This window comes from Oratosquilla oratoria, chromosome 9, assembly GCF_046742065.1.
Source record: "Oratosquilla oratoria isolate Oo_2021 chromosome 9, ASM4674206v1, whole genome shotgun sequence".
Lineage (NCBI taxonomy): Eukaryota > Metazoa > Arthropoda > Malacostraca > Stomatopoda > Squillidae > Oratosquilla > Oratosquilla oratoria.
In genome coordinates, this window is record NC_134785.1 from 73,392,370 (window position 1) to 73,464,458 (window position 72,089).

General features: G+C 40.3%; 2 protein-coding genes across 3 annotated transcripts; one reads left to right on the forward strand and one right to left on the reverse strand.

Annotated features, from left to right (window-relative positions):
- Positions 1–2,581: 2,581 nt before the first annotated feature.
- On the reverse strand, positions 2,582–34,984 carry LOC143028611 (protein-lysine N-methyltransferase SMYD4-like). The gene is made up of 16 exons (XM_076190972.1): positions 34,696–34,984; positions 31,461–31,560; positions 28,715–28,852; positions 28,415–28,589; positions 27,202–27,361; positions 25,309–25,464; positions 23,414–23,584; positions 22,915–23,062; positions 21,073–21,247; positions 20,480–20,585; positions 15,132–15,205; positions 13,334–13,446; positions 11,606–11,783; positions 3,554–3,700; positions 3,151–3,292; positions 2,582–2,936 (listed from the first exon to the last, which is right to left on the reverse strand). Exons 1-16 carry the CDS (start codon positions 34,857–34,859, stop codon positions 2,822–2,824), a joined length of 2,262 nt encoding a protein of 753 aa, XP_076047087.1. The 5' UTR covers positions 34,860–34,984; the 3' UTR covers positions 2,582–2,821.
- A 12,582-nt stretch (positions 34,985–47,566) lies between these two features.
- LOC143028612 (uncharacterized) lies at positions 47,567–57,023 on the forward strand. 2 transcript variants are annotated; one of them, XM_076190974.1, is made up of 4 exons: positions 47,584–47,702; positions 48,259–48,355; positions 50,842–50,911; positions 54,443–57,023. In XM_076190974.1, exon 4 carries the CDS (start codon positions 54,963–54,965, stop codon positions 55,830–55,832), a length of 870 nt encoding a protein of 289 aa, XP_076047089.1. In that variant the 5' UTR covers positions 47,584–47,702; positions 48,259–48,355; positions 50,842–50,911; positions 54,443–54,962; the 3' UTR covers positions 55,833–57,023. The 2 variants fall into 2 exon arrangements, with proteins under 2 accessions (XP_076047088.1, XP_076047089.1); XM_076190973.1 differs by lacking the exon at positions 48,259–48,355 and having other exon boundaries at positions 47,567–47,702.
- Positions 57,024–72,089: the final 15,066 nt, after the last annotated feature.

The following is a 72,089-nucleotide window of genomic DNA, read 5'->3' on the forward strand; positions in this document are numbered from 1 at the left end:
ACAAATTTAAATAAATATATAAAATAAAATAAAAAAAATACTTATTCTCATAGGATCTGTAACGCTGTCGAATCAATTCGTTCGCGGTATGAAATGGTAGTCATCAGGAGTATTTGCGAACACGCAGGGGAAACTAGACTAGGGGGAGAGGACTTTTTTCTTTAGTAACTGATGACCATCAATTCTCAGGCGCAGTTAGCATTAAGCGCGGACAAATAGATTCCACACCGTTACGAAACATTTATTGTTTGAGTAATTTTTTAACACATCATAGGTTTCCTTACACCGTCACATTATATTTTTCAGCCGAGAGAAGGGGCGAGATAGATGTATACATAAATATAGAAACAGGTAGGCAAATAGATATAAATAGGATTACTGCTTTCGTGGCTAGTGCCTTGACATCTAACACAAGAAGTCAAGAGTTCGAGCCCCATTCATGGCTGGGAAGCTTCAATAACACAAACCGTTACGTTCGCTGTTGAACAATAGGATGAGGTGTGTGTGTGTGTACAGGTGTGTGTGTGTGCATGTAAGTGTAGATGCTTGTGTGTGTGTGCAGGTGTATGTGTGGGGTGCGTGCGTGCGAGCATGCGTGTATGTGTGATTCATCATGGTCTTTGGTCTCGTGATCGGCAGGTATTACACTCCCGGATGAGAGCTAATAATATATGGCCCGACCTGTGGGTAATGCTGTGACTACATGCACCCCATGATTTCGTGTGTTTGCGTGTGTGTGCGTTGTATGCGAGGATGTGTGTGTCCGTGTGCGTGTGTAAGTTTGTGTGCACGTGAGTACGTGTGTTTGCGTTGTAAGCGTGCGTGTACGCGTCGTATTCGTGTGTACTTGTTTGCACGAGAGTGAGTACGTGCGTTTGCATGCGAGCGTGTGTGTGTGTGTGTACACGAAGAGTCAGTATGACAAGTTGGTAGGTGAAGACGCGAGCCTAAGGACCGTAATCACGTTGGGAAAAAAAAAAAAAAAAAAAAAAACGGTGCACGAGACAACACGGCGCCACGTCCGCTATTATGAACCTTATGCTCAGAGAAAACAAGAGCGTTATTTGCGATGCGCTCCGGTTCCCACATTTTCAGTTTGATATACACAACAGTACGCGCTTCATTCTTGTTTTTATTTGTTGTTTTTTTTATCTTTTTTTGTTCGGGTACGTGAGGAGAAGTGGAGGAAACGTTATAAAATTAGGAGAGAGGAGATAAAGGAGGATATAGAGGGGAGGAGGAGATGGAGAGGAGGAGGACGAGATAGATGGCAGAAGGAAGAGATGTAGAGGAGGAGACTGAGGGGAAGGGGAGGAGGTAGAGGACCAGGTACTTTTGATTTATGGAGGCTTGTGCACACACACACACTTCCAGTCTATCAGAACCTTTCCTTCCCTAAGACGCACATTGAACAGTCTCACCAGTCAACCCAACATTACTACTCTACACTTTGTCCCCCATTCATGATAATCATTCTGTCCAGGTGACCTCACAGCTTTCCTTTCTTTCAATGTTAATTGTACTTCTTTTGTTAGCAATTCTCCTCACTCATCATGGTCATTCTTTACACCTTTCATCACCACAAAGCCTCTCTTTCCTCCTCTACGTTCAAGAACTTAATGTAATGTCAACATTCCTCTCTCTTCTTTCATCAATAATTGTCTACTTGCTCCCTCTCCTCTCTCTTCTTTCATCAATAATTGTCTACTTGCTCCCTCTCCTCTCTCTTCTTTCATCAATAATTGTCTACTTGCTCCCTCTCCTCTCTCTACATCATTCCAAAACATCTTTTTATTCCTTTCATAATTTACAATCATCCACCCCACCTCACATCTGCCCTTCCCTTGGTCTTCCTCACTTTGTGGTTTGTTTCTACCCTCTATAGCTCTTGTATCCTTCCTTCTTTGCAATCAGTACTTATGTGCATGCCTATTTTTGCCACTACTATATTCACTTCTCCATTCTTCCATTAACTTTCTTTCTCTTACTCGTTTTCATCATCCCACACACAATTTCTACACAATGGTTTCCCCTTAACACATACACACTCATATCACAAACCACACTCCAAGATGAACCACCAAACTCCCTATTCCATCAACTCCCCTTACAAGACATCAGCCTCACTGGAACATCCCTCCCAAGAAAAGCAAGAAGTACACTTGCATTCATCTCACCATCCATAACTAAGACAATGCCAGCAGAGAGCAGGCCTGGCTACAGAAGCAGACTGCCCCAGATGCAACTATCACACAGAGGCCACCAAACACCTCATCTTGCATTACCCCACCCAAGATGTACCCAAATAAGAACACAATATTTCTTTTATGGGGGACCTGTGGGCCAATCTGGTGGCTATTGCCAGTTACCTAGGAGCTGTGGGGCTCCAACAAGAGACTTGGGTTATGGGGCAACAAATATAAAGATAATACTGCATGACTGATCTACTATGGAGTCAACACATCCTTAAAGTACTGATTGTACGTAGCTTATGCAGTCAACTCACTGTCTGGCACGAGATTACCCAAACTCCACTTCTAACCCTCAAAATTTGTGCTTGGCTTTATAAATAGTATAATGATTTGTTTGGACACATTTTATTGCTTACATAACACATACTTTCACACTTCAGTACCTAAAAATATAAAGGTTTTCTTCAAATAATGATAAATGGTCACATCTACTAAAAGGTTTCATTTATTCACTTAATTTTTACAATAAGTGAGGCAGCTTTTTCCAGCTGATTAGACTCTTCCTAAATTACATTATACAAAGTGCACTATTGTCAGCTCATACAAAACAAAAGAGGACCACCAACACCTCAACTCTGTGGGTGCCTGCTCCTCTGGATGTATCGGTTCCATCTGGTTCCATAATTTATGGTAAAAATTTCATTGATCCGCTTCTTCAGTTCCTCAATTTCTCTTCTACGAGTCCTGTAATAAAAAGGTCAGGATCAGTATTGAGATGCACACGTGCAGGCACACTATTCAAGATTTTAAGAAAAAACTTAATGCTGAAAGATACAAAGACACCACAAGCATAGCTCCCTTCCCGTATAATACAACTAGATAAATACACATACACACACAAAGCCTAAAGGATGATGAAATAGTTTTTCATTTTTACAAAAAATGTTAAGGAACCTACCAATCTTCATTGTGACATTCCATAGAGAGAACATCTGAATATTTCTGAAGTTCATGGCCAAGTTCAACACTGTATGTTCCATAACGCTTTTCAATAACCTGTAGACTTTCCTTCAACTCTCTACAACTTTCCATGTAGTCACCTTTTATAAAAAGATTAAGGAACCATTAATATAAATTACATACAAAATAAAATCATCAAACAATGACCCATGCTTCTACACTGAGAGAAATAGAAATTATAAATGGAAGTGAGGGTGTTTATAGGTATTGAAGATGGGCAGCATAGAAATGATTCTTTCTGATTTCAAGTTTCATGGGGCCAGTATTTACAGGTACCCATCATTGGTCCTTCACTCCTTATAGCTAGTAACATAAAAGAGAGAGAGAAAGAGAGAAATTACCTGTGCAACAGTAAGCTTGAGCAAGGAGGTCTCGTGCTTGGTTTAGAAAATGATTTTCTGGACAATAAATACGAGTTCCAATTGCTACAGCTTCCTTTAATAGTCTCAGTCCTTCTTCAATATTCCCTGCTGACACAGCATCACAGCCTATCATGAAAGAAAATGATGTTAAACCGATATATCAGAAAAGAGAGTGAATGTATTTTCATGTGCTTTTCTTCAAATATATAAGGTGTACTGTACTGGGAGATAAGCCAGTTGTTTTGTTTACTGATGACCCTGCATTTGTAGTAGGATCAGAGGAGGGATTACGGAAGTTACTGATGGAGTTTGGGAAGGGGTGCAAAAGAGGGAAGTTGAAGATAAATGTGGGTAAAAGTAAGGTGATGAGATGTACAAGGGAAGAGGATGGCAGCAAATTGGAAGTGAAAATTAAAGGAGAGAGACTGGAGGATTTGGATATCTTTAGATACTTGGGGGATTAAAAAGTGTAATGAGATGTAGACATTTGGGAATGGATTCTAAGAGGAGATTGTATGAAGGAGTGATTGTGCTGACAGCACTGTATGGGGCAAAAACATGGAACATAAGAGAGAAAGAGTTTAAATGTGTTCAAGATGAAATGTATGAGAAGTATGGTAGGAATTACTAGGCTGGATAGAGTGAGAAACAAGGAGGTGAAGAGGAGAGTGGGGGGTGGAAAGGAAGTTGGGAGATAGGCTTCATGAAAGAGTATTGGGATGGTTTGGACACATGGAAAGAATGAGTGGAGAAAGATTAGTAAAAAAAAGTGCAGAAGGCAGAGATGGATGGAGTAAGCATGAGGGGGCAACCAAGGATGAGATGGATGGATGGATGGGGTAAAAGGGGTGTTGGGAAAGAGGGGGATGTTTGTTGAGGAAAGAAGGGAGAAGACAAAAGATAGGGATAAGTGGAGAATGGTTGTATATGGATGATGCCTTGATGCATGGAAGGGAGTGGGTGGAGGATGGGGGGGGTTATGGAGTATGTGTGAATGATATTTTGATGCAACCTAAAGGGATTTCCTCCCATTTTCTCTTTTTCTGCATGGGAGGATGGAGAGGGGGGTCGCCGATTAATCACTTCAGTACAACTCAAATTCTCGTGTGTAGCACTGATCGCCATAAGTATTTTGCATCACACTACTTGCATTATAAAATATAAAGTTACTGCTGTATTACTGGTTCTCTTTTACTTTGAGTAATAATAAACACAGAAAATGTGATCAAACCAGTTCACAGAATCCAAGGGTAACTCATGTACAACTACAAAAAATATATATATAATCAAGACGCTGATGCCAGCATCCTCTTGTATCCACTTGAGTGAAGAAAAACTACAACAGAGTGTGGATGGCAGAAGTGAATGGAGTGATCTTAACCCTTTCCCTACGATGACGCCTACATAGGCGTCATGAGGCATGAGTAGGATTTCTGCAATGGTGTCTTGATTATATTTATTTTGTAGTTGTAGCTGAGTGAACCCCATATTCTGTGAACTGGCCTGATAATTTTTTCTGTGAATATTAATGTCTGTTGAGGGAGGATGGGAGAAGACAGAAGATAGGGGTGAATAGAGAATGGTTGTGTATGGATGATGCTGTGATGCATGGAAGAGAGTGGATGGGGATGGGGGGTGAGGAAGTATGTATGAATAATAATTTGATGTAGCCTGAAGAGATTTCTCCCTGTCTTCTCTTTTTCTGCATGAGGGGATGGAGAGGGGGGATTGCCAATTAAATGAAGCAGCCTTGCTGTGGATGTACTGTGTCTTGCTACACTGCTTCTGACCCAGGGCAGTGGGTGAGATGCAGGGATGACCCATCATTCAGGAGCAGCCAAGATAAGAGGGAGGGAGGGAGAGGTATGAATAGGAATGGAGTATGTGGGGATGGAATGGGTGGGAATGGAGTTTATGCCTTTATTTTTATTTGGGAATGGATGCTAAGAGGAGACTATATGAAGGAGTGATTGTGCCAACAGCACTGTATGGGGCAGAATCATGGAACAAAAGAGAGGAAGAGAGAAGGAGTTTGAATGTGTTTGAGATGAGGTGTCTGAGAAGTATGATAGGTGTTACTAGGCTGGATAGAGTGAGAAATGAGGAGGTGAGGAGGAGAACAGGGGTGGAAAGGGGGTTGGGAGATAGGGTTGATGAAAGAGTATTAGGATGGTTTGGACACATGGAAAGAATGAGTGAAGAAAGACTAGTAAAAGAGGTGTGGAAGGCAGATGTGGGGGGAGTGAACATGAAGGGACGTCCTAGGATGAGGTGAATGGATGGGGAAGAGGGGAATGTCTGTTGAGGAAGGATGGGAGTGGACAGAAGACAGGGGTGAATAGAGAATGGTTGTGTATGGATGATGTTGTGATACATGAGGTGGAATGGGCAGGGGGATGGGGGATGAGGTAGTATGTGTGAGCAAAATTTGACACAGCCCGAAGGGATTTCTCCCCGTCTTCTCTTTAATGCATGGGGGGACGGAGAGGGGGGTCGCCGATTTAATGAAGCGGACTTGCTGTGGATGTGCTGTGTCTTGCGACACTGCTTCTGACCCAGGGCAGTGGACAAGGTGCAGGGATGACCCGTCATCCAGGAGGTGCTAAGATGAGAGGGAGGGTGGAGGGGTGTGGAGTGTATTAAGGGATGGAATGGGTGGGAATGATTTTATGCCTTTTCCTTTTTGACTACCTCCCTTGTAAGGGGGAAAAAGCCTTGGTATATGTATGTATGTACCTCCCTTATAAGGGGGAAAAAGCATTTGGTATATGTATGTATTAATATTCAGAGTAAAAGAGATTGAGTAACAAAGCTGTAACTTTATATTTTATAACATAATTATTGTGATGCATCACTGAATCATCATACATCACACAGGTGATGCTGCCTGCAAGAATTTTACTTGTAGGGGTGGTGCATATATAACATGTATATTATATTATACATTACGTATGTATATAAATGTATGTATAAAATTACGTAGAACCAAGTAGCAAGTTCCCACACAAATGTGCGTCTGATGCAGTGAGGTATCAGAATTTTCCCTGGCCTTGAAAGAAAGCAGACATTTGCTCTATCATTTTTTTGTGTTGTGTGTTAATATATTTTTCTATACATTTACTGTTCTTTAATTTTAGCCACCCACAACATAAATTGCGGGTAGCTGTTTAAAAACATTTGCTATTGCGTGAACATTTTGTTTTGTGTGTTACGTATTGCGTGAACATTTTGTTTTGTGTGTTACGAAGTACTCTAAATGCAACTTTGAACTTTCAAGTGATACATGCTATAGTCTATAGCTGGCTGGCATATTGCGCTTGTATTTGTGCATTTTCGTTCTACTCTCCCTTTCTAGTTTCTAGGTTTAAAGGATTTAGTAACTTTTATAAAAAGTGATGGTTCTCAGAAACAGTGTATTTGAAATGTCCGCCATGTGATTTTATTGAGAGATGAATCCCTCATGGTTCCCAGTATTTGGGCTTCGTTTGAACTTTTGTTTATTGTCATCATCTTCAGCACTGGTGGAACGCTTGCCTAAGGTTGCTGTGTTTAAGGCGATTAATCTGAAGACTGAATGAGGATGGATTACTGTTCATGCCTAGATTGAATGAAGAATTGGCCTGTGTGATTGCTGGTTTCGATACATCGCCTCCAAAAGACTGGTTATGTTGCAGTGTTGTTGAACAATCTTGTGAATATATATATTTTCTTGCTATAAGCATACATGTCTCTTTTTGAGATATTGAGTTTCAAATGTTTTGTATAAATTTCTCAATAGCTAGGTGTGTTGTCTTGGCGGCCATGTTTGTTTCCACCATGACATCATTTCTTGATGGTCATGTTTTTTTTGGTTGTTTATAAGAAAATTGGTGTTATTGTTTACTTGTTTTTATTTAAGATATTTCACATGTGAGGATGTTATTTTACAACTGCCAGCCTAGATGGATTCATCTTTCCTGTGAAGGGGCATGTGTTTTTGTAAGCAGTTGCAATACTGTATGTATATAGAATTTATTTTTATTTTTCACGTTAATGTTGTTACGCAGTGGTACTGAAATTCCAAGATCTTGTTTAGCAATGTCTACTAAACATAAGCTGCCCTCCTTTATTAATAACCAAACATCACCTCAGACAATGGCTCATACTTTCACACTGTTACATCAGGATCCTTCTGTTCTTAAATTTTCTGGTGATGATCCCCAATATAAAGCCATCGATTTTATTTGCCAGTGTGAAGATTGTAGAGTAAATACTAATGTTTCAATGGGGTCTGAGACAATTTCTTTTGTGAGGTCACAGCCTGTACCTCTTTGGCTTCTGAGATGTTATCTGCTTCGTAGGAGTGGCACATGTATAACATGTATTGTATATTATATATTATGTATGTATATAAATATATTTGGCTACCTCCCTTATAAGGGAGAAAAAGCCTTTAGTATATGTATGTATATAAATACTGTATATTATACATTATGTATATATATATAAATGTACATAAAATTATGTAGAACCAAGTTAAGGGGGAAAAAAGCCTTTGGTATTTGTATGTATGTATGTAGAACCAAGTAGCAAGTTCCCATGTAAATGCATGTCTGATGCAGTGAGGCATCAGATTTTCCCTAGTCTTGAACAAGAGCACACATTCGCTCTATCATTTTTTTTATGTTGTCGGTGCTAAGATGGGAGGGAGGGTGAAGGGGAGTGGAGTGTATTTAGGGATGGAATGGGTGCAAATGATTTTATGCCTTTTTCTTTTTGGCTACCTCCCTTGTAAGGGGGAAAAACCCTTGGTATATGTATGTATGTATGTTAATATATTTTTCTATACATTTACTGCTCTTTAATTTTAGCCACCCACAACAGACTTGTATTGAATAGGTTATGAAACAGATCAAGAAGGATGTGGATGTGGATGAAGAGAGTCCAGGAAATGGAAGTGAATGGAGAGTGGTTGTACATGGATGAAGAAATGATGCAGTCCAAGGTGACATTATTATGTGCCCCAGGGGGAATATCATATCATGTTTTGGTGGAAGGTAAGTTGAGAGTGGAGGATAGATGGAGAAAGAGGAAAAGGACAAAAGGTAGGGAGGTGCTTAGAGTGAACTCTTTACATGAAAAGGAAAAGGAGGAGTACAAGAAGAAGTTGAGAGAGGAGTGGGAGGGAGTGAAGGATAGAGTAGAACTAGGAGTGGAGGAGGAATGGGGATGGTTCAAGGAGGGAGTCACAAAGTGTGCAAAGATGGTGTGTGGAACAAGAAGGACAGGAGGAAATAGAAGGAAGGGTAGTGAATGGTGGGATGAGGAAACAAAGAAGGTTGTAGAAGAGAAGAAGCAAGCTTTCACAGATTGGTTACAAAATAGAATGAGGGAGTCATATGAGAGGTACAAAGAAAAGAAAAAAAGAAGTAAAGCACAAGATAAAGGACGCAAAGAGGAGAGCAGATGTGAAATGGGGTAAGAATATGACAGAAAATTTTGAAAGTAATAAAAAGATGTTTTGAAAAGAAATTAAGATAGGAAGAAGAGGCGCATCAAGTAGAGAAGAAAAGGTAAAAGGTGTAGATAGAGATATGATAATGGAAGAGAAGGCAGTAAGGGGAATATGGGCAGAGTATTTTAGGGAGATGCTAAATGTGAAGGAGGATAGGGAGGGAAAGATTGTTGCAGTGGGAAGCGCTAAGAAAATGACCGTGATGAGTGAAGAAAATGGAGGAGAAATAAGGAAGGATGAAGTGAAGGCAGTAGTTAAGATGATGAGAGCAGGTAAGGCACCTGGTCTGGATGGATGCCATGCAGAATGTCTAAAAAAAGGAGGTACAGTGATGGTGGACTGGCTGGTGAGGTTATCTAATGTTTGCTGGAGAGAGGGTAGAGTGCTGGAGGACTGCCAGTATAGTTCCACTTTACAAGGGAAAAGGGGACAAGTGTGAGTGTAATAGTTTCAGAGGGATTAGCTTGTTAAGTGTAGTTGGGAAGGCTTATGGGCGGATCTTGATTGAGAGGATTAGGAGAGGAACAGAGGGAGTGATTGGTGAGCAACAGTGTGGATTTAGGATAGGTAGAGGTTGTGTAGATCAAATTTTTGTGGTAAGACAGACATGTGAGAAAGCAATAGGAAAAGGTAAGGATGTTTTTTGGGCTTTTATGGATCTGGAAAAGGCTTATGACAGGGTAGACAGAAAGGCACTGGGGAAGGTTTTGCAGATATACGGGATAGGAGGAAAGCTCCTAGGAGCTGTCAAGAGTTTTTATGAGAGTAGTAGAGCATGTATCAGGATTAGAAATGGAGAAAGTGAGTGATTCAAGGTAAAGGTGGGACTACGTCAGGGATATGTTATGTCACCCTGGCTGTTCAACTTATACATGGATGGGGTGGTGCGAAAGGTAAATGTAAGGGTAGTGGGTCAGGGATTGGAGATATTTAAAGAAACTGGAGAAAACTGGGAGATGAACCAGCTGTTGTTTGCAGACGACAATGCGCTTGTAGCAGGATCAGAGGAGGGATTGAGGAAGTTGGTGACAGTTTGGGAGAGTGTGTGAAAGAAGAAAGTTGAAGATAAATGTAGGTAAAAGTAAGATGATGGGATGTACAAGGGGTGAAAATGGCAGCAGACTGGAAGTGAGCATTAAGGGAGAGCAACTGGAGGAAATTGATAGTTTTAGATACTTGGGTGCGAATGTGACAGGAAAGGCTGGAGTGGAGGTGGAGGTAGAATGTAGATTGAGAGAAGCGAGTAAATGCCTTGTTGGATTGAAAAGTGTAATGAGGAAGAGACATATGGGAATGGATGCCAAGAGGAGACTATATGAAGGAGTGATTGTGCCAACAGCACTGTATGGGGCAGAAACATGGAACATAAGAGAGGAAGAGAGAAGGAGTTTGAATGTGTTTTGAGATGAGGTGTCTGAGAAGTATGATAGGGGTTACTAGGCTGGATAGAGTGAGAAATGAGGAGGTGAGGAGGAGAACAGGGGTGGTAAGGGAGTTGGGAGATAGGGAGGATGAAAGTATTGGGATGGTTTGGACACATGGAAAGAATGAATAAAGAAAGACTAGTAAAAGAGGTATGGAAGGCAGATGTGGAGGAAGTGAACATGAGGGGGCAACCTAAGATGAGATGGATTGATGGAGTGAAAGGGGCTCTGGGGAAGAGGGGAATGTCTGTTGAGGAAGGATGGGAGAGGACAGAAGACAGGGGTGAATGGAGAACGGTTGTATATGGATGATGTTGTGATGCATGAGATGGGATGGGTGGGGGGATGGGGAGTGAGGTGTTATGTGTGAGAAAAATTTTGACACAGCCCGAAGGGATTTCTCCCCATCTTCTCCTTTTCTGCATGAGGGGATGGAGAGGGGGAGTCGCTGATTTAATGAAGCAGCCTTGCTGTGGATGTGCCGTGTCTTGCGACACTGCCTCTGACCCAGGGCAGTGGACAAGATGCAGGGATGACCCATCTTCCAGGAGGTGCCAAGATAAAAGGGAGAGTGGAGGGTGGAGGGGAGTGGGGTGTATTCAGGATGGAATGGGTGGGAATGGTTATTATGCCTTTTTCTTTTTGGCTACCTCCCTTGTAAGGGGGAAAAAGCTTATGGTAGCTACAAAGCCCTCTGTGACACCGTCCTAGCCTTCCGATAGGGGGGAGTATGTGACGTTAAACCATATCATCATCATCATCATCATATGTATGCATGCATAACATTTTCAAGAGGATGAGGGATGGGGGATAGACCACCATATAATGAAACAGTGGGGGCAAACTGGGTTTGACTCCCATGGAAGGGCTTGTCTCATTGTATTGTCTTCAACCTGAGAGGTGTGGTAGGGAGACAGGAATGAACCTTCATCCACAATGTGCTATGATGGGAGAGGCTTAAATGTATATATAGATGATGTATGATTTGACTTGGCCACCCCTTATAAGAGGGAAAGGGACTTTGGTATGTATAATGTATACAAAAAAATAAATAAATAAATAAAAGAATAAATAAAAATAAAATAAAATAAATAAAATATCTAATGCTCTTACCTTTCTCATACAGGCTGTTGACTTTGCTGCACTTGGCTACAAGGTTTCCTGAGGGTCTGTATAACTTATGACACTTCAGACACATCATCTTGCCACTGCTTTCTAAACACTCCTCTTCTCCATCCCGCCACACTGCTACACCACGGCAAAATTCACATTTTAGGCCTGCCCATGCTGCCTGTGGATGGAAGAGAAAATGATAAACAGATTAACAACTTCATTAAGGACAATTCCTATATGTTGTGTTGACTGCAGGCTACCTCTCTTGTAAGGGGGAAAAAGCCTTTGGTATGTGTATGTATGTACTGACTGCAGATATTTTATACAGCTCTACGAGGAGTTACGATGAGAGGAAAACAATGGGTGATGGATGGGAGTGGAATGGGTGGGAATGAGTCCTTGGGTGGCTACTTCCCTCACTTGGGGGAAGAGGGTCTTAGTATATAAATAGACAAAACTTTTGTGACACCCCTACAAACCAGTTACACAGTTTCTTCTTCTTCGAGACAATCTCCACTCAAGGAGGAATGCTTTGTCACCTCGTAAGTTTTACTGGTCCTTTGTACAACCCTCCTGAAATCTTTCCTTTACTACCACTATGATTCTACTTCTACATTTTTCTTTAGGGCCCTGAGGATGTGTATTGTATTTCACTGCCAGTGATTGGCACTTCTGTTCTTGGGGGAAATGTACCACCAAAGTGGTTGAGTCACAGATGTGGGGAAGGCAAGATTTAAAAAGATTAGCAGAAAAGGAGGGTTAATAAAACTTTATATATATATATATATATATATATATATATATATATATATATATATATATATATATATATATATATATATATATATATATATATATATATATATCAGCATTCTTCTCTCGAGCAGACCGACATCAACATCCTACATAAGAGGAACAGAATACTGCTACCATGTACCCTGGGTATGTTGAAATAGACAACTAAATGTTACAGACTCCACCTCTTCATTTTCTGATTTCCTTGTGGCATGGTGTGATGGTGGCAGTGGTGGCGGTAATAATGTTGCTACCATATTCCAATGTATGTCATTGAAGAAGACTAATTGGAATGAAATGAGGGAAAGAGGGAAAATCTCTTCTGTATTCTTCTCCAGTGAAGAGTCAAGGCATAAGAGCAAAGAACCCAAGTAATCAGGTCACAGTATGTGCATGGATGTGGGTATGGATAACTGGTAGTATGTGAGAAGAAAGTTGGATGTGTCAGCACCAAATGAAACATAACTGAAAGGAAAAGTGAGTTGTAGTTTTGGATGGGTGAAGGGTGTGTGTACATGTAGGTCATATGTATGGGTATTGGTTTCTACAATATGTCTCTACTGGGTGTGGGAGAGCAGGTCCCAGAGGGCTGACCTCAATATGCAGAAAATAAATAAATAAATGAATAAGTAAATAATTGAATAAATAAAACAAAATAAGGGGAGAAATAGAAGACAGTGAGGTTTTGGGTCACATCTTAAGACCAGGTATCAGCCCCTTAGGGCTGCACCTCCTTGTAGAGGTATGTCTGGGGTGTTGCCTTGCAAGAGGATGACAACCAGTTTTGGAAAAGGGTGGATTCTTGCATCAGTTCTCCAGCAGGGACAGTATAGTAGCACCAAGAAAAAGATACATCACTATCTATTCATTATTATCCTTCTAGTTTTAATCAAACATTAATGTATAAGAACTATGAAGAGAGTAGGAACCCACCTCTGAGAGAAGGAACTCAGGATCTGTACAGGGTCCACACTGGCATTCAAAGAAATACTGTGATCGAAGAGAAAGGCTTCGGTCTTCTCTACTTTGGCGGCAATAGTGGGGGCCTGTGGATATGCATAAATTATCATACATGAATTCACAACTATAAAAATTATGTTTAATCCCTTCCAGAGAGTGGTATACTATATCTTTGTCTCTAACACCAAACAGCTCAATTCAAGATTCCTACAGTTCTAGACTTTCCATCACCCAAATAAAACTAAGTATTTTGCCTGAAAATAGTTAGAAATGTGCAAATGTGTAACAGGTAAAAAAAGAGTAAGAGTTTATTAATCCAACTAACATACACGATCAAATATTTACATATTTTGTTTCTAGATGATAATAAGATCAATCGTTACAAAGCCTGACTCCCTAAACTCCAATATAAACCAATAATCCAGCTATGTACATCCACATGAGAACCTGTACTACCTTCTGGCATCCAACAATTGCTAAACTAGCCATCACTAAAGGATCCTTCCTAAGCTACTCTGTTTCAAAGTTTTATCATTCCATCCTGTTTCCAGCTTTCCTTGGCATACAATGATGCCACATTGGCATTGTGAGGCACAAGTGGATATATGAGGATGCTGGCATTGGCATCCTGATTATATTTATTTTGTAATTGTAGGTGAGTGACACCCATATTCTGTGAAAAGGCTTGATTGCATTTTTTGTGGTTATCAACAATCTGGGTGAAATAGAATGAGTATTACAGCTGTAACTTTATATCTTAAAATGCACATATTGTGATGCATCATCAAATCGCCATACATCAGGCAAGCTAATACAAGCACAAAAAAAAAACTTGGTATACAGGTAGATAGATAAAAAAGAAAGCCAAATCTAACAGAACAAGACAAAAACAAAGATTTAAGAACAGCAATATGATATACTAAAACCACCCCAATAGAATATTTACATACAGAAACCATAACCTTTCCCTCACAACAACACATGAAAATGGTAGGCATACAGACATAAGAGTCCTCAAACCCCCCATCCTTCTCGCCACATTACACAAGCACAAAAAACATCATTACTCAAATAACTTCAACATATACCTTGCATCACATCTTTAAAACACTCATCATTACTCAAATAACTTCAACATATACCTTGCATCACATCTTTAAAACACTCAGTTCATAAAACAAACTCCAAGACAAACCCAAAACTTTTCATTCATAAAACAAACTTCAAGACAAACCCCAATACTTCTCTACCTCACTTTGTCATGGGAGAAATCCCTCCCATGACAAACAAGAACCACATTAGTGCAACTGAATTCATCCTAAAAGCCAGCAGTGAAACAGTACCAACATAAAACAGGCCTGATCAGACCCAAATTACTTCAGATACAATCACCACACAGAAGACACAAAACACCTCAGCCTACATTGTCCCTCTTGCCCTACCCAGATAACAATACACTATTTCTTCATGGAGCAATTTGTGGGCTAATCTGGTGGCTGTTGATGGTTACCCTGGAACTGTGGGTTTCCTGCAAGAGATCTCAGGGGGCAACAATTTGTTTGACTAACATAAATATCATAATGATAGTCAGAGACAGATAGAAAAGAGATAAATACAGAGAGAGAGGAAAGGCAGACAGAGAAAGAAAGAAAGAATGAGGAAGGGTGAAAGAGAGAGACTATATAATTACTACTACATGGTTTCAATCTCTACCAATACTGACTAAATTCTACACTCAAATGCCAAACTGAAAATGATCTCTAAATCTTACCGTAACAGTTGAAGACTTGCTCACCAACTGCCAAATCTTTTATACATCGAATAAGCAGTAATCCTCCTTGGAAGCTGAAAAGTTCAAGAGAGCTTAGAACATCCAACTTGACAATAAATGGGGTCAAGGTTGCTTCCTATCTAGAGTAAGGTTTAGTTGCTTCTATACATCGAACTAATAACAGAGTACCAACAGTCTCCTGCAAGAGTGACCTGGGGCAACAGATTGATTGATATGTAAAACTGTTTACCTTACAGAGCTTTAAATATGTTGAACTCCAGGTGTACTCCATGTCCTTTGGGACATCATTCCAGGCATTTTCCTTGAAAATTGCATCTTCCCAGCTTAATATATTAGGATCCTGACTGCCTAGGAACTTAAAGTTGTTAGATATCGGCATTATGAAGTAAAGCTGAAGAAGTTTCAAATTATAATCAGCCAGCATTTGAAAGTATACATGGGCAAGGGATGTCTTGATGGCTGGAGCAAGCATTTTTTAAAATGCCAATAAAAAAATTGAATCAACTCATAAACATAGATACATATACCAATGGCTTTTTCCCCCTTACAAGGGAGGTAGCCAAAGTCAAAGGCACAAATCCACTCCCATCCATTTCATCCCCACATACTCCACTCCCATTCACCTGCACCTCACCCACACTGCCCTGGGTCAGAAGCAATGTAGCAAGACCACTTCATTCAATGGGACCTTTCGCAGTCAGGCTCGTATATTCCTACTAGCGCTAGAATTTTCAATTGTCTCGGATTTCATGAGGCAAAGGGGTGACTTAGCTAATTTGGAAACCGATATTTTAAAAAAATATGACATAAATTGCTGCAGAAGTGTATTCAAAATTAAAAACATGACTCTTAATGTTATAATTTTTACTTACTGGTGTGTGATAAGGCTTTGTTAATTTAATTATAAGATAAAACTAAAAATAGGTAATTATTTTTACTGAAGTAGGTATGAGCAGCAAAAATAAGAGGATGTTGATTTCGGTTCATGCATTTTATCTGAGAGTGTTGAAAAACAATGGATATCACTGTCAGGTCCTGTATATGAAGATAATCAGTGAGATAAAATATAACAACAGTGGTGGCGGCCGTACGAGGTGAGCGAGGTGAACTATTTTCAAACAAATATGACTAATTTTATGTGTGCTGTGGCAGACTGCACATCATATTCAAGAAAAAGTAAGAGAAAGACAAACCGTAATCGTACCGGAAAAATTAAGTCTTCGATGCAAAATTATATTTTCTATACATTACATGGATTTGCCTATTGCTTGGTGCATTCAAATGAAAGTATATATCAGTATATGTCCATTGAAGTCGGTAGAAAATGACAAATTGCTTGGCTTGATACAATTATGGGCTGTTTTATGAATATCATCTATAATTATAAATATAGGCTCAAACAATGCTATATGTCGTTTCCAATCATGAAATTAATTGACTTAAATTTCAGACACAATAATGTACAATGATACACCTCTGTAAGCTTATAAAACTTAGCCAAAATAGTATTTATTTTCCGGCAAGAATTACAAAATCTGGCAGTGTCTGGCATCAAATCGCTCACTGCGAAAGGTCCCATTGGCAACCACCCCCCTCTCTGTCCCCTCATACAGAAAAAGAGAAGATGGGGAGAAATCCCTTCAGGGTGCATCAAAATATCATTCACACACTCCCTAACACCCCATCCCCCACCCACTCCCTTCCATGCCTCATAGCATCATCCATACACAACCATTCTCCACTCACCCCTATCTTCTGTCTTCTCCCTCATACAAATATACTCATAAGCAATAAGACTTAAAGTTCAAATAAATTATGTTTTGAAACCCCTCTGTGAGTATACAAATAATGTGGGTTTACAACATGGGAAGACGGTCCAAGATTCTGACACACCAGATCAGATAAAATACTTTTTGACCTAACTGTGGAAATAAATATGAGGTTGAACTTGGAATGGTGGCAAGTGCAGAATTTAGGCAACAGAAAAAGACACCACTGTATTACTCTCAAGAACTGTACATACACACCCATATCATAAACCAAGGCCTCCACAAAAGACATCCAAACATCATATTTCACTAAATTCATCCAGATATCAACCCAAAAGAGAAGACAAGTAGGAATAACTCTTGTATACCTATATTTGAGTCATTATCTTAGATCACAACAGAATCAGCCTGGCAACAAACTCCATTATCCCACCTACCTACTCAAAATATGAAAGACAAAGAGCACCTCATTCTACATTCACCCTCGTGAGGAGGTGGCCAAGTTAAGTATACACGCATTCCACACCCACCCAAAGCTAATTCAATGCCCCTCACAACTTGGTATCTCATGGATGAAGAATCATCCCTATCCCTTACCACACTATTTGGATCAAAGGTAATGACACAATGGCACAGCACCTCCATAGCAAGGCCTGACAGCCACAGCTGCTTCTCCTCCAATGTTTTATCACATGACAACCCTTTCCCCCTCACCCACTCGGAAACTTTACGGAGTAGACAAGAACACCTTTGGGCCATGTCATTTCTTCATCCATTTACAACCATTCTCAATTCACCCCTGTCTCTTGCACTATTTCTTCCTTGTTTGACAGACATTCCTGTGGCATCCAACATCCTCTTCACACCATTCATCTACTTCATTCTTGGTCTTCCTCTAAAGTTCAGTCTATTCATTTCTGCTTTCTACACTTTTTGCTAGTCTTTCTGCACTCATATTTCTGTATGTCCAAACCATCTCAACACCTTTTAATCTACCCTGTACAACGGCTCTCTCTCCCTATATGTTCTCTGCTTCACATTCCTCACTCTATCCATTTTCACAACACCTACTATACTTTTAAAACATTTAATTTAAATATGTTTATGCTATTCCTTCCTACTGCTCTCTAATTCTATCTTTACTCCACACAGTGCCATGGATATAATTTCTTCACTCAAAGTTCTCTTTGTGTTCATCCCCAGATACCTGTTCTTCATACAATTTTTCAATCCCTCAAGACATTACTTGCCTCCTTTACTTTATAATTCACTTTAACCACCATTTCTCCAGCAAGTGCCACATACAACTCTGAATATTTAAAATTCTCCCATTTCCTACAGCCTCTCACCCTTCAAATTCACATCCAACCCACCATCATCATCATTTTATACACACACATTCACTTTCAGCTTTCTCTTCTCACACAACATTTCAAATTATACCAACTACTTTAGTCTACCCTTGGATTCAGTCACATACTGTTATTCACACCTACCCAACTACCAACTCTGGAACAAAGAAGAGAAAGAGATCTACTGACTATTTATAGAATCATGAAAGGAATGGAAGTCCTAGATAGAGATAATTTATTAAAATGGGACAACGGAAAAACAAGAGAACATGAAAAGAAACTCAAAAAGGATAATTATACAAGATATCTGAAAAAGAATAGCTTCCAACACAGAGTGGTGGATACCTGGAATAAATTAGATAAGAAACAGTGTGTGCAAACACTTTTCAAGATTTTAAGAGATGTACAAGGGGAGAGAGTGACAGTAGGCTGGAAGTGAGCATTAAGGGTGAGAAACTGGAGGAAGTGGATAGTTTCAGATACTTGGGTGCGAATGTGACAGGAAAGGGAGGAGTGGGGGTGGAGGTAGAATGTGGATTGAGAGAAGCGAGTAAATGCCTTGGTGGATTAAAAAGTGTAAGGGGAAACAGACATCTGGGAATGGATGCTAAGAGGAGGTTATATGAAGGAGTGATTGTGCCAACAGCAATGTATGGGGCAGAAACATGGAACATGAGAGAGGAAGAGAGAAGGAGTTTGAATGTGTTTGAGATGAAATGTCTGAGAAGCATGATAGGGGTTACTAGGCAAGATAGAGTGAGAAATGAGGAGGTGAGGAGGAGAACAGGGGTGGAAAGGGAGCTGGGAGATAGGGTTGATGAAAGAGTATTAGGATGGTTTGGACACATGGAAAGAATGAGTGAAAAAAGATTAGTAAAAGAAGTATGGAAGGCGGAGGTGGAAGGAGTATATGAGGGGGTGTCCTAGGATGAAATGGATGGATGGGATGAAAGGGGCTTTACAAAAGAGAGGAATGTCTGTAGAGGAAGGACAGGAGAGGACAGAAGATAGGGGTGAATGGAGATAGGCTGTGTATAGATGAGGCTGTGATGCATGAGGGGGAGTGGGTGGGGGATGGGGGGTGAGGAAGTATGTATGAGAAAAACTTTGACGCAGCCCGAAGGGATTTCTCCCCATCTTCTCTTTTCCTGCATGAGGGGATGGAGAGGGGGGTCGCCGAATTTATGAAGCAGCCTTGCTGTGGATGTGCTGTGTCTTGCGACACTGCTTCTGACCCAGGGCGGTGGACAGGATGCAGGGATGACCCGTCATCCAAGAGGTGCCGAGATAGGAGGGAGGGAGGAGGGTGGAGAGGAGTGGAATATATGGGAAATGAAATGGGTGGGAGTGATTTCTGTGCCTTTTTCTTTTTGGCTACCCCCCCGTGTAAGGGGGAAAAAGTCTTTGGTATATCTATACATGTAAGAAAAAATTTCAATGCTGAAAGATACAAAGACGGATCACCATGAGCATAGCTCTCTTCCCATATAATACAACTAGGTAAGTACAAATAACAACTGGTCTCCCTACTATTTCTACTCTTATTCACTTGCTCCAAATCCCTGTGAAGCAATCTCTCATTTATGTTCCTTATCACCCTATCTGTCTATATGTTGGACATCCATGGCAACATTACACAACCTTAGCACAGCCCCTTCACCACAAACCATTCACTATCTCCATTCCCAACCATCAGAGAAGCTCTAATACCCACATAAAACTTTTGACAACCCTTGACACTTCCCCCTATCCTATACATCTCCAAGGAAGAGCCCATCAAAATAGTAGGTAAAGTTTCTTTCCTCCTTGGGCACCTCACAGCAAAAAGGAGGAAGGAAAGGTTGCTCATACTTCCAGCTCCTCATCAGGAGGAACATTTCATACCTGAAGATGAGCAAAGGATTGATTGAATAATCAATAGTAGAACTACATTTATGTTAGATGTAAATCATGAAATATAAAACCTAACTCTAATATGAATTGGGAAGTTACATGTACAGTAGTAACATCAAAGCAGGTTCTATAAAAATTTGTTGTAAAAAAGATATATATATATATATATATATATATATATATATATATATATATATATATATATATATATATATATATATATATATATATATATATATATATATATATATATATAATTCTGTAAACATTTTGTGCACAAGTATTCCCACATTTTTTTTAAAACTATAATTACCTGTTGATAATTGTTGGCGCACATGAATGATTCATGAGACTTGCAGTTGGATATATGGCCGTGGCTATTCTCGTTTGTGTTATCTGGTCAGTTTTATTCTCTCCATCTAAATTAGAAAGAAAACATTATTCAGCACTATTTCACACACCAGTGCAGCCTATGATTTCATCATTACTCACACTTTGGAAAATAAAAAATTAAGTAAAAATCTGGTCTTAATCCCTCTGACATGATGCTCTTTACAAACTTGATTCCAGCTAATGTGAATCTGTTTTACTACAATAAATGAGTGTCACCACATCTCAGGAGTTAAGATTAACTCAATAATCACCTTTAGTATGGCAACAGCATTTACAAATTTTATTCTACTTTATGGAAAACTATTTCATTTATATAAAAAGGAATCACAATGGTGAAATGATTATGGATGGAGTCCCATTAGTATACATTTTCATTTCTCTTTATTTGAATGACCATACAAAATAGGGAACCAGGTTTGTGACAGTAAGGGGGAGAAAGCCCTTGGTATTTGAATGTACGTATGTAAATGGCAAATGAAAAATTCTATTTCCGTAAACAACTAACAAGCTTACCATTGTTTGATGTGAGAAGTTGTGTAATAGCATGTGCATTGGACACCAGCTGAGCTATGTGATGCATGACTGCTGATGCAACCACCAATAACTCGGGTTTCTTGCAATCTTTACCCATTGTGTTCTCAAAGAATTCCGTTCGGTCAAGTAGGACTAAGGAGAGGAGAATGGCAGCCTGTAACAAAGAAGTTCAGTAGAAATACACATGTGCATATAGACATTCATGGACTGAAAAATCCCTTTCCCCCTTAAAAGGAGATGGCTAATTCAAAGCATACACCCACCCTTCATCCATCCTAAGACCCATTTGATATCCCTCCCATAATGGCTCTTTATGGATCAAGAGTCTCTTCCACTTACTGCATGGGTAATGTAGCACAAAAAAGTTATCTACTGTGAGGGGCATCCCCAAAACGGAGAGAAATACAGGTAAGCTAAACACAATTATTTCAACAAATAAAGATACAAATGCAACATGGCCCACAACTGAAATAAAATGCTACCTAATTCTATTGAGGAAGGACGGGGGAGGACAAAAGATAGGGGTGAATGGAGAATGGTTGTATATGGATGATGTTGTGATGCATGAGGTGGAATGGGTGGGGGATGGGGGGTGAGGGAGTATGTGTGAGAAATAAATTGATGCCACCCAAAGGGATTTCTCCATGTCTTCTTCTGTGCATGAGGGGACGGAGAGGGGGGGTCACCTAATTAATGATATGGCCTTGCTGTGAATGTGCTGTGTCTTGCAACACTGCTTCTGACCCAGGGCAGTGGACAAGATGCAGGGATGACCTATTATCCAGGAGGTGCCAAGATAAGAGGGAGGGAAGAGGGTAGAGGGAAGTGGAGTATGTAGGGGATGGAATGGGTGGGAGTAGTTTCTATGCCTTTATCTTTTGGCTACCTCCCTTGTAAGGGGGGAAAAAGCCTTTGGTTTATGTATGTACCTAATTCTATTAACCTTGTTTTGGTCCTGACAAGATACACCTATAGATTCCTTCCCCAAAGTGGAATACTTCATTGATTTTCTTCCTGCTAAAGGAAGACAATACCATCCAGCTGCAAAATGAACCACAAATGGAGTCTTTAACCCCTAGAAAATTATGACACCTATGCAGGTATCATGGGGTGCAAGTGAGTATATGAAGATGCCAGCATCAGTGTATTGATTATATTTATTTTGTAGTTGTAGTTGGGTGACCCCCATATTTTGTGAACAGGCTTGATCGTGTTTTCTGCAGTTATAAACATTCTGAGTGAAAGAGAATGAGTATAGCAACTGTAACTTTTTATCTTATAACACGCATATTGTGATGCATCATTGTACATCAGGCAGCTCATGTGCACACAAATATTTGAATCGTACTGAGGAAGTTAATGAAGACCCTTTTTAATTCAAAGTCCACCTCATGCAACATAAAATTGTCTGCCACTCCCCAGACAAAATCCCTTAAGGAATAGGGTAGAGGGGAGTGGAGTATGTAGGGGATGGAATGGGTGGGAGTGGTTTCTATGCCTTTGTTTTTTGGCTACCTCCCATGTAAGGGGAAAAAGCCTTAGGTATATGTATGTATGTATCAACTCTAACAAAAATGAGTGACTTCATTAATACTCTATATACTAAGGGCCTCTTCTCCTTTATAAAGGAGATAAACAAGTCGAAGTCACATACCCATTCCCCACCCACCACCCTTTGTTTCCCTCACATCTTAGCTTCTCATGGATGAAGGATTATCCTTGTTTCCTTCCCACTGCCCAGGTCAGAAGCAAAGATTACATTAATACAAATACGATAAATCCTACACAAAATCATCAAATAAAGAGCCCCGCTATACCTACAAAGGAATATTGCAACTGGTCTTCAGGTAATGCTTTGTCTAGATGGGTCATCAGGTGGTAGACAGAGGTGTAGCCATCTCTTCTGGTTGGTCCGTTGTACACTCCTGCTCTGTTGGTCCCTGGCACCTTCACTTTGAAATTACTGTTTCTGTGATGATACAACCACAATTAGTGATCACATACTGAGATAATATACAAGCACAATACTGAAAATATACAAAATGCAACGGATTCCCATTTTGCGAAGTTTTACAATTTAAGGAATAAACCAAAGATCTTTCTCAGGAAAGCAGGACTTCAAAAAGTTGGAGAGGAATGTAATAAAAAAATAAATAAATACATATATAAAATAAAATGCTGTGAAATTATCCCTTCCATATGAAAATTCATATTCCACTCATCAAGCTCATCAAGAGATATATTCTTTCAAAGTAAAAATCAATTGTCATTGAGCAGTTAGTTACGCAACTGTATTTCTAAATATAGCTGTCAAACTTACATAGTTTCTGCGAGGATGTCCCATCCAGTGACTAAGACAACACGGAGGGCAAGATGAGCAATTCCAACAGCAGACAGAATATGAATGAGTTTACATTCATATTTGTGAAATGAACGACCTTCTTCTCGGCATTTTTCATTGCAATAAACAATATCACTGCAAGCTTCACATCTGTTCAATTGGAGACAGCAAGAGAGAAAAGAGAAAAAGCATTATTATAAATAGCTGACACAGAATGAAGAATTAGAATGATAAAAAACATTCTTGGTAACAATCTTTATGTTGGAGGTGCAAAGTGCCACAGGTACCTACATTAGATTGTTTTATATATAATGACTGCCTTGAGTTTCATAGGCTGCCAACCTGCATCCCCACAATGCTAAGCAAGTTTTCAAATCCTCCCATAGATCTCTTTGAAAAGAAACCTTGGGCTGTGAACTCTACTTTATTTGTGTGGGATAGTTTCATGTCACTGGCTCATGATAAGAAAGCAGCCACTGATTGTCAACTCTTCTTACAAGAAAATTTGAAGGATCTCACTTTTGCATGCATTTACCTAATTTTAGTGGGGGATGGGGGGTGAGGAAGTATGTATGAGAAAAATTTGACGCAGCCCGAAGGGATTTCTCCCCGTCCTCTCCTTTTCTGCATGAGGGGACGGAGAGGGGGGGTCGCCGAATTTATTAAGTGGCCTTGCTGTGGATGTGCTGTGTCTTGCGACACTACTTCTGACCCAGGGCAGTGGACAGGATGCAGGGATGACCCGTCATCCAGGAGGTGCCAAGATAAAAGGGAGGGAGGAGGGTGGAGGGGAGTGGAATATATAGGAAATGGAACAGGTGGGAGTGGTTTCTATGCCTTTTTCTTTTTTGCTACCCCCCCATGTAGGGGGAAAAAGCTTTTGGTATATGTATGTATGTACCTAATTTTAGTATACAGGAGAGGAGCAATGCTCATTGGGTCCCATCTCCTACTCTCCAATCTACCATACCTAACCTCAAATTCATGTACAGTTCCAACCTATTGTATATCACTGATTTCCTATATGTAGGAGGCTGTTGCTTGATTGCTTGAATGCTGTGGGTCTTCAGCAAGAGATATCAGGGGCAACAGATTGACTGATTGATTGCTTACAGGATACTAAACCATTTTTAGAACTATTTCTTTAAACAGCATTCTTTATGCCATTCAATAGGGACAACCCTTCACTCATATGCTGCCAAGATGGAAAGAGTGATCAATGTGTTTTGACTTACTTGTATGTATATACGTCTATGTATCACTGGTGAAAAATATAATAACATATTTTCAAAGCACAGCTGACACCACAGTCAGAAGAAAGAATGAGCATAAAAGGTCAGTCAGGTATGATCAAGAGAGTTCAGCCGTATTCAAACAGGTGAATAAATCAAATCACTGGATGGACTAGGACAAATCTGAACTTATTTACAAATCTGGTTGTGGGTTCAGAAGGAAAATAGTGCAATCCTTTTTAATAGACTATCTGTCCACTATGAATATTTCTAGGGGTCAATAGACTCCAGACATAATCACAGGATTATTCATTACAAAACAAATTGTTAACAATTATCCTTCCCCTCCCCCTGACCCAACCTCATGTCATCCTCAGGTCACTAGAAAGTGAGGGTAGTGATGCTTACTCCTTCCCTAGTTCTTTTTTCTTTGCAAAAGGTTGCTATCTAAGATAGCATCCTCCTCCCACTTTGCACTACTGAAGAGGATTGCATTTAGCAATCGAAATATATAGATTCACTTATTCAACTCTTTCTTTCTTCTGACTGTGGTGTCAGTTGTGATGTCTATGTATGTACAAATTAAATCTTAATGCTTGTGCTCATCAAAGTAACATGCCAAAAAGCAGGAGGACTACTCACGGTACAAAACTTTCTATGCTTTTAAAGCAGTTCTGACAGTGTGAAAGGTGATACTCAGGCAACAGGATTGCTGCATATGGAGACTCCTTAAATACAACAGAGCCTTTGGGTACTTTGGCAGTGGTAACGACGTGTCGTCCATATGTCTCATTCAAACTGGAAAGAAAATTTTTCAAAATTTGTAACGTGAGATATAAGAGGTGAAGCAGGATATTTATTAATCCCACATCTTTCATGTGCTCAGATAGACTGAAGCATTATAATCATGTAATAAATACAAGATTATTGATGGATATAAACTAAGAATGAATGGTGGTGGTTGCGGTAATAACACTGACAATGGTAATGAGAGAAACAGTAATACTAATACTGGTGGTGGCAGAGGTCATATTGGTAGTGAAGCTGCAGGTACTACAACAGGACAATTATATAATGGAATAATGAAAGGCATATGTTTCTATCCAGACACACATACAAAATCTATGATTCATTAATTTAACATTTATTATGCTACAATGTGAACTAGACTTTATTTGTTTACACTTTATTTGCAAATTATAATATTTCATGAGCAAAAGATACATTTTCTATGCTTACAAGTATGATATGGTATAATACAATGAGGCAGTGGGAATAAATCAGTTGTGACTCTTGGGTTCTGCTGTGGAAGTGCTGTGTCTAATTGCATTGCATTTATCTTTACCAGTGTTGTGGACAGGGATGACCCTTCACCCATGAGGTGCTATGATGGGAGGGGCAATGAATGAGTATTGGATGGGTGTAAGATAGACGGAGGGTGGGTGTATGTTTTGATTCGTCCACTCCCCTTATAAGGGGAAAAAAGCCCTTTGTATGAATGGCTGTACATACAGTATGTATGTATAAAGCTCTTCATTTACTTTTTTTTCCCTCCAGCTTAATGACATTCTAAACACTGTGACAAATACTGCTCAATTCTATTCCATTATAATGAGGCATTCATACTGGATTAAAAGTGTTTACCGTGTCTTGAATCGACTCTATTACATGAGGTGCTACCCAACAGTTCCAGTACTTTGAGTAGTGGGAGCAAACTGGATGCAGTATGGCTTCAACTCTTTCAGGTAATGTAATTACCTAATTGTAAGTGTGTTACCGCTGGACAGGTAGCATTACTGAAAAATATGTGTATAAATACTGCATATGGGTATATACATATACACATACACAGTAATATGGACTGCTCTAAGGAAATTAAAATCGGTAACACATAGATGGAAATGCACCCCCAATTTTTCAGTAATACACCCAGCTCTGCTAATTATAATATATGCTCCCATCTTTTTCTCTATTAATCAAACTCACACATACATACATACATATACCAAGGCTTCTTCCCCCTTACCAGGGAGGTAGCCAAAAAGGACAAGGCATAAAATCACTCCCACCCATTCCATCCCCGAAAACACTTCACACCCCTCCACCCTCCCTCCCATCTTAGCACCTCCTAGATGACGGGTCATCCCTGCACCCTGTCCACTGCCCTGGGTCAGAAGCAGTGTCGCAGGACACAGCACATACACAGCAAGGCCGCTTCATTAAATCGGCGACCCCCCATATAAAAGAGAGGACGGGGAGAAATCCCTTCGGGCTGCGTCAACATTTTTGCTCACACACACTACCTCACCCCCCATTCCCCCGTCCATTCCACCTCATGCATCACAACATTTTCCATATACACCCTTCTCCATTCACCCGTCTTCTGTCCTCTCCCGTCCTTCCTCAACAGACATTCCCCTCTTCCCCAAAGCCCCCTTCACCCCATCCATCCATCTCATCCTCACACACTTCCACATTATCAAGACAAACACTACACCAAGAACAAGACTTTTAATAACAAAGATTTCAACCAACCTGACATCTAAAGAACTGGTCATGCCAAGAACTGTCTTGTTTTCTCCATTGTACAAACTATTATCTTCACTGCAGTCTATGACTGGATCTGATTTCTTAGAACTTGATTTCATTTCCAGAAACTTTTCTTTCAAGCCTTTAAGAGTTTGTGAGTAGCTTTCTGTGGAAAAATAAAACTGAAAATCATAATGATCGGTACAAAAGCAGCATAGCACAAGACAATCTGGATCAGGAGGAACGAGGAATAGTTTAGAGACGAAGAAATGTACACATTGGTGGAGGAAGAAAAAGAATATGAGAAATATGAAGAAGCAAATAGATGACTATGAGGAATAGGGCAACAAGGTGAAGAGGAAGTTAAATAAGAAATGGTAAGCATAAGAAAAATGGTGAGGAATGCTGTCTAAAATATCTAAAAGAAGGTGAAGTACTAAACTGAGCAACAAGAACAATGTCAGCCATGGCTGACTATGGAGTGTAAATTATGCTGTTCTTCTGAATCAAAGACTTGTTCACTCATGACCACCTTGGGTTTCTCTTGCTGAAACCCAACTTGGTAGCTGGCAACAGTTCACAGGCTCCACCATAGATCGTTCTAAGAAAAAAACATTATACTGCTGTCTATGTTGTGTGTGTCAGGTTGTTTCTGATACCGAGGAGGAGGAGGAGGAGGAGGAGGAGGAGGAGGAGGAGGAGGAGGAGGAGGAGGAGGAGGAGGAGGAGGAGGAGGAGGAGGAGGTGGAGGTGGAGGAGGAGGAGGAGGATCAAAGTTACAAAGTTGAAAAGACGGGGAGAGAAGACCAATATTTAGTAGCACATGGAGATCTTTGCTTTTTTACTTATTTATTTATCTTTTTCCCTCTTTTGGGGCTACTAAGAGTAGGATACCTAGTCCTATATTCCATCCCAATTTAATCACCTTTTATGATTCAAACGGGAATACTCGGTGGCAGTATTCTTTCTTCACTACCACAGGGTTCAGTGAAAAAGGGTGGTGGTGGATGGGGGGGGGAATGGGTGGGAGTAGATACATACCTCTTAGTTACCTCCCTTATAAGGGAGAAAAAGCTCTTGGTATATAGAGAGACATGGAGATCATAATGTACACATTATTAGCATGAACACATTCAACAAAGTACACAGAGAACATGTCACCTCACACGGAATATAACAAAAAAGTAATCTGCCAAAAATTTATGTTTTTTTTTTTTACCTTGAGATTCCTTTGGCACATTTGCAGTGCTTTCTTGGCACATCTTGAGCACCTCACTGGCTTTTTCTACATCTTTCAAATTGATGTAACACGAAAGTTTTCTGGTGAGTATCTTGTGATGCAGTGATGAAGGATAGCCAAACATTTCAGCATGCCTGATATCTTGAAGACAGTGCTAAAGAAACCATAACAAAATGATTAGAATGACTTACCTCATTGAACTGTGAGTGGTTTATGATGCAATTCAATGTTTAATGAAAACATAAAAAGAGCATAGCAAGACGACTCCTAGGCTCTTACCTCATATTTCCCCATGTGAAAGAGTACAGCAGATCGATTTGCAAAGGCCAAGCAAAGTATGCTTGAGGTAGGCGGAGCAAGCCGGATGCACTTGGAGTAATGATCATAAGCCTCTTTGTCACGCTTTTTCATGTAAGCCTGTCACATACATAACCAACATCTTTTCACTGTTATATCTTATAATTTCATAATTCTGCAGGCTGTATATTTTCAGCAGTAATGCTGCTATACCCAATAAACAATATATTATCATTATTAATTTCTAACATCACAAATGGGACACTGTAAAATAGCATCATATCACTGGTGCCTCATTAAGCTGATGAATTATATAAATAAGAGCTGTCAATAAAAGATACTAGCATTTTTTCTGGGATGGCTAAGACAGCCGTTTCTTACATCACCAGTACATTATACACCATCATGTATATGTACACAAGAAAATTGAAATCCTCACAACCAAAGTGAGACAAAAATGGCCACATCATATAGTACTGCACTCTATGCATATGCTTTAATAAAAAGATAGTATCCCAGAAGACTTTAACTATTTTCTCAGAATTAAAATGTAGTAAAGAATAACTATTCTAATAAACACTATTTTCTCAGAATTAAAATGTAGTAAAGAATAACAATTTAAATGTACATGTTACATCAATATTCAAATTAAGAATAACTATTCTAATAAACACTATTTTCTCAGAATTAAAATGTAGTAAAGAATAACAATTTAAATGTACATGTTACATAAATATTCAAATTCAACAAAGAAAAAATTACTCTTGAAGTTCTTAAGAACAACATTCAGCTATGCCCTACACTGCATTGTTCCCTTTAATCAAGAAAACAGACACCCAACAAATTACAGAAAACAAAGCATGATGAATAACAACTGGATGTACCAAAACCACTCCAACATCTATGCACTAAAACAAAAACCTTACACATAGTAACAATACAAAAAAATGATAAGCACATTTTTATGAAAGAATCCTCAGACCCACATATCCATACCATTATATAACAAACACAACCAAATTCCTCCCACCCCACAAAAAAAAAAAGGAAAGGAAAAAATAAATAAAATAAAATATATAAATGAATAAAAAATAACATTCAAACATCTACAACAACCTATCACCAGCACCATGCAACACTCACAAAATTCCCCTGGACATCAGGCAAAGAAATCCCTCCCACAACAAGCAAGGGCCACACTACATCTGCACTCTGATAACACTGAAGACATCAAACACTTCATCTTAAATTGCCCTACTCTAGCCTTTCCTAGACAACAACACAATATGAGGCCCCGCGTGGAGAAGGGTCCCATGCGCCAATTTTCAAAATGCCAGAAATTGCTTCCAAAGTTTTGGAAATGTAAAACATGAATAACTTTGTTGTCATTGAAGCTACGAGCATAATGAAAACATTGTTTTAATGTATTTTTCAAGACAAAACCACTGATGTGAGTTACAGAGAGATCAAAACAAAAACAAACAACATGTAGACAAACAAACAAACAACCAACAAAACCAGATGACCTAGATGCTAGGCCATGTTAGGAGCCAGCACACTATCGTACTCCATGTTTATGTTATCTGGGTCATCAGCATTATATTCGCTATCAAAGGACACCATAGCACCTTGGTTGCAGAGGTCCTGCTGCCGAAGCAACAGGTCCCGCCACCACTGACAATTATCGGCCTGGGCGATGAACTCGTCAGTCAGGTACTGTAGGTCATTGATCTTCTCCCTCGTGAGCAACCTGTCATATTGGTACTTCACGGGGAGGTTGACTGTGGACAGGTCAAAGAAGTCTGGGCTGTAGGCTCTTCTGGATGGCATGAGTTTGACCTTGACAACACCGCGGCCGGGTGCTTGCCACACTACTCCACGCCAAGTCTCGACTTGCTGCGCCAGCCAAGCGAGCGTGAGGTTTTACCACTTTGTTTTAGGAGCGTTTCGACCATATTGCAGGATCACGTTTTGACCTTTCCAATATGCTCGGATTGAAGTAGAAGGGCCAAAATAGTGTTATATGTGCGTAACTCAAAACCGGCCATTGTGTCGCATGGGACACTTCTCCATGTGGGGCCTCATATCTCTTTCATAAGTGATTTGTGGGCCAATCCAGTGACTGTTTCTAGCTCCCTGGACCTGTGAACTGTGAATCTCCCGAAAGAGACCTGGTGGCATGGGTTGATTGATTGATAAAAGAAAATAAGAATAAAGGAGACTACAAGAGACCATAAGGCCTACACAAGGCAGTTCCATGACCCTTATCACCTATCATCCCCATCTATGAAGTTATTTAATCTTCCCTTAAAACAACTGATAGTTTCAGCACTCATCACATGGTTACTAAATTATTTCACTTGTTAACCACTCTATTGGTAAACCAGTTCTTGCCAATTTCCTCCTTAAATCTAAATCTGTCCAATTTACATCCATTACTGCGAGTCCTGCCATGTTGTCTTAATATGATGACCTTATCTGCATCACCCTAGTTAAAGCCCTAGACCCACTTGACCACCACTATTAGATCACCCCACACTACGTCTTTCCAGAGAGTGTGATTTAAGGTGCCTAGACCTGTCCTTGTATGGTAAATTTCTGACTGATACTAGTGCAGTGTTAACTCAGAAACCTACCAGTGATTAAACCTGTCTATAAGAAAATTAATTATCAAATTATATACATATATCACTGTTGTTAAGATTACCCTAAAATCCATGCTACTAACCTTTGATCCTTTTTCCTTCTCTTTAAGAGCCAAGGCCTCAGACTTGCCATGGGCTTCACTTTCTCCATAGAGTACATCTAGCAATTGCTGGATTTCTTTCCTACAAAACAAGAAATACAAGGCAATTAACATCATTACTGTCACATTGTTTTAAGGGATGCACCAATAAGCAAACTCAACAATTACCAAGTAATCGGCTTTCCATTGTTGTTCGATACTGACTAGATGGCTGCCATTTTCTTATATAATTATGTATCATATGATAATGCATACAGTAATTAACTGTAGGTAACATATTATATTTCATATATGAAAACTGGGCCAATTTTACCATGCTTTCTACTTTTTACTGCCAGTGAACTGTGTCATTCAACATTTCAACCTTCTGTATGTAACACATCCCACACTCTGTACCTATATATAGGTTTTTTGTCTTGTTTAATCATTGTGTGACCAAAATACCAACATGTAACATAAAACCTAACAAAATGAAGTTATACCTAGTTCATTTCCAGTTGAATGGATCAATTCATCTCAGCAAAATTAGATTACACTGGTGAGGTTACAATGTGTGTCTTTGGGAATAATAGGTTTCTTATGCATTTTCACATTTTAAATCCAAAGTGTTTTCCAAATTTCTTTGTCACCCTCCAGACTTAAAGACAAGCAACAGGTCCTCTCCAATGTTCATCTGGCAGGAACATCACAGGCATATACCAATCATTGGTCACTTTTTGTGATAGGAATGACAACACCTATTTTAGGATCTTTGGGGTGTCCTGTTCAAAACAGCTGACTGCTCACTTGCGAATTAACAAGACTTGACTGTTTTTTATAAGGATTTGGAAAGGTGCCAAATTACTAATGGTTGTGTTCCAGTAATTGTAACTACTTGTAAAAAGTCAGTTTTCCAAACTTAATGCTACACATGGCCATTACATGACTAATGGCAATGCAGTCAAGTTAACCTCTTCGATCCAATGACGCCTACATAGGCATCATGAGGCATGAGTGGATATATGAGGATGCGTGTCAGTGTTTTGATTATATTTATTTTGTAGTTGTAGGCGAGTTGTTTTCTGTGTATATTATTACTCAGAGTGAAAGAGAACAAGTAATACAGCAGTGACTATATATTTTATAATGCAAGCAGTATGATGCATCATACATTAGGCATCCAATGCTGCGTGCAAGAATGACTTACATTGAAGAGGTTAAGAGAATAGGTTCTCATGGGTGTAGTATAGGTGTGGAGTGTGTGCTCTGGCTTTGGTTACCCACCTAACATGGGAAAGAAGGCCCACTGGTATTTAGGTGTTGCTCTATGGAAGATTTGTAACCCTTTCCTCTTGTACACAAGCAGATATACTTTCCCAACTCAATTATTCCAAATTATGGTATGATAAGTTATTATTAAGGAAGTGTCCATCACAATATATCAATACAAAATTAAATATTAATTTGATCAATTAAAGTACATCAATGTAATATCCTATTTTTTTTTTTTAGCAGAAATCAATAACAAAAAAACTTTCTAAAAGTGATACACTACTGAGCAGTGCTTAGAGATGCCATGTTTGTGTCGTCTGTCCAGACTCGTGCAATCATGTCATTCCCTGGCTACAACGACCCTGATGACCTCTAGGGATGCTAATGCATACCCCATAGGAGGTGAGGTGAGGTGAGGTGAGGTGAGGTGAGGTTAGGTTAGGTTAGACTAGACCAATTCATTAGACTTCTGTTAGTTCATCTTTTACAACAAAGAAAAACAAACATGGGATCTCAAAACTCACCAATGTTCACGTTGTCACTATTGTATCACCTTTAGCAACTTTTTTGTTATTGATTTCTGCTAATAAAAATGTATATTACATTGATGTATTATAATTTACAAAATTAATATCTAATTTTCTATTGCTGTATTGTTTAGGTACACATCCTATTGTTTGGCAAATTTATGCTTTTCCAACTGTTTTTAATGTGATTCAAATGGTTCTGACTTTTGTTTACTATGGAAACTACTCATTTCAATAAAGGGGAAGCATAAGAATGAAGGATTTAGTGGGGACACTCAAAACAATGGATTTCTACAACATATCAAGATTACATAACCTTGAATCACACAAAAAACAGTCAGAAAAAGCTGTCACCTTTACCCTAGGCATTTGAACTGATGGGACAGGTAACAGTCATTATTGGAGGGAAATGTGGGACCCAAACCCACAACCAAGCAAATGCATAACCAATTACGCCACCAGCGCACTCAAAACAGCAAACTATTAGAAAAACATGTTTTCCACAGACAAAAACCTGCACAAAAAATGAAAGCGAAAGAGGTTACTGGTATGTAGATAGAATGGCATTATTATTGTCACCTACAATTCTTGTTAAAACTATCCATTTAAATCTCACTCAGACAATTCAAGAGGAAGATGCACTCATACAATTGCAATCGTGTGAAAACACCATATAAGGTTGCATGACAGCCCCTATAATCATTATATGGTGAAAACAGCTGTCCTGTTAACACTTCTGAGGTGTAATGGTCCTATCCAACAACACAATTTACTCAATCTTTGTGGCAAAATGGAAACAAATGGCAAAATAAATTACCAACAATCTATTTTACCACCTTCACTTAGATAAAAAATATATATATATATTATGCTGTTTAGTGCAGGAGAGGCAAAGAGACAAAGCAAGTTGCTCGATGGATCCAAATGTGACAGTCTGTCACCATGGAATGGAAATACGATTGTTTAATATTCATAGATAACTAAAATTATCCTCACCATTCACATGATAAACATGATGCTTTCATATAATCATAATGAAATACCTTCAACATTTCTGCTGACAAGTTCATACTATATTGTATTCCAGTGATGGTAACCTCACTTCTTTTGAAGCTCCATTAAATAGACAGTAACTGCAAACTAACACATATCAATTTACAGCTACACTATGAAGACAGAGTATGTTCTTCTAAATATGGATTTATCAATGTGGTCAGAAATAAGATAACGCACTGTCGTCATATATAACTAGCTTTCCTTCATGATAGCGTCAAGTTTTTATGAACATTAACAGGGACAATGCCAAGCCATGGTCACTTTGTATATTTCTGAATTCAGTCAAGATAACATACGTTTAATTGAATACATAAAATATGATGCAACCATAGAAGTTATACAAACATGAAATACTATACCTAATCTACAAAACGGTTAATTACCTTGAATTCACACGAACATCTGAATCGTACTGCACTTCATTTTCCAGGCAGAATTTAATTCTACTAAACGTAGAATTTTGCTTGGCAAATTCACTGAGTAAGTTCCCTTTGACAAAGACATGCGTTAATCTGTCTAATAACGGCTGACAACTGAAGGTACCCATGCTTTTATAAGATCAACATCAAACTTGAAGCTGGGTCTACGATATTCGGCACATCCACAAAAACTGTAAACAAAAGTTTAGTTTACATCCACGAAATTCTCGTGAGATATTCTAGACAAGTACTTAATGAATTGTTCTAGGGCTGTACTAAAAAGATGCTATTTCACGAAGATATATTTAAGGTAAATTTTTTTTACATACGAGTTACTATAAGTAATCATGATTACCTGATTACATCACACTATCGCATTCTGGGTAGGAAAAAAAGTATCCATCAGAACAAAAGACGTTCAAACAAAGCATTTTGGTCAGAAAAAGATAAATATAATAAGATACTTTAATAGCTAGCAATTTAGTAGAGATATAATTATATTTTCATTCAGCATATGTCTTTCAAGAACCCCAGTAGAACAATATATTGTTATATTAATATTTTCGGGAATCGGGCTACCTTACTACGTAGGAGTATTATCCTCAGATTTGTGGCGCACAGGTTAGAATACTGTATATGCTTTACTCTTACGGTATCTAAATTTTCCATTTTCGCAAAAATATTCAGGAAGGATAATTAAGCTTGATATTAGGGTAATTTATGTACAGTAAGTGTAAACTAAATATTACATTTTATCATGTTTATTTTACTCTCTTTACATATACACACACACACACACCACTGCTTCTGACGTAGGCCAGTGGACGAGATGCAGGGATGATACGTCTTCCAGGAGGAGCCTGGAGGTGGGTGAATGGGAGTGGATTTTATGCCTTTGCTTTTTGGCTACCTCCCTTGTGAGCCTTTGGTAAATGCATGTGTGTGTATATATATATATATATATATATATATATATATATATATATATATATATATATATATATATATATATATATATCACGTAAGTGGCGTAGGAAACACAGGAGTCTTAGTCTGAATTTATTCCTGACTCGTTTCGCAGGTATGTTTTTTTTTATTATTATTAAAAAGAAAAAGCACACCTGCGAAACTAGTCAGGAATAAACTCAGACTAAGACTCCCGTTTTTTCTATTCCACTTAGGTCAACCTGTCAGAATGTTTCTCTCTCTCTCTATGTGTGTGTGTGTGTGTGTGTGTGTGTGTGTGTGTGTGTGTGTGTGTATGTGTGTATTCACCTTGGTCTTTTGGATCACGTGTTGGACTCGTGATCGACAGCTATTTCCCTCCCGGAAGAGAGCTCAGAGCTCGTATGACCGATCTATGGGTAATGCTATGACCTTTCACACACACACACACACACATATCAACGAGAGTCAGAGTAACGACCCGAGGCACAGCGATACCGAAATAATTTCGGCCCTGGGCAGGATTCGATCTGGGTACTGCGAGCACTATCGTACTTCCCAGTCCAGCGCTCTACCAACTGTGCCACCGAGTGTGTGTGTGTGTGTGTGTGTGTGTGTGTGTGTGTGTGTGTGTGTGTGTGATTCACCTTTCACCTTGGTCTTAGGATCACGTGTTGGACTCGAGATCGACAGCTATTTTCCTCCCGGAAGAGAGCTCAGAGCTCGTATGACCGATCTATGAGTACTGCTATGACCTTACACGTACACACACACACATAACTCCCCGCCCACGAGAGTTGGAGTAACGACTCGAAGCGCAGCGATACTGAAACAATTTCAGCCCTGGGCAGGATTCGAACCAGGTACCGCCGGCACCCCCGTACTGACAGTCTGAAACTCTACCAACCGCCCCACCGTGTGTGTGTGTGTGTGTGTGTGTGTGTGTGTGTGTGTGTGTGTGTGTGTGTGTGTGTGTGTGTGTGTGTGTGTGTGTGTGTGTGTGTGTGTGTGTGTGTGTGTTTGTGTGTGTGTTTGTGTGTGTGTGTGTGTGTGTGTGTGTGTGTGTGTGTGTGTGTGTGTGTGTGTGTGTAGATAGATAAATATATTAGATTGGGCGAAGCTATTTTGAATGCAGTTTTTTTTTAAGACTTCCACATGTTATGATGAGCTTAGTAGATATCTTTCAGTCTATAATGAACCATTTTCAGTGCCAGGCGGACTTCTTTTTATGTAGCAGATTGTGTACGTGTGATTATGATAAAGTGAGACTAGCTCAGCCAATCCGCGCGTCAGAGAGGTCGCTGGTTGGTAATAATCTGCGCTTTATAATAAAAGAATACTTATTTCTAGGTGAAATTTCATTCTTATTTTCAATTCATTGATGTTTATGTGTGCATACATGTTCTGTAACTTTCAGTAGACATCTGCCAGATTACTTGTAAATAATTGTGGTGTCGGTGAAACAGTGGTGACTTTTTTTTTTTTTTTTAAGTGGGTTGTGATCTTCTTCAGATGGGTGGTTGTGGTGTAGCCACTGTAAAGGCCGCATCACACTAGACGTCAATTCGTGGGGAACTGACACCGGCGGTCCCCACAACACACTCAAATTGAGGCGCTCCGGGCACTTGACACGCGCCACTGTCCTCCCAGCAGTGGTGGGTTGGCGACGCGCAACAGAAGACCCACCTAACCGCCTCCCTCATCACGTCACAGAAGTCGTAGCTCTACTGGATTCGTGGTGACGTTATTCAACGGATAGAACTATACAATGATAACGTGTGCCTGTGGCAAGCGAGACACCGCCTGTACAAAGACAAAAGTGTCAGGAATGAACCGAGTAGCGTGCGTCATTCACCAACGGCAATGAGTCTCCGTTTGACCGACAGGACGGTTGAAAATCGAGCGTCTTTCACTCCCACGCCAAGCCAACCTGAATCAAAAGACGCGTAGTGTAACGTGGCCTTATGGCTAAATGGCAAAGGGATAGACCAAAACATTATTTGTACTTGATGGGATATCCTAACAACGTGGCGTCCACCAAGATGGAACCGCGACCTGACGCCGAATTGACGCACACCTGTCTGGTCAGTGTGACCTGACGCTGAACTACTGGCCTGACCCAACCCAATGTAATTAGGGATAATTATAGACCACGAGGTCTTGCCCTGACGGTATAGATACGGTTTCGGGCAGCTTGTAAAACTTGTTCTGACCTAAACAATAAAGGACAAGGACTCACCAACCTTCCTGCCTTCTTTCCGTAGCATACACCTCGCTGGCTACCTCCCTTGTAAGGGGAAAAAAGCCTGTTAGGCTGGAAGTTTGCCCCACGTTGGGCAGCCAAGTGTTAGGCCGGTGTTCTATGTCCCACGCTGGGCCGTCATTTGTTAGGCTGGTTGTCTGCCCCACGTTGGGCAGCCAGTTAGGCTGGTCGAAGGCAAACTCTGATGAAGAAAGAGTAAGGTTTCACTTAGCAATGAAATGTTGGTCACCTGGTGGGGGGAGGAGAGAAAGCAAGAAGCAGCAAGCAGGCTTACGTATGCTGTTCTGAGGCGATCTGCTTGCGAGGGAGCAATGGGGGGAGGGAGGCGAGAAAGCAAGAACCAGGGAGCTACTCTCACATATCCTTCTCCGAGGCTATCTGCATCTTCGGCGTCCGTTCAGTTACTTATATACATGGGCAGGTTATTACCCGTGCTCCTAATTGCCGTGAAGTCACGTGTGCTGCGTGGGAAGTCGGAGGCAAAACGTTCTGACGCCGGTGACTCACGAAAACAGATGGTAGGCATTCCTCAATGAATCTAGTGTTATGTGTCACGTGCAGGCCAGCCATGGCGGGCCGATGCTGGCATTGCACGTGTGCTTCCTGAAGGAGGCTTTGTATGATGACCATGCGGCAGACCCTAGTACTGGTTAGTCATCCTGGGGCCCCAGGAGCGATTCCCTCATGGAGGCTTTGTTCAAACCATGGGCCTCAAGGAAGCTCTGGGTCGCGTCACAGCTGGGCAGACGCGAGCGTATCCCATAGGGCCACTTGGGGTCAGCAAGGTCGTGAGACGCTGAGAAGAGGTGAAGCAAAGGAGTGAAGACCGGTGAGTGAGGAGGTGAGGACCGGTCGTGATGACTACTAACAAAGCCCTTGGTCTACCGCACCGAAGTTCTGAGTTCTTTGGGGCTGATCAAAGACTTGTGGATGCAAGTCCAGGAGAATTCCGAGATGTAGTCCACCTGGAGAAGCTCAGGGATGATGCAGCCCAGGAGTACGTGGATGCTGTTTATAATCGATTCGAATTACTGGGTGCCCTTGAAGATCCTGAAGAACCGCTGGATTTCTTCAACTGTGAAACCCTTAAAGCTGCCAAGAAGTGTACTGGAAAGTGTCTCAGGTCAAGTAGTGATGTGGCGCCGCGTGAGACACTGGGGAGTATATAGACAAACCTTGCTGTGAGATTGGCTGGAGACCTAGACCTACACATAATTTTGAAATGGCGTAATAGAGTTTGTGGTAAAGCCGATTTCGCCCTGACACTGCTGGCAGAACCAAGCAGCAACCCGGGAAGAGTGATGACGTCAGGACCACAGCAGTCGGGCAGGGCGACTCGGCAATCAGCAGTCGGGTATAAAAACGATGGCAGGGCAAACCTAGGCTCTAAGAGTCCTCGACAAGACAGTGTTAACACCTAAGCCGATAAAATTCCTTCCCGTACTCACCCTTGATACTGTGAGTTACAGAAAACAGAGAATGTTTTTGTAATATGGAATTAAATTTCTTCCTTGGCTGCCTGTCAACCTTACCTACCCTTGAATACCCTTAACAGCACAAATTGCTGACCCCGTAGCAACATCCAGCAAGATGTCAAGCAAGATTACTCCTTTCGCACCCAGTTGAGCTAAGCAACTCCCACAACACAGTACCATCAAGGAAGATGTCCATCGTACGAGAGGACCTATGTGTGTATGGCGTGGACAGGGCTACTGCATGCCACCACGTACGTCCTGGTTGCGAAGAGGTACTTTACATTTTCTCCTACGATCTGGAGAACTGGCTGATACACGCTGAAGGGTACTTGACAACGCAAAGTAGTGTCACTAACATTCAAGCCTTTGAGACATATATTGCTGTCCTGCCCACAGACATATTGTCTGCGGTACAAAAAAAAAAAAAAAATGATCACCGCACAATCGAAAGAAAGAAAAAATGCCTTGAGGCAACACTACTCAAAATCCGACGAGATCAACAAAGAAATTCAACAAATGACTGGGAGACAGCAGGCCGTCAACACTACAGGCAGATGGCCACACGTAACTGTCGCAAGGCGCAGCTGCCCAAACAACTCCTGCGATCTCTACACCTCTTCAAGATATAGGCTGACTTGCAGTTGAATCTGGACGTCCTCACCGCGAACAAAGAAGACGCAACCTACTGTTCCACCACCGACATGATGCACCAACGCCGACTGTCTCTATAAACCCCTGTGAATATTATGCTCACTGAAAGTGACAATGTTCAACAACTACGGGGAAAATGAATTGGTTTAAACCCTTATTGAACAATGGATGCAGAAAAGCGAGAATGATTATGAATAATGTCGTGTTGAACCGACAGGGACTAGTGGCCTATGCTGGTGTCACGAGTGTTTTGGTAAAAAAGACCACAAATGTATCCAGCCTTGTTGCTGCTCGGGGAACACCAGACGGTTGGGTTGGAGAATACAGCCACCCACCACCTGCGCTCCTTCTTTCCTGACCGTACACAACGAACAATCGGGGCTCAGTTTCCTAATGGTCACTGGTTTGGTAGCTAGTGCCATACTGTACGAACCATATGGCACGATTGATCGTGTAGCGTCGGAGGGGACGCGCTGCGACCTGAGCGCACACCTGCCTGTGACAAACGTGACCCGACCTAACCTAATTCAATGTAATTATCCCTCATCACACACCACGAATGCTGCCCACGCGTTATATATATCGGCTTTGCCCACGTGCAAAGTTAGTTCAGTTCTAACCTCACAAATAAAGGACAAGCTCACACTAACACTCCATTTCTTCTCACCGCAGCCCCCACCATCGCCACAATACTTCATGCCGCAGGCTTCAAACGAGGAAACAAGCAGCCATCATACAACTTCCTTACAGTCAATGGCACGCCCACTGTAGATTTGTTTGTGATCTACATTGAGTTTGGAGGCGTTGAGATAAACAAGTTGATGGGTTGTTTTTTCCTCCTCTAGACTGAACTACATTCTCGGAGCATTCGTCGAGGAAAAATCTGGCTGTTGCCAATGCATGCACATGGTCGCTGTTGCCACAGCAGTTAGCTATATACAACTTATTCTCTACTATTTACGCCGTACTCTTATTTCTATAATGTACAATGCATGAACTGAGTATGGACACTCAGTATTTATGCATGGATTATTTATTCACAAATGGGAATACATGTGATATATATATATATATATATATATATATATATATATATATATATATATATATATATATATATATCACGTTAAAACCACTGTTGGAGTAGAAAAGACTGGAGACGGGGAATCTATATATTTCGAGTGCAAACTGCAATCCTCTTCAGTAGATACAATTAAGAGAGAGCGTGCTACTTAAGTAGCACCCTTAACATGAGAAAGGGGAACATGGGAAGAGGTCTCTACCCTCGGCTCACTCCCTATGTGAGGTCAGGAGGCAAATGTGTATTAAAAACACATTTGCCTCCTGACCTCACATAGGGAGTGAGCCGAAGGTAGAGACCTCTTCCCATGTTCCCCTTTCTCATGTTAAGGGTGCTACTTAAGTAGCACGCTCTCTCTTAATTGTATCTACTGAAGAGGATTGCAGTTTGCAATCGAAATATATAGATTCCCCGTCTCCAGTCTTTTCTACTCCAACAGTGGTTTTAACGTGATTGACAAATGTGTGATTACATTTTTCACCTGTAATATATATATATACATATATATATGTATATATATATATATATATATATATATATATATACATATATACATACATATATATATGTATATATATATGTGTGTGTGTGTGTGTGTGTGTGTGTGTGTGTGTGTGTGTGTGTGTGTGTGTGTGTGTGTGTGTGTGTGTGTGTGTGTGTGTGTGTGTGTGTGTGTGTGTGTGTGTGTGTGTGTGTGCGTGTTCGTAAAGAGCTGGAGTCCAGGAGCCATGTTATCGGAAAATTTCAAAACACTGGACTCAGAGTAACAGAATTTATTACCGACGTTTCGAACCCTGTCCGGGGTTCGTCCTCAGGGTTATACATAGTAAGCAAAAGGATTCAGTTATAAAGTGTACCGATGTTCTCTGGGACAGGTCCCACCGGATTGAACAAAGTTGAACGAAATCAAAACCTATTCCGAATGACAAAAGGAAATTAATTTCAAATTTGTATAAAGCGTCACCCAAATGAAAAGAATTGACAAAAACGCCACATATCCCATGTCAAAATAAACGGAACAATACAAATTCTGAACGACACCCAGAAATTAATAACAGAGTAAGTACAAAGTGTCAACAAATGGAACCACCGAAAATAAAAAATAAAAGGGCAAAAAGAGAAATATCAAATGTCACAGACCAGACATAAAAGCACTACACGGGTCGTCTGTCACCGCTCTAACTGTCCTGTATGACCTTATCAGTACAAATCAAACTATAAAACCCCGGACAGGGTTCGAAACGTCGGTAATAAATTCTGTTACTCTGAGTCCAGTGTTTTGAAATTTTCCGATAATATATATATACATATACATATACATATACATATGTATATATATATACATATACATATACATATATATACACATATACATATACATACACATATATGCAAAAATAATCACAATAACGCGTGACTAAATAATATTGCAGAAACCACGGGGAAAATAAAGTCGGAATACTAAACGTTTTCGTCCATTACGACATCCTCTGAGGATGTAATAGACGAAAACGTTTAGTATTCCGACTTTATTATTCCTGTGGTTTCTGCAATACATACATATATATATATACATATATATATATATACATATATATATATATATATATATATATATATATATATATATATATACATATTGTTTGTTGATTTTGCAGTTTGGCAATGTTCGAACAGGTGTCCAGTCGCTCGGCCCAGTTGTCCGCATGACTTCATACGCGCTTGGCCCAAATGACCGCCGTGAGATCAAACACAACAAGAGGTCCCTTGGGAGTTCTCTGAAGACGTCGGACATTCTATCCTGTACTAAATGCGTGTGTGCGCGCGTGTGCACGCTAGACATCTAAAGGATTGAATATTCCCTTCAATCATCTTGCAACACCATTTCCACTTACGGCACCCACCACATCATCTTGAGCCTCCACAACTTTGAAGTTTTCCCGGACCTTCGTTGTTGCCGACATTAACTAACCCACTTTGGTCTATGACTTCCTCCACTATTACAAGATATCCGTCAGCAACAGGGACAACTGTTTTTACATAGAGCGTTCCAAACGTGTAGTGGTTCTGTGCCATACGCGTTCTCTAGATCCAGGAAACACATATGCTGTTGCCTTTCTCACAAGTCCTCATACTTGTTATGATTGCAACAGAAACACGGGGAGGGGGAGACGATGGACGCCTTTATTTTGGGTTACGCGTACATGGAGTGCTAAGTGCTCACAGTATTACAGACGGGTATAGACTGACATGAGGTCAACCGTTTCATGCTACGCAGAGCGAAGACGATGCCACGTCTAGTACACATATGAATGAGGCCTTGTCGACCGTAACAAAGAGTCCTTGTACTGGAAGCATCATTGGGGGTCGGGGCACGCTATAACACTACGGTGCCCTGCTCGCTACGCAGAGGGAGACGATACCACGCCTAGTACACATATTAATGAGGCCTTGTCGACCCATCAAAGAGTCCTTGTACTGGAAGCGTCACTGGTGGTCGGGGCACGCTACAGCACTACGGGGCCCTGCTAGTATCATATGCTAGAACACTTTAAAGCACTAACCCCACCCCCCACATCGCGCTCGCATGACCATTGCGAGAGGTATGCCTATCGCAAGCCGAGGCGAGCGGCGGGGGCGGAGTTGGAAGGATCCGCGCACAAGGACGGCAGGTCCTCCACCGAGGGATGGGACACAACGGGGCATCGTCTTCGGAGGCCAGTGGGTGCTTCCGTAGGGCGGTGGAGACGTCGATGTGTTGGTCGTACAACGCCACTTCCCCGTCGGCGGAGAGGGTGGCCCGGAGCTTTCGATACGGAGGGACGGAGTTGGGTAGCGCGAACCCGGAGGACATGCAGGTAAGCAGGTGGCCGTAGGCGGGGTTTATCTGTGTCGCGGCCCGGAGTCTGTAGAGCGCCCCATCGGCGTCGGTGGTGGGCGACGGTTCGTACCCGCGAAGCGCCGGCGTTACCGGTGACGACGCTCCTGACGTGAGGATGGGGATGAGCGGACGATGGTCCGGCATCAACGAGAAGTGGGGCAATCCAAACGGATATGGTTTGCATTTGGATGTGGCCCAGGTGACATCAAGTATCTCCAATGATAGTAGCGTCTCGGGTTTCGGCGTCCGTTAGAAACCGCAAGCCACACTGGATGAGGCGTAAGTGCCTTTGACCGTGGTCTTTTAGGAGGACGTAACCGATGCTGTAGAGGTGCGACGCATCCGTCTGCAGTACCGCTGGCAGGGCGGGATCGAAGGGTGCCAGCACAGGCGGCGACAACAGAGCTCGCCTTACAACAGGCGTGATGATACTTTGCTGCACCATTGAGTCCAATTCTTCCTTCACTTGAACCTGAAATGCTAACGGTATTGGCCTGGGCGTGTGGGCGGCGAGGGGTGTCGCTTCGCCTTGCAGGGGGGGGGGGAGACCCGCCATCTTTCCTAGTGGGACGGTGTGGGGGGTCATCCTTGGAGACCAGCACGTCGCTAAATTCACGTAGGAAGTAGTCGCGAGCGGCGACCGGTGAGCTGTCAATGGGCAATGTTACCTCGGGGCACCTATTCGCGCATGTCATCGTCAGGACAGGTTCAGGGAAGTCGGGTGGGATAATGGCAAAGCCGAAGGAGAGGAGGGCGTTTGGACCTCCCCGTGAATCTGTATGGCGGCGTTGCAGTCCCTGTATCCGGACGTCAAGGTAGACCGGAAGCGTCCTGTCGCGGGGGGCATGTGAGATATATCGGTCGGTACCTCGGCGCCAAGAGTGGCGGCTGTAGGGGTCTTAATATTCCCAACCTACCTAGGTGCCAAGTGCCTATCCCTGTGATGTCCGCACCTGTGTCAGGCAGCATACGGATGCGTATGCCGACGGGAGGCGGAGGGGCGATCAGGGCCGTCAGTCACCGGGGCGGCAGGTGCCAGCCTTCCCGGGAGAAGGTGCGGGGGTGGGGAACGCTGAGGCGGGGATGCGTGCGTCTGGCGGGGAACCCTTTAGCATGCCGACACGGCGCATGCGTGTGGGTCCTACTTGACGTCCGAGACTGTCACCATCAATGCGGCAGTTGGTCGCTACCTCCTGCAGTGACGTAATTGCAGCGAGAGATGAGAGGCGTTGTACCAGTTCCTAAGCTGGGTGGGTGTGTCATGCGTGAATCAGCTGGGCTCCGTACGTGATTGCGTTCGCGGCGGGTAGGGCGAAGCGGTCGGATGAAAAGCCCCTTTGTTCGCACCACTACCTGTCCACGAAGGCGCGTTACATTATTGCACGGCATTTCATGGTCCAGCATGCACACTGTTGGCACCCCTGCACTCACGGTCCAGCATGCACACTGTTGTCGATTCACCCGTTTCCGTCGGTGCTTTGTTCACGTGCGCGTCGTTCACTTACGCGCCACCAATTCGCGTATCGTCCTATGTTTCACTGTCACAAGTAATTGGAAGCAATCCTACTCACTGCGCCATGTTATGATTGCAACAGAAACACGGGGAGGGGACGATTGACGCATATATTGTGCGTTACGCGTACATGGAGAGCTATGTGCTCACATTATTACAGACGGGTATAGACTGACGTGAGGTCAACCGTTTCCTGCTACGCAAAGCGAAGACGATGCCACGTCTAGTACACATATGAATGAGGCCTTGTCGACCGTAACAAAGAGTCTTTGTACTGGAAGCATCACTGGTGGTCGGGGCACGCCATAACACTACGGTGCCCTGCTCGCTACGTGGAGGTAGACGATGTCAAACGTGCCTAGTACACATATGAATGAGGCTTTGTCGGCCGTAACAAAGGGTCCTTGTACTGGAAGCGTCACTGGTGGTCGGGGCACGCTACAGCACTACGGGGCCCTGCTAGTATCCTATGCTAGAGCACTTTAAAACACTACACCACAATACTGAGTCGATTGAAAGTGACAGTCTATTAAAAACAGCCTTCCTTTACGAAAAAAATATATGTTCCTTTTCTATATTCCCCACGGTTTCTCTCATTAGTCTTTGTATTATTAGTCTGTCATCTTACCTAATCGTGAGCTAGCGGTGAAATAGGAACAAATACTTGTAGTGATATCCATCTATGTGACATGTTAGCTTTGTTACTGAAATATATGCTTGTCAAACGTGCTTTGAAAGAGTCATTTGACGGCGCGGCCACGTCACTCTCAGGGAGTACATTGTAGCGGTCAACAATTCTACCACTGAACCAATTTCCTTCCAGGGTAGTCCTCCAATGATCAGGCCTGGATAATTTCAATGAGTGGCCCCGAAGATCATTGGTGTTGAAAATGAAGAGTTATGTGGGGGGATCATCAAAACCGTGGACCAATTTGTAGACCTGTATCACATCTCCACTTGTTCGCCTGTTCTGGAGTGTCTGGAGATCCAGTCGACTATCCCTCTCTTCGTACTGTGGTTGGGAAAGTTCCGGAATAAGTTTGTTTGCTCTCCTTTGGATTTTCACTAGATACGACAACCATACTTGAATACTGTTGTCTGAAATAGGTCAAACTAAAACAAAGGACAGTGCCAGGAAGATATCCCTTATAAGAACAGTGAAGCTCCTCTTTATAATGCCCAATCTCTTATTGGCCCTGGTATCTACCGCAGTGACGAGGTAATGGTTTGAGGTTGGCTGACACGATGATTCCCAAGTCCTTTTCCTTTATCGTTTTCTGTAGGAGTGTTCTATTTAGCTTATTAGTTATCCCGTCCAATGTGCATAGACTTGCATATGTTGACGTTGAAGAATAATAGCCACTTCCTGCCCCAGTCCTCCAAGCGTGCCATGTCTCGCTGCAGGGCTTCAGCATCCTCCTCCGTCTTGATTGTGGTATATCTTCGTGTCGTCTGCAAGCAGCTGACCGACGACTCAAGTTTGCTCACCAAACCGATTCTGTAAAACAAGACAAGTCGTAACATTAATCCTCAGGGAACACCACTCAACGCCTCGAGTTTGGATGCAAGTCTACTAGTTTACCTGTTGTGCTTTAAAGACTCCTCTGGTTCTTGCATTCGAATTTTGCAAACTAATCTAGTCATTATATATTTTGGCGTGTCCGTAATTGAGAAGACATAGTTTGGTAAACAAAAAACAAAAAAAATGCAAAACCAAGCAGCACTGGGCAACACTAACGCAATGGCTGGCAATCTTTGTATCCAACCCCTCATATTTAAATCAGTTCGTTTAAGATAGAATAATTATTACTGATGTAGTGATATAATCTAATTTGCAAAATTTTGTATTCATACAACTTGATAAAATGATGGTCAATCTTTCATCAATAAATGTCGTCATAGATAGTAGTTAGAATTATTCATATTTCGTTATAATTAACAGCAAATTCTGATTTTTATGATTTTATTTGTGTATTTATTATATAAAAATCTTCATTAACATAAATATGTTATATATTTGGTAATCCAGCGACATTTCCGTACTGCTTCTATAAAAACACGCTAACTGTTGCAGCTTTATTTGATACATACCCTTATTTCGTTTGGTGTAATCCATTCTGAAAACTTATATATTCTACCCGAATTACTTCAGTCGTCAAATGGTAAGTATTTTCATAAGAAGAGAAGTTCAAAAGAAGCAGAAAGGTACCATTAAAAGGAAATATTGACAAATGTTTTCAAATTTGCATGATGTACAAATCGAAGACGGTTTAGGGCGTTATTGTTTTTATTTTTCCAGTTGACAGTTCTTCCAAGGAGAGATTGTATGAATAGCATTTACTGAAGTACTTAGAGTAGATGAAGAGCTATGTATCTGGACAAATTAGTAGAGGCTTCATGCAAAGCCCATTACTAAGACAAATGAATGACGTAAAGCAACCATACAAAAGCCTAGGCTAAACAATAATTGAAATAATTTACAACTACCGATGAATAAAGGCTATAATGTACTATGGTTCGAAAAAAAACCATATATTTAGAGAAAAGCTGAGTCAGATAATGTTTTTGGGATGGTGTTTGTATAATGGTTTATTTCCTAATTGGAAATTAATAGTAGTGCAGGAGATTATATGTGGATAAATTCACCTGGGAAATAATTATTTTCAGGATAATAATTTTTGCACACAATCAATCTATTGCCCGAGATTTCTCTTGCAGGAGACCCACAACCTCAAGGAAACAAACCGTCACCAGTGGTTTGGCCCATAAATCACACGAAAGAGATTTTATATCATCGGGATAGGACGAGAATAAAGTAATTTGGAATCCAGTGCTTTGTGTCTTCTGTGTGGTGGTTGCATCTGGTGTGGTTGGAGTTAGTGCCCCAAGTAATTATGTGTTGGTGTTGTCTTAAGTGTATTTAGACAGGAGTAAAATAACTGTAATGGAAACAAAATGCCATAACCACGTTCAGCTGCAATGGCAAGTTGTAGCAGAAAATCTGTCACAGCATTATACATTATTAGAACAGCCTTCACTTTTCTATCCTATATGTGGTGTCATCTAATAATTGAGTAATTAAAGAATATGTCCATAACCTAACCTAATAAGTTTAAAAAGCTTAGTGGTCATCTTTTCGGCAAAATGGAGGGTGTTACTGTGTTGACACATTGGCTGACATATTTCAATGGGACCAGAAACTTTCAAACCAGACTGATTTTTTAATTTAATTATAATTGCAATTAATTTTTAAGAAAATAACTTTTTCCAATGTTTGATGATTTGCTGATAAAATTTTGTGTTAAGGTTTTTGTCAATCTTAGGTAATATGAAGTCTAGAAATGACAGCAATACTCCTTCTCACTTACCCTGTTTTGGTGCAAGATAGTGACTCGAATGCAAACATAACATTGCAGCTGTTGTTTATCTCGTGAGTGATATCTCAGTTAGGGTAGCCTGGTGAAGCGTAGAATTTAGAGGTCTATTGTGAAGTGTTTTTTTAAATGTTATCTTGGCTGGCAACACAATATACCCCCACCTGTACTCCTGTGACAAACACGGCAAAATCAGTTACTGACAGTCTGTTCTATGACCAGGTGTACAAATTGCTTTGTTGGAATATGGAGCAAATTGTTGGAAACTTGTTTTATTTTTTTTTGTAAAACTCAGGAAGGTTGGGGGAACACATATCAGTTTTGTGGACTTTGCTGTAGAGTGCTTGTTTTTATGATGTGAATGTATTTTAGTACAAGTATGTACATGTTGTGGGGTGCCAGGGGCAGACTATTGTAGATGCTTGAGCACATTACCGTGAATATCTTTTTATTGCTTTCCTTATGCTAAACTTGTTTGATATTGTGTAAGTGGTGGGAGACTTCAAGAGCTCCTGCATAGGATCATGTACCTCTAATTTTCATGTGCATGGGAAGAATTTTAATTTCTGAATGTAGATGTTATGTTGGGATTGTTTTAGTACATCTTGTTATTATTTTTATGCTTTATGTTGTGTTATTTGTAGGATGGATGGATGTTTTCTTAATTGTTGCTACCATGCTGCAGATGCATAGTTAAATAGTTCTTATGAGATGTTTGAGTCTATTGTCCAAATTCTGTATCTGCCTCCGTTCACAATATATTCAGCATCTTATTTTTGTTTACATTTACATCTTTGATGCGAGGCTCAGAACTTAAGGTTTTTGTCCAGTGGGAGAGGTTGGCCATTTAATCTGATTGTTTTATGCTTCTTACGAGGTGTATGCATTTTATTTTTTCACCCAAGCAGTGGGGTGGGGGGTGGCAGAGATGGCCTTATTCATGGGAAGCTAAGATATAAAGGGACAACATATGGATGTGGGATGAATGAGGGGTGGGTTCATGCCTTGGATGGTCACCCCTCTTATACGGGGAAAGTGCCTTTTGGTATATAAATGTTTGTACGTACATACAGTTCATCAACACTTTTATTTTTAAGGACCCTGTCACACCAAGATTGAAGATTATAATGGGACTATAGAGTAATGTGGTGGGTGCTAGTTAATGAAGTGTGGGGTGAATATAGCATGATATCATTAACTCAAATAAGTCTTCGGGTATTACATTATAAGGTGTGTGTGGTATGAGCATTATAGTTTGAAAAGAGTTTTCTTTGTCAATATTATCAGTTCTCTTTAACTACCTGAACACTACCATCTTCATGAATTTTATTTGCAAGGGTGGGAACTAGTGTGGTCAGTGTTCTCTATATTCAATCATGTTTGTAACTTAAACTTTGTGTGCAGATCATACCATTGCTGCATATTTTAATGTAGGGAATATGCATTTTGCTTTGTTATTGATTCATATCCCATTGCATAGTTTATTAATGGTATTCTTGAACTTTTATCCATTTCCAGTAATTTGCATTTTTTGGCATTAAAGTTCATCTTCCATGATTGGCTCCATGTATATGTATATTAAGGTTTTGTAACTATTTACAGTGTATTTACCTAACTGTAGTATAAAGGAAAGGAGCAATACTCATTGGATCCTGGCTTCTATTCTCCAATTTTTATCATACCTAGACTCAAATTCACTTAGCTCCATCGTAATCTATGCCCTTGTTTCCCAATTATCATATTTAGATTTGAATTCATGTATTGTTCTAGCTTAGGCTATACTGTATATCTTTCTAAGACATTCTAAGTATTAGTGCATCAATATAAAAGAAGAGCTTTGCCTTGAAGCCACTCATGACTTAAATTTTCTTTATATGCACTGATATTCTTTGAGTTATTATTAATCTTCTTGTATTTTTAATTTCAGTAAAAGAAAGCATACAAGAACTTGTCATTGCCACATTTGATTTGATACTACACACTTCTACAGGTAGATGGTAGGTAGTCATAGTATAATTGTGGCAAGTATACTCACTTCGATGTACTTATGACTCTATATATATTTCTCTTTTCTGTTGGTAGTGTTTAGGTTTATATTTATTATTCATGCTTTTGCCATAATGTTACATCCAGTTTCACTGACTGGAAACTTGTTGCCCCATTTTTACTTGTAACAGTTTTTGAGAGGAAAAGTTGGGCTGTGGTTATTACCAGCAAGAAGGTTATGTTTTCAGACATATTCATTTGTCTGTTCTTGTCATATGTTTGTTGTTATCAACTTGATACAAAAAATTTATAAAAGGGTTTCAATTAAATATTGTGGTGATCTGAATTACAGCCTGGATCTGGAAATTTTTTGAAAGATTGAAACACCAATTTATTTATTTCTTTTTATTTTTATTATTAATTTATCTATTTATTGATTTTATTATTATTATTATTATTATTATTTTGGCAACCTTGGCAAATTACAATCCTTAGATTGGTTTTATTTTTGCATAGATGGTTTGCAGTACCCTTGCAGTTACTTTTTATAGAAATCTTCTGAGTGGGCAAAATTATATTAAACGCAAGCCTTATTACATAAATGAAAATAAGGAGGGAAATGAACTACCTCCATGGAAGTTTCCAATCTCCAGATGCATTTATTTTATATTAGTGTGTGAATATTTTTATGTTTTTTGGGCCTTTATGGATTTAGAAAGGGCTTATGACAGGATAGACAGGAAGGTACTGTGGGAGGTATTGCAGATATATGGGATAGGAGGAAAGCTGTTAAGAGCAGTCAAGAGTTCTTCAACAAACTGTCCGAAATGTCCTCCTTTGTCTCCACCAAGTCCCACCCGTCCCCCTCCTCCCCCTCCACCTACCACCCACCCCTCCCTGATAACCTCTCCCAGTTCCTTCCCTGTTGGCTTATATGTGCTCAGAGTGTGTGTCATGTCTGTACTTGAAAAAGCTGTAACAAGCGAAACGTAGTACCAATAAAGGTTTCGATCTCACAAGGTGTTTATTCTCACAGTTTTTACAAGTGTAGTAGAGCCTCTGTTAGAATTAGAAATGGGAAGAGTGAGTGGTTTAAGGTAAAGGTGGGACTTTGTCAAGGATGTGTCATGTCGTTATGGCTGTTCAGTTTATACATGGATGGGGTGGTGCGAGAGGTACATGCAAGGGCAATGGGCAGGAATTGGAGATAGTTAAAGAAAATGGAGAAAAATTGGAGATAAGCCAGTTGTTTGCTGATTATACTGTGCTTGTAGCAGGATCAGTAGAGGGAAGTGCCTTTTGGTATATATATGTATGTATGTTTGTACATTCATACAGTTCACCAACACTTATTCTTAAGGACTCTCTCACACCAAGATTGAAGATTATAATAAGGAAGTTAGTGATGGAGTTTGGGGAGGTGTGTGAAAGAAGAACTTGAAGATAAATTTGGGTAAAAGTAAGGTGATGAGATGCACAAGGGTAGAGGATGACAGCAAATTGGAAGTGAGTATTAAGGGAGAGAGACTGGAGGAAGTGGATAGCTTTAGATAGTTGGGGGCAAATGAAGCAGGAAAGGGAGGAGTGGAGGTGAAGGAAGAATGTAGATTGAAAGAAACAAGTAAATGCCTTGGGGGATTAAAAAGTGTAATGAGAAATAGACATTTGGGAATGGGTGCTAAAAGATTGTATGAAGGGGTGATTATGCTGGCAGCACTGTATGGGGAAGAAACATGGAACATTAGAGAGGAAAAGTTTAAATGTGTTTGAGATGAAATGCCTGGGAAGTATTGTAGGGGTTACTAGACTGGATAGAGTGAGAAACAAGGTGAGAAGGAGAGGGGGCTGGAAAAGGAGTTGGGAGATAGGGTTGATGAAAAAGTATTAGGATGGTTTGGACACATGGAAAGAATGATTGAAGAAAAATTTGTATAAAAAAAAAAAAAGTGTGGAAGACAGGTGAGGGGAGTGAACATGAGGGGCAACCAAAGATAAGATGTATGGATGGGGTAAAAAGGGCATTGGGAAAGAGGGGAATGTCTGTTGAGGAAGGAAGGGAGAAGATGGAAGACAGGGGTGAATGAAGAATGGTTGTGTATGGATGGTGCTGCAATGCATGGAAGGGAGTGGGTGGGGGATGAGGGAGTATGTGTGAATGATATTTTGACAGCCTAAATGGATTTTTCCCTGTCATCTCTTTTTCTGCATGAGGGGACAGAGAAGGGAGGGTCACCTATTAAATGAATCGACTTTGCTGTGAATGTGCTGTCTTGCTGCAGTGCTTCTGACTGAGGTCAGTGGGGGGTAGCCAAAAAGAAAAAGGCATAGAAACCACTCCCATCCGTTCCATTTCCTATATATTCCACTCCCCTCCTCCTTCCCTCTTATCTTGGTACCTCCTGGATGACAGGTCAGCCCTGCATCCTGTCCACTGCCCTGGGTCAGAAGCAGTGTTGCAAGACACAGCACATCCACAGCAAGGCCACTTCATAAATTCAGCGACCCCCCCTTTCCGTCCCCCCATGCAGAAAAGGAGAAGACGGGGAGAAATCCCTTCGGGCTGCGTCAAATTTTTTCTCATACATACTTCCTCACCCCCCATCCACCCACTCTCCCTCATGCATCACAGCATCATCTATACACAACCCCTCTCCATTCACCCCTATCTTCTGTCCTCTCCTGTCCTTCCTCCACAGACATTCCTCTCTTTTGTAATGCCCCTTTCACCCCATCCATCCATCTCATCCTAGGACGCCCCCTCATATTCACTCCTTCCACCTCCGCCTTCCACACTTCTTTTACTAATCTTTCCTCACTCATTCTTTCCATGTGTCCAAACCATCCTAATGCTCTTTCATCAACCCTATCTCTCAGCTCCCTTTCCACCCCTGTTCTCCTCCTCACCTCCTCATTTCTCACTCTATCCAGCCTAGTAACCCCTCAGACATTTCATCTCAAACACATTCAAACCCCTTCTCTCTTCCTCTCTCATGTTCCATGTTTCTGCCACATACAATGCCCTTGGTATATTATGTATGTATTTCAGTGTCACTAACATTTAGTTTAAAGGATAGAACAACCTGCTTTCAAGGGGATTCACAGTAATTTTTGTAGAGAGGGGTAAGATTAAAGGTATTCTACACACATGGTTAATGGTATAGGGTTGTATCAAGATACATTTCAAATTTGCCACATGTGCATATATTTATATTATCTACATGAGTTACATTTTGACTTTCATCAATCACACTGATATTCTATGACTTAGAAAAATTAACAAATTTATATGTGATGAATGACAAAGGTTTCAAACACCCCCTGGGTTTCTAGGGGGAGAAGGGGGGTTCCTGCTACCCCCTGCCCTGTTCCCATCTCAAGATGGCCATGCCTGCTTTGATGGGAAAAATTCTTTTCATGAGAAAATTGTATTAAGTTATTTGCATGTATGTATACATTTGTGTGTATGCATACCATATGTATATAGTTGAGCATGCAGATAGAAAGTGTGATTTATTCTCATTTTTATTTTTATTTGTTTTCAGGATGATTGGATGGGTGACACCAAGGTGCATATTATGGTGTCAGTATGTTCAGGTGATAAGAAATATATCCATATCTGAACACAAAATGATTGTGAACATTTGTATTGTGTAGTGGGTTTGTGATACAACTCTTAATTCAATATTACATCCTTTAAAATGAAAAAGAAGAACTAATAGGATTGAAGACAACTAGTTTTTATACTGTACTTCCTTGTGTTATGAGAATGAATTCACAGACACTGTGATGGAAAAGCTTACATATGTGCAATTTATGTAAAAGTTGAGAAAAACTATAAGAGGATAACTGTAGAATTTAGGAATTGTTATTGTAACTATATTTTTCTTTAGAATCCACATAAAGATTTGTGCTGAAACATTGTAGGTAATCATTATTTTATCAATCCCAGGAGATCTTAGTAACAGCAGACAATAAGAAGCCTACAAAATCTCAGGAGCAGCTTACATTGCAGCTCTTAAGTTAAATTGAGGTATATGAGGACATTTTTGACAAACCACACCTATGTACACTATATGCTGCTGCAGCTTATTACCCGAGAACCTGAAGAATCATATGAGGACTCATACTGGCGAAAAGCCTCATAAATGTACTCTTTGTGGTACCACATTCCTGAGAACAGGAGATTTGAGAACTCATATGATGACCCACAGTGGGGAAAAGCCACACAAGTGTGCACTGTGCGGCACTGCATTTTCGAGAGCCGGAGACCTGAAAAGCCACATGAGGATTCACACAGGAGAAAAGCCCCACAAATGCACCTTTTGCAATGCCGCCTTTTCACGAACAGGAGATCTGAAAAGTCATATTAGGATTCACACAGGGGAAAGGCCCCATAAATGTGTTCTGTGTCCCGGTGCATTTTCGCGCGCAGGAGACCTGAAGAGTCACATGAGAACCCACACGGGGGAAAAGCCTCACAAATGTGCCATTTGTGGCACGGCTTTCTCGCGAACCGGCGATCTGAAGTGTCATACTAGGATACACACGGGGGAAAAACCTCACAAATGTACCGTTTGTGGTTCGGCATTTTCGAGAACCGGAGACTTGAAGACTCACATGAGAATTCACACTGGCGAGAAGCCGCACAAATGTACCATTTGCACGGCTGCATTTTCGCGGGCCGGAGATTTGAAAAGTCACACGAGAACCCATACGGGAGAAAAGCCTTACAAGTGCGCATTGTGTGGTGCAGCATTTTCGAGGGCCGGAGATCTGAAGAGTCATATGAGGACCCACACAGGAGAGAAGCCTCATAAATGTGCTATTTGCGGTGCTGCGTTCTCGCGAACGGGAGACTTGAAGTGTCACATGAGAACGCATACAGAGGAAAAACCATACAAATGCTCACATTTTGATGTTACTTTTTCTTGAAGAGGAAGTTGATCCTCGTGCAAAAGAAGACCGTAGAAGGATTTCACTATGCTGCTATTTCATGTAAGCAAGGATTATTAATGTCCATTTTAGGGCAGTGATGACCAGGCACCATATGGGCCAGCTTGCACTGCTGTGTTTTTACAGAAATCTATATAAAGGGCATGTGCTAATATTCTTGAAATCTCATAGATGTACACAACTTAATGTTTCCTGGGAATGCATATAAAGCAGCTTATTCTGACATTGGCTAAAAGCCTTATAGATGTACACGTAGAGATGGTTAATTCCTATTGAGAATATGTTTTGGATGTATATATGTATAAAGTAAAATTTAACAGAAGTGATCAGGGATATGTAATACAATAACAATATAACCTGGCAGAGTAATTTACTCTTATGGGCATGACTTTAGGTGTAGAATCATTCACCTAGTGAAAGAAAGGGCTCTTAAGAAAATGCTATCCATGTAGGATAGTAATATTCCTGTTAGAAATACATCCTTATCAGTATGAAATGCTGGAAGTGAAAGTCGGCATGGAAGAGCATAACTGGCTTGTAGTTTAAGTGTAATGAGAGTAATTTTTTAATTTGAGAGAGCACAAGATACTGTTAATGTTAAGGCATAAACTCTCATGCATCATGTCATGTTGACATGAGTTGCTGCATAAAGCTGAAAATATCTGTTTAGATTACTTAAGAATGTGTAGGTGTACATTTTCTTGCTAAGTAATTTTAAATAATCTAAGCATATTTAATGAATTATGAAGAAATAACCCAGAAACTATATCGAGCAGGCAGCTAGAGTTAAAGGAGATGTGAAGTAATTTGTAACATTTTTTGCTGTGAGCCTTGCTAAGGAGAAAGGATCAAGGCTTTGATGATGAGAAGCAGAAAATTAAGAAACTATTTGACCCACCTTCAGAGGCCAGTTCTGCCTCAATGATTTATTTTGCAGTTTTCCTTCATAATTTATTTCCAGTTTCATGCATCCAAAAGGCACAGACGAAGTTTTATTTGTGCACAAGGGGAGCATGTCACATATTGATTGCTTCACACTAATACTGTATCTGAAACATCTTAAAGTATTTAAGGATAGCTGCAGTTATGCAGCTTTTAGTAATGCTGTGATTAACCTGCATTGTGCAGGGACATTTGTAACTTTAGTAATATATTAATCTTCTTAAGCTATGAGTTGTTTTCTTTCTGCTCTTTATAACCAATGCATACTAATATAGCACTGTGACAGGTCATAACAATACAGTAATTGTTGCCTTTATTTTCACCCATTGGAAACCTTGTAACCCCACATTGGTTGGCTAGCTCTCAGGCCCACCCATGGATTTCTTTGGAAAGAAATTTCACTGTTGTCTGCATTGTATTAGTGTGGGACTGTTTCCGTATCAACAGTTGAAACTGGTAGGGGAAGGGGAACAATCACTGATTGCCAGCTGTCCACTTGTGAGAAAGTGCAAGAAATACAGTTGATGTTGATAGAAGAGATATTGGGTCCAATCTGTAGACAGTGTCAGATCCTTGTAGCACAACCACCTTGATGCGACAGGTCATACCAATAGATAATGGTGACTAGTTTTACTATTTAGTGGTCATGCACCTGAACAAAATAGAAACTCTTAAGTGGATAGGAAGATTTATAGATATTCTGATTTTGATGTGGTGTCATAATGAGAATTGCTCATTAATTATTATTAATAATTTTGAATTAATTGTTGAAGTTTAAGACTGGTAATGTCAGTAAGTCATCTCCCGGTAATGATTGTACCAGATACAGTATTACTACGAGTCCCCAACTTATGAATGAGATACGCTCTGAGACACCATTTGTTAGTCTGGTGTGTACACACTGGTAAACCTATATGTTCTAATCATACTGCAAATTTCCATATGAGAGATATATGCACATACAGTATAATAGAGGCATATATAACATGTAATAATGAATACTAGTACTGTAAAGCTAATGACCATGAATTATATTATTGAAGAAGAAAGTGTATTTGTGGAAGTTTGTAAATAGGATGTTTGTTAGTTGGGAGCCACCGTATATTGCTCTGTTAACTATAAAACAATATAGTTCTGAAAATTTCATTGGTAATAGTTTTCATGATATTTCTAGCTGAAGGTGAGGATTGGTGCTCTCAGGCTGTAAAAGTAGTGACTTCATCGTACCTCTCAACATCAAAGGCGAGATTTAAATAACTGTCATGGGTTTCACAAAATGGAAGCTCCACAGTACAGACGCTCCTCTACTTACGTTCATTCGTTTTACGTTTGTTCGATTTTACATTTGAACTGACTGTAAAACAAAAAAAAATTTTGAGTGAATTTTTTAGTTTAGCACGCTCTCCGTAGTTCAAATGATACTTACGCATGACGCTGCGTCCATTGTTTACATGGCACAAACAACAGACTGAATGTGCCTTGCCTCCTCCTCCTCCTCCTCCCCCTCCTCCACCATCGCAATTTATGTTGCTTGAATTTAATTTATTTGAAATTAATGTTATCATTTTACAATGTTATGTGTATAATTAATGATTTAGGGGTGTTTTATAAGATACGGTAATAGAATTTACGGATATATGGTACAGTAACAACTTACGTTCATTTTCAACTTAGGTTTGGCTGTTCAGAACGTAACTAAAACGTAAGTTGAGGAGTGTCTGTATCTGGTAATGGTCCTTGGACCTTCCCATAGATCTCTGTATGAAGGAATACAAGACTTGTTTTTGTGTTTATTAGTTGGGATACTTTGTATGATACCACTTTATAATACAAGTAGGAGAGCAGTCATCAAAGGAGGAAGAAATTCAAATTTAATAGAGAGGTATCCTCAGTTTGGTCCAGATACTTGAATGTCAGGCCGTCAAGGCTGCATCTTATGATTAATGTAAGGATGTTGACAGGTTTTGAAAATGGGCAGCAGTGGGATAAATCTATTGGATATCCTGTATGCAGTGACAGTTTTATTGGTGCTGGAGGTCTAGGGCCTGACTAAAACCTACCATCCTTATCATGTTTCTATATACAATGGGCATACATACATATACCAAGGCTTTTTTCCCCTTACAAGGGAGGTAGCAAAAAAGGAAAATGCCTAAAATAATTCCCACCCATTCCATCCCTGAATACACTCCACACCCCTCCACCCTCCCTCTCATCTTAGCACCGCCTGGATGACGGGTCATCCCTGCACCTTGTTCACTGCCCTGGATCAGAAGCAGTGCCGCAAGACACAGCAAGGCCGCTAAATTAAATCGGCCACCCCCCCTCTCTGTCCCCCCATCCATAAAGGAGAAGATGGGGAGAAATCCCTTTGGGCTGCGTCAAAATTTGCTCACACATACTACCTCAACCCCCATCCCCCTGCCCATTCCACCTCATGCATCACAACATCATCCATATACAACCATTCTCCATTCACCCCTGTCTTCTGTCCTCTCCCGTCCTTCCTCAACAGACATTCCCCTCTTCCCCAAAGCCCCCTTCACCCCATCCATCCACCTCATCCTAGGATGTCCCTTCATGTTCACTCCCTCCACATCTGCCTTCCATACCTCTTTTACTAGTCTTTCTTCACTCATTCTTTCCATGTGACCAAACCATCCTAATACTCTTTCATCAACAATATCTCCCAACCCCCTTTCCACCCCTGTTTTCCTCCTCACCTCATTTCTCACTCTATCCAGCCTAGTAACTCCCATCATACTTCTCAGACACCTCATCTCAAACACATTCAAACTCCTCCTCTCTTCCTCTCTTATGTTCCATGTTTCTGCCCGATACAGTGCTGTTGGCACAATCACTCCTTCATACAGTCTCCTCTTAGCATCCATTCCTAAATGTCTATTCCTCATTACACTTTTTAATCCACCAAGGCATTTACTCTCTTCTCTCAATCTGCATTCTATCTCCACCTTCACTCCACCTTTTCCTGCCACATTTGCACCCAAGTATCTAAAACTATCCACTTCCTCCAGTCGCTCTCCCTTAATGCTCACTTCCAGACTACTGCCACTTTCACCCCTTGTACATCTCATCACCTTACTTTTATCTTCAGCTTTCTTCTATCACACACTCTCCCAAACTCTGTCATCAACTTCCTCAATCCCTCCTTCGATCCTGCCACAAGCGCAGTGTTGTCCTCAAACAACAGCTGGCTCACCTCCCACTTTTCTCCATTTTCTTTAACCATCTCCAATCCCTGACCCACTACCCTTGCATTTACCTCTCGCACTACCACATCCATGTATAAGTTGAACAGCCAGTGCGACATAACGCATCCTTGATGAAGTCCCACCTTTACCTTGAACCACTCACACTCTCCATTTCTAATCCTGACACAAGCTCTACTACTCTCATAAAAACTCTTGACAGCTCCTAGAAGCTTTCCTCCTATCCCATATATCCTCAAAACCTCCCACAGTGCCTTTCTGTCTACCCTGTCGTAAGCCTTTTCCAGGTCCATAAAGGCCCAAAAAACATCCTTCCCCTTTCCTATAGCTTTCTCACATATCTGTCTTACCACAAAAATCTGATCTACACAACCTCTACCTGTCCTAAATCCACACTGTTCCTCACCAATTACTCCCTCTGTTCCTCTCCTAATCCTCTCAATCAAGATCCTCCCATAAGCCTTCCCAACTACACTTAACAAGCTAATCCCTCTGAAACTACTACACTCACACTTGTCCCCTTTTCCCTTGTAAAGTGGAACTATACAGGCACTCCTCCAGTCCTCTGGCACTCTACCCTCTCTCCAGCAAACCTCACCAGCCAATCCACCATCACTGTACCTCCTTTTTTTAGACATTCTGCATGGCATCCATCCAGATCAGGTGCCTTACCTGCTTTCATCATCTTAACAACTGCCTTCACTTCATCCTTCCTTATTTCTCCTCCATTTTCCTCACTCATCACGGTCATTTTCTTAGCATTTCCCACTGCAGCTATCTTTCCCTCCCTATCCTCCTTCACATTTAGCAACTCCCTAAAATATTCTGCCCATCTTCCCCTTACTGCCTTCTCTTCCATGGGCATTAAAAAGGAAAAAGTATTCCATTTTGCCATAAAAAGGGAGATAAATTTGTCCAGATGAGAAAAAAGGGTACATAGTGAGTAAATAATTTCACTAAATGCCAGAGCAGTGCACCAGTGAGCTCTGGCAACACTGCACCACTTGCAAGTACCTGTCATTGGTCCCGCTAATTGAAGCACTAGGCAACTTGCCGCCAAAAGCTGAAATCAAATTGGGTTTTAAAATATGTTTGATAAGTAGGACCCTGTCTACAGGGTAAAGGTATCCTGTAGGCTGGTTCATAGATAAGATCCTCATAATACTATAAGATTTAGTTCATGTGCTTGCTTCCTTTGGTGAATTAGAGTGAAAGATGCGAGTATCTGGCCAGGATGCAGTGTTAAGAGAAACAAGTATTTGGGGACGAATGAATGGAAAGGGTTGTAAGAAGGAGCGATTACAGCCACGACACTGTAAGGAGTAGATGTATAATCTAAGGGAGGTCACAAAGGAAGAATCTGAATGTGTCTGTCTCATAAATGACAGCCAGCATGGCTACAAATGCATGACTAACCCTCTTGAATTATGCAATGTAATTATCTCATGCTATGACAAAAAGAATAGTGTAGATTTAATCTATCTGGACTTTGAAAAAAGTTGTTGATACTGCATGACATGAGAAACAACTAATTAAACTTGCTTTGCATGAAGTAAGATTAACTTGTGAAGCTGGATTAGTAAGAGTTTGAGTGATCAAAAACAACAAGTTGTTCTGAGTGGTAAAAGATCCAGATGAAAAGATGTTAAGTGGAGTCCCTTTCTAGGGGCACTTCTGTTCATGTGTACAATATTAACATTTACTGTGGACTTCAGTGTATTGTCTCCAAATTTATTTATGGTACTAAGCAATATTTAATTAGTTGTAATGTACAGGAACGAAGCAACATGTATGAAGTTCTATTTCTTACCTTCCAGTTGTAATAATTAGTTAAAATTCACATATAATTCCAATTTGGGCTGTCATCTTGCTCAGTGATCATCATATCTAGATGAAGATATTTGTTTGGTTTCAGTTTGTGCTCTATTGTCTAGACAATCCCAAGAGGTTATACATCTGAATGGAAAACTTTTTGTTCACTTCCCTTAGAAAGCTGGTCTTTTTCAGTGTGTTCCCATGACCTCGTGAAGCCTTTTCATCCCAAATCAAAAGATCAAATCTGTTAAATTTGACCATCCCAATCAGTGACCTGAAAACTTCTCTGATCTTTTGAAAATGGCAGATCTAAAGGTTTTAGTCTCCCCCATATACGGCTTATCTGTCATTTGGAAACTAATTTCATTGCTGTTCTTTGTATTCGATTGATCATGCTCGTGTGGAATAGCAAGTTGTTATTAGGATTAACTGGATATTCAAGGAGACTTAGAGCAGTGGTGCTCAACAATTTTCACTCCATACCTCTCTTTACAAATGCTTAGCATTCGTGTGGCTCCCCTTAGTTTATCTCCTAAATACCACCCTGCCAAAAAAAAGTAAAATAAAAGATAAAATAAATAAGATGATGAAGGGAAACCCTTTACTTTATTAGAAAATTTAGTCATATTCATCTACTGCCAGGACAGAATGATGGACGTTTTATATATAATCAGATTCCTCACATTATTTAGAAATGTATAATTTGTAACAACAGGCCATGCGTCCAAGGTACAGAGAACCAATGGGCTGGAGCGATGGCCTCTGAAGTGGGTATTTAGATGTTATCCATGTGATATAACTGAAATAAGTAAGTATGACTGCAAGTTATTTTTATTTATTATATTTTCATCTATATGTTCGTTTATTTTTTTAACATATGAAAAAATATCTATGTATGATTGTTGGTAACGTAAAGTATCCAAGTATTCCTCTTTGACTTTGAGGAAAAGATTATTTATCTATTATTATTTAATCCATCTAGTTTATGCCATTTTGCAAAAAAATATATATACATGTATAATTCTGTCTTGCAGTAATCATTCTGTTTATCATCTGTATATTTAATTTATTGTCAATTATAAGACAATTTTAAATATACTGACGTAGTTACCCCTCATAATAAAAACGTTTTCTATGGTGTCCCAAAAATAGAGAATGTACACAAAGGATGTGTCATTCCAAGGATCCTGTTGGGATTACTATGTATGTGTATGTATACATATATATATATATATATATATATATATATATATACACCAACAACTTTTCCCCATTACAAGAGAGGTAGCCAAATAACAAGGCATAATTATATATATATATGTATATATATATATATATATATATATATATATATATATATATATATATATACCAACAACTTTTCCCCCTTACAAGTGAGGTAGCCAAATAACAAGGCATAATTATATATATATATGTATATATATATATAAATATTCCGTTCCCACCCATCATCTCTCCTGCCTCTCGTCTTAGCTCCTCATGGGTGACTGGTCATCCTTGTATCCCTCCCATTGCCCAGGGTCAGAAGCAATGCTGCAAGACACAGCACATCCATAGCAAGGGCGCTTCACTTTATCGGCGCCTCCCCCCCCCCCCCAACTTTCCACTCCCTCATGCAGACAAAAAGAAGCCAAGGAGAAATCCCTTCGGCCTGCGTCAAAATATCATTCACACAAAACCACTCCCAGCCCCCTCCCTCCCTTGCACCACAGTATCATCTATAAATAGCCGTTCTCCATTCACCCTTATCTCCTGCTTTCTCCCCTCACTGCTCAACAGACACTGCCCTCTTGCTCAACGCCACTTCCACCCCATCCATCCGTCTCAATAGTCCCCTCAAGTTCACCTCATCCACCTCTGCCTTCCACATCTCTTTTACCAATCTTTCTTCACTCATTCTTTCCACGTGTCTAAACCGTCCCAGTACTCTTTCATCAGTCTTATTTGCCATCTCCTTTTCCACCCTCGCTCTCCTCGATCTATCCAACCTTGTAACGCCTACTATACTTCTCAGACATTTCATCTCAAACACATTTAGACTTTTCCTCTCTGCCTCTCTTAAAATCCAAGTCTCTGCCCCATACAATGTCGTTGGCGCAGTTACCTCTTCATATGTTCTCTTCGCATCCATTCCCTAATGCCTATTTTAAATGACACTTTTTAAAGCCCCAGGGCATTTACTTGCCTATCTCAATCTACAATTTGCCTCCACCTCCACTCGTCCCTTATCTGCCATATGCGACCCCAAATACCTAAAGATATCAACTTTCTCCAGCAATTCTCCCATAAAACTATCAACACGCTGCCACCCACCCCCTTTGTACACTCCATCTTACTTTTACCCACATTTACCTTCAACTTTCTCTTATAGCATAGCTTACCAAACTCCGTCACTAACTTCCTTAATCCCCCTCCCATAGACACACGTTAAACAACCTCACTAGCCAGCCCACTTCCTGGGCCACCCTTCAGACACTCCGCATGACACCCATCTAACCTGCACTTGTCACAGCTAACTCCTGTTAATGCTATCATAAGGTAGGGAACACCCTCATGGGTACAATCATCGTTATATACATTATCGCCGCCTGACAACTCCTCAGAGAGTGGGAATATGTTGAAATTGTTAGAAGTTAGGGATGTGTGACCTAGATTTTGGCTCGGTTTTGGATATGCCATGCCTTGTTCTGATAAACAGATTGATGGAAGATTATTGGGATGATTTGTACATATGGAAAGAATGGACGAAGAAAGACTAACAAAAAGAGTGTGGAAAGTAGAAGTCAATGGAGTGAAACTGAGTGGAAGACCAAGATGGATGGAGTGAAGGGGGCTGGGGGGCGTGTAAATACAAAGGGAATGGCTGTCGAGCAGGGAATGGAGAGTGGTCGTGAATGGATAAGAAAATGACGCTGCCCGAATGGGTTTCTTCTTGTCAGTTCTGGAATTTTTAATCTCCATTGAGCAGCTGAAGACATTACCTTTGCCCTAGGTGCTCGGGAAGCCAACTTTTAGATAAAATTCATTAGTAACCTTTGGACTGGAATCCAGGCCAAGTGTAGAACAAAGACGAAACAAACGCTCCATGTCGGTTGTTCGGAAATATGCAAATTCTCTGTATATCAACGCCAGAAAGATTTTTTTTTATGACAATCCGAGAGTTTTCATACAAGTGAATAAAATCGCCTGACGACAAGAAAAATAATGTCAATACGATAAATGTCCAAAGTATTGATCGACTCTCTTGTATAACTCAAACAGCCTTTTCTTTTGACCTAGACAACGCTTCCCGCTAAGCCTATTCCCGTCAAATTTTGTGGGTTTCTTTGAGTAGAGACGACCTCTGTTACAATAATTTTTCGAATCTCCAAATATCGATTTACCTTTGCGTAATATAGAGTGAAAATAGATAACGTATTAAGATAAGTTAAACCTGTATAAATGTTAGACACATTATTGAAACGTTATTAGGGAAATCTGGAATAGTACAAGCGAAGTCTTTGTCTAGCTATTAAAATTCACAACACTAAACAGAGCGCGCATCATTCGATTCTATAAGAACACTACTGTATTGAGACATAACATAAAAAGTATTGTATTATGTCAAAACCTTCCACAGAGAGCGGAAAACCTCTCTTGATAAGATTCCAAATATGCTTTTGTTATCAAACGACGCCGACAACAGAGGTCAACCGAAAAGGTTGTGGATTTTTTTTATTTCATGTATGAAAATGTAACTTAGAAGTTAGAACACTAAAATGCACGTTTTTAGATTTTTTATCCAAATAGCATTATCTTACAAGTGCCTGATAACAGATGAACTTTTCAATGTCGTAGTTGCATTTTCCACCGCTAGGGCAACTGGTGATGCAAGGGTTGTTGATTTCTTAGACATGGCTAGCGATATGAAAGTGACTTTACATCGAGTGAAGAAGATTTATCGGATTTGGATGCCAAGCTTCATATTTACAGGCAAAATTTTCAAGGATTCATGAATTACAAATAGTTTTTATATGTGATTACGTACAATAAAACAGGCCTATCTAGCAAAGAGAATAGAGAAATCATGTGACTGAAGATGAGAGGAAGGCTAGCTATAAAATTATCTGTCATAAGTAGTTGTTGCTGTGGGGGGAGAGAGGCCAACAATAATATGCTTGGCACTGTCACCATGGTCACTTTCACATTCCATCTCAGTTTCGCTGGTAATGGTTCTTGCACAAGGTAAATATTCATCATAGGCACTTTGTAACAGCTGAAAAAAGCATTATGTGTATATCAGTACGAATTCCTCCCTCCTAGTCCAGGATAACTGGGTTTAACCCTTACTGGGGTGGTGGTGGTGGTGATTCCATTTGTTTGACTCTCTAAAAAAAAAAAAGATATATATATATATATATATATATAAATTTGGTTGACTCCAATTGACAAGACGTGGTCATAGGCCTATTATGGAAGCCCCTGTCATCATGGTCATACCTGTCACCCTGGTGAAGTGGAGTTATCATATCCATAGGCCTACAGGCCTAGTTAACCTGTGTCATGACTGTACCCCTAATCTGCTTAGGCCTAGCCCAAAAATCGTTAGTCAAGCCAACCATGCTTATTAACGATTGTCAGTGACAGCATAGATAACAGGCTTACCTATATACATGATACAGACTGATACACCTATCTCCAGACGTTGTCTTTTTTCAATAGCAGTGCTCTTTCGACGGCGCTTGCTTGCCGAACCTGGGGTCTTGTCGATGACAAAAATTGTCGGTGTTGCATCTTCTAATTCCTAATGACTCGGCAAGGCCAGGGTCCCGAGTGTACTTTTTTCGAAATATTTCGAACAGAGTTTCCATGACTCGTGCCGTCTGCACCGAATGATCCAGTCCTTTTTGCGAACAGGATCTTTCGGAAAAGAATGAAAATGAAGTCCATCCGCAGCAGAATGTTTCGTCGAATCACTGTTGCAATTTGCGGCGACACAATAAACCATATTCGAAAAATACCTGATGAAACCTTGCTAACACACGAAATATGACAGGTCATTGACCAAGTTGGCAGCGTGGAACGGCATTTTATAGTGTACGCATATGGAAGCATCACAACCTTACGAGAACAGCCGTAATAATTAGGATTTATTTTTGCATCATTTTATAAAAAAGTGACTAAGCCATACTCTAGCAAATATTCACCACCTCTTTGAAAACCTTCTCAGTTGACATTGAAGCATATGCGTTCGCATTAAGATTGTTGTCTTGCGCAAGACACATTGTCCGAGGTTTAGAATCGATCCAGGGCCAAACGTCCTTGATCTGGGATCAAAGCGTGACCACTCGAGGTACAGAATTGAACTGAGACATAATGTTGAAACGTGGATAACTGCATCTCAACATTTCCGAGCTTTAAAATATAACAGAAACTATTATGTGACCTTGCCTATGTACCGCGGCCCAGGATCGAACAGTGGCCCTTGTCCGAGGCCCAGAATGGAACCGTGGTTAGTCCAAGTGCCTGGGGTCAATACGGCGTGAGGAAGAATACAGCCCCCCTCCCCCTCTCTCTCCTATTGTCTACTTACACATTAATTATGTATTGATTAATATATTTATTAGCCTGTTTATTTATTTGTATATTCATTAATACATATATGTTTATTTTGTATATTTATTTATAAACAAAATAATACGATAGTTATTCATGTGTATTTGTTTCATTTATAAATCATGGATTTGTTAATGATCAAATCTATCTTTGATATGGGTGGGGGCCGGCCAGATGAAAGTTACATCAGATATGTTGTGTTTTGCCTGCAGACGGTGAGGGTGGATCGGGTGTCTGCTTTGGAGCTTACTGAGGGCGAGAGAAGGCTGAATGCGGCATTGTGCTGTCGTGGCGTTCAATTATGAATTAAAAAATCGTTATAAGGGAGCTTTTGTATTTATTATGAATGATGGAGCCATCCTCTGGGCGGTACATAAATTTATTTACTCCTGAAAATTATTGCAACTGTGAACGGGGGTTACAAAGACGCACCAGACAAAACAAGTTTACATAAACTAGCGCCAGGAAAAACTTGACCAGAGTGTTTATTTAGAGCGAGGTCACACCCACCAGATAAAGAAGATACACGACAAGGATTCTTTCGAAAAAGATTACTTGGGAAAGCGTCAACAGTTGAAGAGGATAAACAGGAAACTGCGAGCATCCGGCAGTGATAACATGTGCATTCGTAAACTTTAGTTTGAATCAATCTTATATTCAGATGGTCAGGCGATCACAGTTGTTCCTTCTCGTTCGATCAGACGCGTCATGTTTTCACTCATTACAATTTCAGTTGCTGGTCGTATTATGAATGTATAAGAAAACATTTTATGTAAAAAAAAAGTAGTGCAATTGTAGTCATTATTTGGCAGCATGGCGGACATATATATATCGCATAACTTTTTTTTTCAAACATTTATAAAAAAAAAAATGTCAAATTTCTCACAACCTCATCCGTATTCGCCAGATGAGAAAATTCTCTTGCAGAAGACTGACATATCTGTAAAAAGAAAAACAGACTAAAATTACAAATTGCAGAACGAATTAGACGCTACATTTGCAAGCATTCACTTTTCCACATCAAAGGTATAATCAAATAGAATTAATTTAACACAGGTAGTACATAAATACACTCATATTATGTGGGGACAGACGCATGTCATTAATAGCTTATATCACAACGAATCACAAATTACACTGCATTGCAATGTATCTCAAAGGACCAAGCATGTCGACAGTTAATGTATAAATATGGTCCCAATTGTTAGGGAAATAATGAATCTACATACCATACATATCAATAAAGTTATATCACAGTTTTGATCGATTAGACGAATCATCAAAACGTTACGCATTAAAACTGTACTATTACCACAAGGAGATTTAACCCAATTATGCTCAACTAATACATAAACAAAGAATTAAACAAATTAAATAGAAAACAAAAATAGATTAAATTGTCACGATTCATTGGCTAATTCAAGTATTTTTCGTATTAACCCTATACTTTCAGTAACAATATTTAAGATGTAATACACTCTCCACGTACGTATGCATCGCACCAGTAAAATTACAGGTAATATAGCAGATGCTTCGCTGAACTGCATTTGATCCGAGCAATGGGGTTGCTGTGATGGGGGAATGGGTGCGTTGGATTTTAGAAATGGGTGTGCGTTTTGGCACGGTAAGGGGAGCAAACCCACTGGTATGTATATAATTTACAAATGATAAAACAATGTAGGCTATCCTGCTTTACTTTTTTCACTTGTATCAATTTATCTTATGAAATATTTAATATTATCTCAAAAGTATCCGAAATAATTTAGAATATTTCAGTTTTCTTTAATGACGATGTGAATATTTGCAATTACAGAATTATCGTACATCGTGCAGACTTGTCAACAAATCCCCTTAGATCTCTACCCAAAGAACTCATAGTCACATATTTGCTTAATTAATAATAATTTAAACGGAACATAACAGTATCTATCACAGACAGTAAAGTCTAGTATTGAATACGGTCAGTGTTCAAAGATTAACGTGTTCAACCACTTGAATTCTAAAACAACGACGCTCCTTTTTATTCATCTTATTCTGGCTGTTGTCAGGCGATATTATTCAAGGGAAAAACTTACGGTAAAAAATATCATCAACATTTCGCGTGGACACTCAGGAGGAAAGACGAGTTGACGGAAATTTATCATGTCGACAGTCAAAAGTCGACGATTATTTACTCTCGTCTGAACCTTGCACAGTAGTAGCCAGTCTTCCCCAAGTACTCTACATTTTTCTCTCCTTATCTCCCCTCTCTCAACGAGTCTCTTTGAACTAATCACGCCTGGAACTTTATCTAAAATATAGAATTTCATTAAATTTAGTTGGTTGCTCATGCTTTTTCGTTAGTTCTACGTATCCTTACAGATATTAATTATAATGTGATATTTTTAACCTTTAGTTTTCCTACCGTAGTCATCACCGATTCAGATTTTCTATTAATTTTGTTTGTTCCAAGCGACTTGAGGCGCATTTGGTGAAAAATAAAAACGAGTAATTTGTGTATGTGCCTGTATGCTCGCGCGCATCCTATGTGGATGGTGCACTCAAGATGAGAAGTAACAAAATGGGTGATAGAAAATCTCTGAGTCTTGGGTGATTGAAGTCTTAGCAGATGGGATAGATTACCACTGATAAGAAGAGAAGCAGTGTACACAAAGGGAAAAAGCAATCTAGCCTCTTTTCCCGACCTTACTAAGGTCGGAAATACGTTTTCACTCATCCTAACAGAAAGCGCTGGGCAATCCCCTGGGTTATCATATAATGGAGGAGGCGAGTAGATATATTCGCGTCTTTTATTCTTTTATTCACTATTTTGTATTTCATCTGACTTATTTACGTATTTATTTTATTTGTTGATTTATGTATTCGCTTCATTTTGTTTAACAATGCGTTCTTGGAATCACCACCAATAATCATGCTTACCTGTCAACTTTAATTTGTTTAGGAGGTGCTAAGATGGGAGGGAGGGTGGAGGGGTGTGGAGTGTTTTCGGGGATGGAATGGGTGGGAATGATTTTATGCCTTGTCCTTTTTGGCTACCTCCTGGTAAGGGGGAAAAAGTCTTGGTATATGTATGTATGCATGTATTTGTATTTATCCATTTTATTTGTTTATTGATGGATTAAATGTATTTCATTTGGCAATGCGTTCTCGGAATCGCTAGCAATGAAGCTAAGCTGTCAACTTTAATGGGTATTCATAGTCAACACCCAGAGGGGATAGCGTTTCTGTAACTTTATTTTATACTTCCAAGAACATCTGTAGCATCGGGAAAATCATTAATCTCGTCCAATACTATATACATCGTGATGGGAAGGTTGTTGCTTTCCTGTATACTCCAGTTAGGTAAACACAGATCGAGTATGTGAATATATATGCGTGTGTATCAGATACATTATTTATTCCCTTTGATCTTTATACCTTCGAAGCACTGATAATAGGAGCGACATTAGCGAACACATTCATCTAAACAACTGCAATTACAAATAAATTTATAATCCTTCCCTATTTGCCCACGAGGTTGCGAGTAGTATGCAAATGGCTGCTTTCACACGCACTGCCAAGATCTGCATGTAGACGACTAACATGTCAAGTCTATCCTCTTCCACTTCCTCTCTTGGCATGTGAAGAAGCGACGCGTCGCTCGGACCATCTCGTGCGCACAGATGGGTAAACCTTGCAGGTCTTTACCAACATTACACCCCGAAAATGGCAATGAAGATAACATCTACACGTTCTCCCGCAGTATTATCACATGGGGAAGCGTGTATATTGTCGGTAACAGGGTCATATTTAAAAGTGAAGTGTGAGGCATCTCTCCAACTGTCAAGTTTGAGCACCGATGACACCTGCCAGAGGTATGCTAACCGTCCTGAGGCAACTCGGTGAATGAATCGAGGAAAGATTGTGTGGGCAGGAGCAGGTGGGGGTAAGGGAAGGGGTTGAGAGCAAGACCGTTAATCAACCTGTACATGACCGGAAATCGTCGACGTTGACGCAATATCATATGTGAAAAATTATTAAGCAGTTCCACTGATTTCATGCACTGTCGGTTTCCGAATTTATCATTCAAAGTTGTGCGTTTTTTCCCTAATAGATAACTTGCACGGTTTGTAATATTTCACTCATGGTTGATGGTCAGAACGACTCGTCTTGGTGTCAATAGCAACTGATGTCCCAAGCTCAGACTTAATATTGTCCCCCTTGACATTCAGCGAAGTCCAACATGACTTGCCAAGAAATTGTCTGCAGTGAGCTAAGCTTAACCCACGGCGTCAGACTAATTCGTTCGGTTGGATTTGATTTTACTTGAGTCCAACTTTAGCGCTTAAAACTATGGGAAGTTTTCCCGGGAACTGAATATACTCAACGACTGTCAAAAGAGAGACATAAATAGAACGACTTGACTAAGTGGCTCATCGATAAAGTTTGACCTACAAAGTACATGAAATGTTTTCCTTGGCCGAGTGAAATTTGGCGGCAGCCTGTGTATACGTGTAAATCAAACGTTTCGCTTGATATGCGAAACTAATGTGAAGACGACATTTACAAGGCGTTCAAACAGAAGTTGGGGAGGTAAGGGGATTTCGTTGAATCAGTTTCAGATTTAGGTACAGGGTATTGATACCAAGGTTTG

What these genes read in the sequence shown, in the direction of transcription:
- LOC143028612 (XM_076190973.1), top strand. Translation starts at nt 54,963, where the DNA reads ATGTACACTATATGCTGCTGCAGCTTATTACCCGAGAACCTGAAGAAT.
- LOC143028611 (XM_076190972.1), bottom strand. Translation starts at nt 34,859, where the DNA reads ATGGGTACCTTCAGTTGTCAGCCGTTATTAGACAGATTAACGCATGTC. An exon ending in ACCAGTTGCAATATTCCTTT is followed by an intron (nt 21,248 to 22,914) that starts GTAGGTATAGCG and finishes TCTTTGTTACAG; the next exon opens with GCTGCCATTCTCCTCTCCTT. An exon ending in CTGAGTTCCTTCTCTCAGAG is followed by an intron (nt 11,784 to 13,333) that starts GTGGGTTCCTAC and finishes TTCCATCCACAG; the next exon opens with GCAGCATGGGCAGGCCTAAA.